At 41.6% G+C, this 72,089-nt stretch overlaps 2 protein-coding genes across 3 annotated transcripts; one reads left to right on the top strand and one right to left on the bottom strand.

Annotated features, from left to right (window-relative positions):
* Nucleotides 1-14,922: 14,922 nt before the first annotated feature.
* Nucleotides 14,923-28,351, bottom strand: wdr3 (WD repeat domain 3). The gene is made up of 27 exons (XM_070976703.1): nt 28,291-28,351; nt 27,119-27,320; nt 26,772-26,981; nt 26,501-26,619; nt 25,749-25,827; nt 24,755-24,850; nt 23,595-23,696; nt 23,282-23,383; nt 22,311-22,411; nt 21,738-21,842; nt 21,317-21,547; nt 21,132-21,225; nt 20,737-20,838; nt 20,543-20,625; nt 19,881-20,019; nt 19,681-19,737; nt 19,227-19,327; nt 18,601-18,712; nt 17,602-17,736; nt 17,472-17,522; nt 16,874-16,939; nt 16,479-16,571; nt 16,117-16,167; nt 15,934-15,977; nt 15,657-15,785; nt 15,378-15,471; nt 14,923-15,266 (listed from the first exon to the last, which is right to left on the bottom strand). Exons 2-27 carry the CDS (start codon nt 27,290-27,292, stop codon nt 15,111-15,113), a joined length of 2,826 nt encoding a protein of 941 aa, XP_070832804.1. The 5' UTR covers nt 27,293-27,320; nt 28,291-28,351; the 3' UTR covers nt 14,923-15,110.
* Nucleotides 28,352-29,605: 1,254 nt separating this feature from the next.
* gdap2 (ganglioside induced differentiation associated protein 2) lies at nt 29,606-60,007 on the top strand. 2 transcript variants are annotated; one of them, XM_070976599.1, is made up of 14 exons: nt 29,606-29,822; nt 31,009-31,235; nt 34,843-34,982; nt 35,672-35,825; nt 36,655-36,743; nt 37,457-37,533; nt 37,997-38,156; nt 40,797-40,947; nt 41,391-41,467; nt 42,954-43,030; nt 43,848-43,987; nt 49,542-49,596; nt 50,461-50,604; nt 56,684-60,007. In XM_070976599.1, exons 2-14 carry the CDS (start codon nt 31,054-31,056, stop codon nt 56,723-56,725), a joined length of 1,488 nt encoding a protein of 495 aa, XP_070832700.1. In that variant the 5' UTR covers nt 29,606-29,822; nt 31,009-31,053; the 3' UTR covers nt 56,726-60,007. The 2 variants fall into 2 exon arrangements, with proteins under 2 accessions (XP_070832700.1, XP_070832699.1); XM_070976598.1 differs by lacking the exon at nt 56,684-60,007 and having other exon boundaries at nt 50,461-51,233.
* The last annotated feature ends 12,082 nt before the right edge of the window (nt 60,008-72,089 follow it).

Raw genomic sequence — 72,089 nt, 5'->3', positions numbered from 1 at the left:
GATCTGTCATTGTGGAGGAGGGTGAGGAGGAAAGAGCTGATGAGCAGGAGGAAGAGGGAGGGAGTCCTGCTGCACAAAAAAAAACTGAGGTGATGAAAAAGACAGGATGTATTGAGGAAGAGGAGTGAGAGGAGGAGAGGAGTGAAAGGATGGAAGTTTAGCAAACACTTTCAGCTTGAAAAAGTTATGTGATTCAAAGTGCATATCTCACTCTGACCAATGAGAAGCAGACTCTCAGTGAAGGATGGATTTTGGTGTGATGTGGGGGTTATCATCTCCTCATCTATGACGGGACTGAGCAAATTCCATCTGCTGAGGAAGACTCTGAGAGAGTTTGTAATGACAATATGGACTTTCTTTCTGATGTCACTCTCGCATTGGCTGGTTTGTTTCAGCTGTTTGCGGTATGCTTCACAATGATTGGCTCATTCACAGCTGTGTGGCTACTAATCATTTTCATGCATGTGTCCATGCCTCCTCCATCACCCCACCTCCTCATGTGATATCATTGATTGTTCATTTAAGATCTAAGATTTCTCTTCTTGCATGCTCACTAAGAAAGATTACTTAGAGTTAGAGTCAGTCACATACAGAGGCTCTACATTAGACCCTCTGTAAACACACACACACACACACACACACACACACACACACACACACACACACACACACACACACACACACACACACACACACAAAGCCTCTGTTCAGTCAACTTTTGAAAGTTAGCTCTAAGGAGCTAACGTATTGCATGTAAACACACTAGCGTTAGAAGAGTGCACCCAATTGTGATTTGCTGAAGCTGATGACTTGCAAACATTGTCTGAGAATAGGCTAACACAATGTAAACATTCTGATTATATGATTACAATGCTTTTAGAAGTGCTGCTGAAACACCAAGCATTGGATACTTGTTAATAATTACCATGTTCATTAGTTTTAGTCCATTCACTTTGTGTTGTGACACAATGTTCTGTGTTTTGTACAATTTCTATCTTTTCATGTCACAGTGCAATGACCTTTTTTAGCCATTACACACACACACACACACACACACACACACACACACACACACACACACACACACACACACACACACACAATACACAGTAGACAGCACAGTCGATGGTGATTGACAACAGAAATGGTCATAGCCTTCACTTCCTTTTCCTTCTCAAAAACAGTCAATCATTTTGGGTTCTCCACATTTCAACATCATGTTTTATTATAAAAGAGAGATAATAAATGATCCTCCATATTTGTCTGAATACGTTTGGTTCTGTTAAATCACCTTCAGGATGATTGTGTTAAGTTTCTCTTACCTAGAAAACAAAATGAGAGCCAGTAAAAGAATACCGTACAGCTCTGTCTAGACAGACCATATGACAAGTGTGTGTCTTCCATGCACTGTTTTAAGCTCCAGCATGTATGATTCAGTGGTATCTAGCAGAAAGGTTGCAGATGTTGACCAGCTGAATACCCCTTGTCTCACCTTTTCCTTTCCAAGCATGTAGGAAAACCAACAGTGGACACGAAAAAGATATAAAGAGCTCATTCTACAGTAACAAAAACAATTCTTCTACAATTCTTATTTTCAGGTGATTATACACTAATGAAAACATATTTAGGAATATTATATTCCCTTTCTGCTAATCCCAATTCCCCCAAACTGTGCACACTGTATCTTTAAGTGATGAAAACATCAGAAAAGTAAAAAAAAAAAAAAACCTCAGTATCTTGATTCATGCATGAATTTGTTTGTCAGCCGTTGAACAGCTGAAGGTGGCTATGGGGTAAAAAATGAATAAATAAATACATAGATCTACATATTCCACTGTATCATGTTCTGTATTTGAACATTTAACATTTAGACAAACAGCCTTAAAGATCAGGCTGGAAAGACAAACAAGATTTTCTGTCTGCGTGCTTCCTCCCTCAATATTCAGGAAAGCAGTAGAGATAAAAAACAGTCCTACCTGCTTGTCTTGGCAGCATTGTGGCTGAACTTATGGCTGCAGGGTAAAACCTGAACCTCGGAAAGTAAAGGTTGGACACTGTCAGAGAAGAGAGGACTGATCGGAGATGAGAGAGCAGTATGAAAAGAAAATAAAAAGAGGGGGCACAAAAGACAAAGCGAGAGACAGGTTTGTGGATAGAGGGAGATCAGTGTAATTGTTTTATTAAGTTAATGACATGAGTGAGACATCAGCTATGGCCAGAGGCATCTGTCAGGGCTGCAGCGGTGATGCCACGATCTGCTTTTTATGGCCTGTGATCCCAGGCTGCAGGAACACCAGCTCAGAGCCATGAAAGAATAGACAGCTTCAATTGAGTTATTGGACTGCAGAGCGAGAGAGGTTTTAACTTAATTAAACACTAATATGAAGCAGTCAGTGCCTCTCCTGTTTTTTTCAAAGGGGCCTGGAGGTGAAGTCTTTGACAAAGAAATTTGTGAGCTTGGACCCCCTGGAGTCTCATACGCCAGCCAAGTCAGAGGTGTTATTAGATAAAGATAGAAAGATTACTGAGTGTGTGTGTTTGTGCTTGTGGCACTGTGTGAGAGTGTGTGTTTTGATAGTATTAGTCCGATAGGATTAGTCAGAGGCCACACGGTTGTGTGTGTGTATGTGTTTGAGTGTGCACGTGCATAGGTTCATATGTGCATGCGTGTGTGTGTGGGCTTGGGGGACTGTGTGAGAGAGTGTGTTTTGATAGCATTAGCCTGATAGGATTAGTCAGAGGCCACAGGGTTGCGTGTGCGTGTAGGTGTGTACACGCGTGTGTGTAGCTGAGCCCTCAAGTCATGAAAATTTGTTTTAGGAGGGAAAAAACATAGAATAAAAACAGATTTCTGATTTTTGACATTTTAACATCAGAGAGGTTGTAAATGCTGACTCTGATAAACAGAGATATACACTATACATATGGTGAAAATCCTGTCATAATGCTACATGACCAGGCCCCTGTGCATAAAGCAAGGTCCTTAAAGAAATGCTTTTCACAGTTTTGACTGGCCTGTGCTAACCTCAATCCCATCCAACACCTTTTCAGATAAATTGGACGTCAAAATGAGAGCCAGACATTATCACTCAGCATCAGTGTTGGGCCTCACTAACGCTCTTGTGGCTGAATGGGGAGGAAATTCCTGCAGCTAGGTTCCAAAATCTTGTGGAGAGCCTTTAGCAGCAGATGAAACCCCATTAAGTTGGAATGAGATGCTCAAATTTCATGTATGTCCACATACTTTTGGCCACATAGCATAGCATTTTGTGGGATGTATTACATACAGTGTCACTGCCTAAATCTGAATCAGAACAGGAACAAACTGAGTAAATACAGTATCAAAGCTGAGTTACAGTGTTTTACATCTGTTACTGTCATCCTCTGTGTTTTGCCATCTGTATGTGTCATGCTGAGTTTGAATCCGCAATCTTCCACCAGGGATAAACTGTATAGTTACACAGCTTACAACCACTAAAGGCTGAGTTACAAGGTCACAAGTAACTGCAGGCAAGTTCTGCTGCTGATCTCTTTAAGGTGCCATACCAGAGGTTTTGAATGTTTTAGCCCTTTAGCTACAATTATGCAGACTTTGCAGCTGAATGTTTTGCAGACTGATACATTTTCCTACCGGACAAGCAGCCACTGGTTTTAGTTCGAGTCAGTACAGTATGAAAATCAACCTGTGGAGACTTTGATGTGCTGTAGGTAAATGGCAGATTAGTGTATGTGATTTGTAGTTAATGAGAAAACAAGTACAAAACCACTGTTAGTGGTGGAAAGTAACTTCATTCACTTTTAAGCATTGTACAAAATACAATATTTAGGTACTTGTAGCTTGCTTGAGAATTACCATTTTATGCTACTTTATACTTCTTCTACCATGTAATGTATATTGTAGTTTTTATTCCGCTGCATGTGTTTGAGAGCAGCTGTCATGTTTCAGATGTCTATGGGTTGTTAGCAGGTCCACCAAAGAGACATTTCCCCTCTGTATGTCTCACATGGTTACATTTAAATAACTATCTGAGGCCCAAAGGTAAGGTAAAAGGTAGAAGTCTCCAATATTTTACAGAAAATCAAAGACTGGAGAAAGGTATGAAAATATGAATCCAGATTTGTGTAGTAGAACTGTTTTTCCTTCTTTCCTACCCTCTGCCTGGTAACCTCTGGATTGAACTAGTTACAGTAATGCACCCCATGGAATAATATACCATAATAATATGCAGTCACAACTCCTTTTACTTCTAATACTTTATCTGACAAAACAATCTTAAATGCAGGACTTTCACTTCTAATGGTGCTTTTACTTAAGTAAAGAATCTGAGTTCTTTTAGCATGACTGACCGCTGGTATGCTCCTTTATTTAAATTGGATGATCTTGAATGTGGGGAACTTCATATTAAAGCAGACATGAGGTGGTGCTTTCACTGGAGATCCCGTCTCACTGCTCTGACTAATCAGATTATTTGTGGTTTTGTGAAAAGCCTTTCTGTCACTTACCACTACCATTGAAATATACATGGAAGCACAGCTCCCTGTTGCTGTACAGGGTCCCTCCGTTCCTTGTTCAATTTGCTCAGATAACCCTTCAGTAGATGTGCATCATGTTGGGTTCTCGGCATCTGCTAGCACTTTGACAATAGCTGCTATCAGGTTCACATAGTGCCTGTCTCACAACTCAATCACAAGCGGTCCTCAGTGTTTTTCAGTATGTAATCGTATCTCGCTTTGTCTGTCATTACATGAAAGGAACGCCGTTTACATCAACTTCTCTTAAATCTCCCTAGATTAGCCAGATGCCAGAGGGCTGTGTGGTGGTCTGGACTGAGGCAGCAGGTTATGTTTGGACTGATGGTAGAAGACTGGGTTGATCGGTTGATTTGTTGGTCAGTGGTTGGTGTTTGTGCATGTGTGTGTGTGTGCGCACATTTGTGTGTTTAACTGGCAGGAGGTCCGGTTATTGACAGAGGGATTTTGGCGAGCTTGGAGTTCAAACCTCTGCGCTGACAGACAACTTGCCCCTGAGAGTCAACACACACTCTGGAGACACACTCCGCCTGCGCCCTCACCTGACACTGATGTGTGTGTTTTTGTCAGGGTGATGACTGGGCAGCACTTCAGGCCTGTCTTTATCAAGTTTATCAGTCTCCCTTTATTCTATTATTTATTTGTTCTAATTTCTTTAGAATTTGACAGCATCACCTAGAAATCTGCAGCTGTTTTGGCTTGAAAGGCCAGTCTGTATGAAGTCAATGTGGATGCTGAAAAAATGTTTGTCTAAAGTCTCTGAATTTAATCTCTACACAAGAAAAGCTCTATTAAAGCCTGGTGGGATTCAGTTTCAATGATTTGAGCTGACTTGGTGGACAAATGCATTAAGTTAAGTGTCCCGAAAAGATATTTTAAGAATAAATGTTGTTGACCACAAAACATAAATAAATAAAAAACATCTGCACACCACATTGATATATCAGTAGTATATGAGTTAGAGAGCAATATAGAGCAAAACTTCACTAAGAAACAAAATACTGCAATGTTTATCCGCCAAAATGAAATGACTGACAGCTCACTATTCTTTCTGGGTGGTCTCTGGGTGGTGGTGGTGGTGGTGGTAGTGGTGGTGGTGCTAGTAGCAGGGGGTGAGGGGGTTGACAGGCTCGATGTTACCCTCTCAGCTATTTTTCATCCCTCGCTTTTCCCCACAAAAAACTTTGAAGAGAATAACCACATTACTGATGTCATGTGTCTGTTCCTCAGCCCCAGAGGCCATTCTGACATGTTGGACACACAATCTAACTCCCTTTAAGAGACACTCTGCCCTCTTAAAGGATTTCACTCTTCCCCTTCTTGCGATATTATGATTATTTAACGTGGTTCACCCTGGAGGCACAGATGAGCGTAATGGCTGCGAGTCTGTAATTGAAGACAATTTCAAACATTCAGCCACTGAAATTGCTGAAAGCTCTGATATAGTTTAATATTACAGTCATCCAGGTTTTAAGGGCTTATTCCATATTTAACATTAGCTCTCAGATTATTTAGCATTCGTGACTGTTGCGGTGTATGTGAAGATGTGGGTGAACACCTGAAATGGGTCATAGCCTCATTTTGCTTACAGAATGGTGTTTTATAAGCAGCACTCTTGAAAATGGGTGTGAATAGTGTATCCACACAGGGCCACTAGGCAAATAATGAATGAAATGACAGGTGCTGTATGCTTTGAAGGGATACACTCAGTGTAATCTGAGACAGGCAAGTAATCTGCTAAAAATTCACATATTTAATATAATACATAATCCATCCCATGAAAGGACAAGATATAACATCATGTGTCTGAGATTATTAATTCCCTTTAGTGCACTATATTTACTTTGGTACATCATTTTATTTGAGATTCTGAGGGTTATTTGACGGGACTACTCACTATAGGGTAAACAAGCTGCTGTTTATCCTGGAGTGAAGAGTAAATAAGGCAACGAGACATATTTTTTTAACGAGCTTGGTTTCTCAAAAGCAGAACTGCTTGGAGGCAGAAATAATTTTATTGCCTGATTTAAATTCCGTAGGTGGAGGGAAAAGAACGGTTAGTTAGCTGGTAAACAAGAATAAACAATGAATTTGAATACCAGTGATTCCAGTCTTTCGTGACCGTGATGTCGGCAGCGTTGGCTACTAGCCTATAGCTGTTCAGGTTCAGGAAGTCGGTCTGGGTCCAAAGGTCTCACCTTTATCTCTGTGGGATGTGAATGCTAATGCTAATGCTAATGTTTCACTCTCTTCTTGCAGTGCATCTTTGCCTCAGTTTGTGTTGTGTCCGAACTATAACAGTTACACACATTCACCTCGGCTGTCCCTGCAGACAGACCAGAGTCACACTTTGTCCTTCCAGATTTTCTAACTCCATCATGAGTTTTAATTGACAACCGTCCTCTCACAAGCTTGCCTATTGCTCCAGGCTAATAACCATATCCTCGCTGGAGGCTGAAACAGTCGTTGACCTTCTACCCTTTAAGTGTCATGCCTCATCCAGATGTAGGACTTTACCACCAACCAGACTTCACAGACATTCTTCAGATTGCTTCTTATTTTGGCTGATTATTCCTTGTTTCCTCTTGGAGTCCACAGTAGTTTTGACACCTTGATCCAATGTCAGACCAAACACAGAGCCTTGGACATGCTGCAGGGATGAACTACTGATCGCATCCACTTCAATGCCTGGAGGTTGTTTGGGTCCACAGAGCAAATGGACCTCCCCTCTGAAAGCAGTAATTGGCTGTTTGTTTGGGTTTCTGCTGTACTACAGAGGAACTACAACACCCAGTGCAGTCTGCAGAGACACAGAGTGAAGCTGTGAGGGTGTCTGGTTTTCAGACAGGTGAGTTTTTGAAAACACTTTTTTTTTTGCACAGGATGGCAACAATGCAAGCTTTTGTTCAGTTTTTCTTTTCATTCTCTTCTTCTATGGTGGCACATTTATCATTTTTAACTATTTGCTATTTAATGCTTCTTAACTTTTTATGGATGACTGAGACAAAAATTAGAGCCTGACATTTCCCATAAAACTTCATTTTCACTCACTCTTTTTTGGACATGACTTGCATTAATGCTCACAACCTGCAGATTGTGTGTCACCTTGTGAGCTGAACTCAAATGTGACACTACTGAGACAGAAGAGTTTAAAAAAGCCAACACTGTTGCCCATATTTGTTTTCAACAGCACATTTGTGATCATTTAAGATATTAATCATACCTTTGTAAACACACTGCTCAAAAACTCAGATTATTTTTTTTAATTATTTAAAGGAAGATTTACGATAATGTCAGTGCTTTGATGAAACATCTGACCAGGTTTCAAAAGTAAGAGAGGCCGTGTGTTTTGATATGCGTGCAGAATATTTATGATGCGTGCCTTCAGATTTGTGGAATTATAGAAAGTATATAAATTTTGCAGCTCAATTGTACTGCCGTTATTTATGGATTTTCACAGGAAATACTGTAAAAGTAAATAGTCTGAGGTTTTTGTAGGAAAATGTGAGTTGCAACTCTCGAGCAGTGACAGTCCAACGGTCTCGTCCGTTGCTTTCTGCTCGTGGTTTGACTATTTTTCATGAACGAATACTTCCTGTCCATGGCTTTCTTTGCTGTATGGATTAAGTTAGTGTTTTCTCACACAGGAAATTGCAAGTCTGTCAGGAGGATTGTGGGTCAGCGTCCTGCTCGTAAATCATGGCTCTAACAGTGACCATGCACTGACTTCACCTCACAAAAAATCGTCCTGCTCCCTTTAATCTGTTGTTAAACAAACTGTTATTTTTCAGCGAATTGTGCTCCATTTATTTTAGACCCTGAACTAATTTCCAGCAATGTTTATATTACCAAATGCTGACTTCAGTTTACTTCTGCAAATGTAGCCCCTTTTTCTGTTTAATGATCTACTCTGAATTGAACATTTTCAACTCCCATTGGATTCTACTCTTAATACACAAACTTCTATTGGCTTTATGTCCCATTGTTAAAAAAACAAACACTTAATTTAAGGCTGAATAGCAAACTACAGCGCCAAGATTTTAAGTTTAACAATCTGTGTTCCACTTTGCTAATCTACATTCATGCCACAGTATTAACAAGATAATAACACAGATTACTCTTCAGCTGACATTGGCTCCCATGTCCTCTCACCGCTCAGCCAGCACCACCCTGTAAATCCCCCAGCAGAGTGCTGTTGTTAAAGTGTTTTTGGAGCAAAATTGGGGCAGAACAAGTCGGCTCGATTTTGTATTTATTTTCTGTGTTTAATTGGACAAATGAATAGCATTCCAGCCTGGGAGCATAGTGGCATTATTGTTCTCGGAGAATAAACACAGAAGGGTCCTGCGTGGACTATAAAACTCCAGAATAAACAGCTCTCTCAAAGCCCAGTATTGAATGTCTGTTTATGACTTGTAATATGAAGTGCAGAGCTCTAAAATCACTAATTACATCAGCTATGTGGATTTCTGGGGAGAGCTCTTAAAAGGGGTATCGGTGGCCCTAAGTGTGTGTGTGTGTGTGTGTGTGTGTGTGTGTGTGTGTGTGTGTGTCTGTCTGTCTGTCTTTGAGTGTATGTAGGCTTGTATAAGCTAATATGTCTGATGTATTTGTGCCCTTTTGGCTGTCTCATGCCTGTTGGTCTATTTTACGCTTTTCCAAAAATGTAGGTTTGTTCAGTCTTAACTTTATATGTGTGTGTGTGTGTATGTGTGTGTGTGTGTGTGTGTGTGTGTGTGTGTGTGTGCTGCAGTATTACGAGCCTACGTGTGTTGTACATATGTGCACATGTAATGTGTGTGTGGCTTCATAACAGCCCACAGAGGGCTGACCTCGGCGCAGTGCAGGCGGAAAAGAAGGGTTTCCTCTCCCCTGATCTCTGCAGACTCTCGTTATTAAAACATGTTTCACTCTTCCGCTGAGATGAGAGGAGGTGAGCTGCCGACCCCCTCAACGCGCGCAGCGACGAAGCCAACAGCACCATTAAAACCCCGACATGGAAAGGAACTGTTTTGCAGGAATAGATCAAATTATTTTTATTGATTAACTTGATAGGTTTATTGCTGGATTAATTGTACTGCTTGGATTTGATTGAGGAAAATTTCCCACTTAAACGTCCAAGACTTTAAGGTCATAACGCTTGGAAAAACACCTTTTGCAAAATCTTGGATTTGACTCAGACTTCAACATTTTTGGACAGTGACCTTTGATTCACCAACATTTAATTAACAAAAATTGTCAAGTTTTTCACTTTTGCCCCAGCAAAATTTCAGCAACTTCAACTCCTAAGAATTTTTCTGTCTTTAGATGTTGCTGATTTTAGCACAAATCCCATGCATCTGTATTAATCTTTATGATACTACTGGCGTATGAAGAAATCAGCTGCAAAAGAAGACAAACAGCCATCAAGGAATGAAGTGTGAAAAGTCTGAGGACAGCTGAAGGGTGGAAAAAAGCCGAGAACGCAGAGAAAGGAAACATTCATGCCGTGTGTGTGCAGCTACGCAGTTCAGTTAGTGGCCAGTCAGGTCTGTTGGCCTCCTCCGCATGCACCATCACCTCATCACTCACCGGCCTGCCTGGACGCCCAGCAGCCGCCGCCCACCCCTCCCGCTCTGCCGCTGCTGCTGCCGAAGCAGCCACATTACGACTGCGTCTCATCAGAATGACCCACCACCTCATATCTCAGTGCAGGTATGGCCTCATTCGTGAGTGCTGGACACAGATTTAACACGAGGCCCGTCGGTGGCATGACTGGTGGCCTGGCAGATTGATGGACGGCCTGTCTGTCAGTTGAAGCTGTTCTGCTGTCTGACTGGATGCCGTTTTGACGGTGCTGAGGTCATCGTGGACAGACAAACCAGAATGTGCTGCTGGGAAATATTCCTGGAAATTAGAAGCTATTTTGATGAGCTAGTTGGCTGGTTTGATTAAATCTCTTTTAAGGGTTAGAAAAAATGTATTCCTGGTGCCACACAGAGAGGTGTATTACTTTAGATTAAGTGAAAATATTTAGATTAAATGACATCGCATTTGGAGTTACAAGGGTCAAAAATGGTGACTGATTTCAAGGCAGAGCAGGGCAGTGAATTTGCCTAAATTATGAGGAAATAATTCCTGGAAATTTCTAACTAGTGTTATTGAAGGCTTTCACAGGAGGTCAGAGGTCATAGTTATCTAAGTGACGCCAAGTTGAAAAATAGTGAACTATTTTCAGCATAATTTGACCAAACTGTGGCTCATGAAGCCAAATCTTTTGAGCTTTATGGAAGAATTTCTGATAATTACTTTTGCTTGTTGTACATGTCCAAAAATTATATTTACTGAAAGGAAACAGCTCACACAAAATGGTTTAAGCAGGATAAGTGTGATGGTATTAAAACTTTTGACCTGTTAACAGCTACCATGAAAAGAGCAAAACCAACAATGTGTTCGTCTATCACTTTCTAACTTCCCTGCCCGCACTGCAGGCCTCATCCACTCCACAATCTTTAATGGAAATCTTTAAAAAATGGATCACAAACCTATAGTTGAATTTCCTTTTCTTACAGGAGCTCACTAACTTCCTCAAACAGCAGGGCACTGTCTTTTTAGGAGATGAGGAGAAAATAGTACTTTTCTTGTGGACTATTTTCAAGTCATTAATCTTACTCACTCTTAATATTTATAACACTAAACAACTAACATCAATTCGTCTTGTATTGTGTTGTGATATATTTCTAATGTAATATACTTTGAATGGACAGTCTCTATTCTGACATGGCATGCCTTAAATGTGGTCATCATTTAAAAATCCAAAATTAGATTCTTATTATTCCACATTGAATATATGCATTTCACCTCTACAGTAGGTGGTTAGATCTCTCCACTTCAGACTGTTTAAGAGTTGCTGTGCTAAGTGCTGCTGTAACAGGAGGCCTGTCACTGCCAACAACATCTATCTCAAGTATGGGTCATACACATTTATAGCTCATATCACATTCGCCGGCTATATACACCACCAAATCAAGTCAGCAGCCATGAGCCGATCATATATAATGTCATGCAGACCATATGATGACAGACTATAGTAGTGGAGCCCACATAAAATAACACTATCTCCTGTCCATCAAAATGTAATGTAAATACCGGCTGTGAAATAACACATTATGGAGGCACTGCACATTCTAGGAACTAACACTCACTGCCTGGTAACTTCTTCCCATGTCTTCCCATGGAATAAACAGTTGAAGAACTAGATAATTATCACGAGAAAAAAAAAAAGTTCAGTGTCAGTGACAGAAAATCCAAGTAAAAGAGTAATTGTCTTGTAGGACTGGCCCTTTGAGCAGCTCTCATGGCGGCTGTTGGCCCAAAGCCGATCAGCGGTAGGAGTGCCAGTAATGCCATGTGTGGGTATCAGTTCAGAGATGACTGGCCCTGCAACGGGCGTCTCTGACTCGTGGCCAACAGCAAGCCCTGGACTCTGTCTGACTCTGGACCACTATGAGCTGAGCACTGCAGCAGGTGGCGTGGAAGCTCTGAGCATGGAGCAAGATGTAAGCCCAGATAGCAAAGGCGACAATCTGGAACCAGTTTTACAAAAGGTAAGACTGCCATCTAGTGATTCAAAGGCAGACTGTTCAGTGTCTTCACACGCTTCACAGAGCTCTTGGTCTCATCACCGTTAAGAGCAAAAACAACTGTTGAATTTTTGACCATGACAGTGACTGTTCATTTTGATGGCATCTAGAATGTGTGTGTGTGTGTGTGTGTGTGTGTGTGTGTGTGTGTGTGTGTGTGTGTGTGTGTGTGTGTGTGTGTGTGTGTGTGGACAGATTTATCATCTGAACAATAGTGTCCTCGCAAAACATGCTGAGAAATGTATTTACACATGGGAAGCTTTCAGACCCGGTCAAATTATTCACATTTTGTTTCATTATTACTCCACAATGTCAAAGCAAAAACAGGTTTTTAAGTGTTCTTCAAATAATAATTCAAAATAAATGTAAAAACAAAAGACTGAAATATGCCATTTACTAAGTGAAGTATTCAGAGCCTTCAATCAGTACTTCAAGCATCTTTGGCACCAATGGCAGCCTCACATCTTCTTGGAAATGATCATACAAGCTTGCACACCTCTCTTTTGCAAGTTTCTTCCATTCTTCTTGGCAGAATCGTCCAAGCTCAACCAGGTTGAATGGTCAGTGCCAGTGCACCGTCATTTTCAAACTTCTTCACAGAGGCTCTACTTGGTTCAGGTCCGGACTCTGGTGGTCACAGAGCTCCCCTGAAGCCACTCTCGTGTTTTCTTGGCGGTATGCTTTGGGTTGTGGTCAGACATCCTGAGAATTCTGGAAAAAGTCTTCAATCAGAAAAGGCCTGATTGGTGGAGAGCAGCACTGATGGTTGTCCATCGTGTAAGCCTCACCCAGCTCTAGATCTCATTCATAGTGACTTGGCTTTTTGGTTATCTAAGTCCCTCTGTGCCCGAAATCTAGGAGGACTGTTGGTGGTTTCACACTTTCATTTGAGAATGATGGAGTCTACCATGCTCTTTGGCACTTTCAATGCTGCAGAAGTTTTCTTATATCCTTCCTCAGATCTGTGCTTTAACAAAGGTCAAAGGTCTACATACACCACTAACTGTGAGACCACATATAGTCAGATGTGTGCCCTCAACTGTGAGCGCACCCTCAACCTGAAACCTAGTTTTCCCAGCTCAATGCGACTGGTGGCTAACACCTTTCCCAGAATTAACTGGTCAGGGAAGGGCAGCTAAGCACACTGGATGGGTCATAAAATGATCATGTGTGCCTTGATTACATGTCCTCACAACTAATGCAAAACAGCTTTATTTAAGATTATGGAGAAAAATTACTTGATACCAAAATCATTGGATTAACTTTGTGAAAATCTCGGCAGTTTGTCTGATATCAAGATTCTGTATTGAAGATTTTAAGTTATTTGTTTCCCTGACTGACTGATCAGTGCTGAAGCCTGACAAACACTTACTCTATCCTAACTTTGTGGCCAAAGGTTGCAAGCATGAGGCTGAAAACAATCAAAGTCAGGCTGTGCAATAACTCGCTTGCTATAGGTACACTGGTGTCTGAGGAAAAGGTTGTATAAAAAAGCTCAGATGAACAATAAAATGAGCACTGATTGCAGGAAAGGCGCAGATGAGTGAAGTGAGAGAGATGTTGTCAAGGTTTCATTTAAACTGCATGAGGTTCAGTTATCGAGCACAACACACACCCATAAAACACTGCTGTGGGATTTCATCTTCAGATTTTGCATGAGCAATTTGAAAACACTGAACCACATCTTGTACTGTAACTCACTGTAAGTTCAGTGAAATGCCACACGATAATTTATATGCTTGGCACAAATTAGGTGAAACGCACAGATTCAGTACCTTCACTTCAACATTACAGTTTCCCTCTTTTAAACAGTTTGTGATGATTAATCTAACCTGCTGTTGGGTGCCAATACGGTGTAAATGCTGTGCGAGTGTGAGAGTGCGGTCTGGGATTTTCCTGAAGAATTTTTAATTTTGGTAGGTGTGACATTTACAGCCTTGAGACCAAATCCAGCCTCATAAAGAGCTGCTGGCCCTTTTTTAACAACCCTGTAAATACAGAGTTAATTTGTTTTTTGTCCGCTGTGAGATTAAAACATGAACAGTGAGTGAGAGGTGTTCTAAAGGGTTCATTTCATTATTCCGCAGCGCCCCACGGTCAGGAAATAAACACACTTATGGAAAATGAAGTTTCTGATGTGGGTGTGAAACTTTTCTAAAGGTCACAGGATTAGAGGGCTGGCACGAGAAAACGAACACGGAGCGAAACACGGAGGTGAAAACTGAGAACCGAGATTTTCTCCCCTGCTATGAAATATGTTTACCACATCTGCCAGGCCTTGGGACTATAAATTCAGGCAAAGTTACAAGGGCTGTAAAGTACAGCTACATCTCCCGGATTTCAGTGGTGGATGGCTGCGGTGAGGCCAACGGGGATCAGGGGAGTTTTTTCTCAGCGACCAGCAAGATATGGCTCTGTGGGCCAGTACGGTCACACCCAGGTGGTCTGAGGCTCAGGTAGTCTGACGGGTTTCAAAACCTCTGCCATTTCTAAACCATCTTTAGCCTGGTTTGGCTCCGAGCCTGAATGGCTCCCTTTAGGCCTGTCGGACAGAGACCATTTTAAATCATTCCTGTCCACTGTGTGAGGTGAACATGGGGGGAGTATTAACACTGCTTAAACATGAAATGCATCTATTTAGGCCCTAACTGTATGTGAATGTATTTTATAGAGACCTGAAGCTGCAGAGGGAACTGCTGTGTATATGCACTACATTTCTCTGTGCAGTGGAGGATTTATTTGTTTTGAAAACCTCTATAAAACCTGAATCGCTGTGAGAAAAAGTCAGACAAAGTTTATTTGTAAAATGAAGCGTGTCACTGAATAACACTGTGTTACATCCTCGCAGAATTTCATAACATACAAAAACCAACAGTACAAAGCCTCTTGTCCACCCCTGGACCAGACCGAGGCTGGGAGGAGAAGAGGAGCGGGTGTTTATAAAACGTCCATTACGATTCAAGCGATGGTCAGGATGGCTCGCTCTCTCCTCCTCCTCTTCTTCTTCTTCTCCTTCAGTTGGCCTGTAGCTTCAGCAAAGAACATCACATCCTCTTTGCTCTCAATCTCCCGCTGGAGGAACTGGAGCCCTGCGCTGTTAAAGCCCATCACATCCTGAGACACAAAGACAGAAGAGGAGGTGAGCAAATGAAAAGGGAAAAGTGTGATGACGACAACGAACAGCTTTCCTTGGTGACCAAATTCTCTTTTCCAGATCTTACTTACTCTGATTTCGCGCACTTTTGAGAGAGTATTGGTCCTCAGCTCATCTATGACAGACAGCAGCATCTGGCTACTGGAGATCTGACCAAAATGGATCCTGCAAGCAGACAGACAGACAACAACGTCAGCTCACCTCAATACTGTATACTGCAAGAAACCGCAGCTTGTGCAGAACTACATTTATGATTATATGTGCTTTGGAAAGGAAACAGACAAGCTACAGAATCACAGTCTTTCTTCTTATTCCCAAAACAGAATTTGGCACAGAGGTAGAATACCCACTTGAGGAGGAAGAAAAGGCAGCGGCAGACCAGCTCCACCTCCAGGCCCTGCTGGATGTAGCTGTTGAACAGCATCAGCAGCTCAGGGATGTAAGGGAAGGGTAAGACCAGCAGAGAAACCTCCAGCTCACTGGTGATCACAACACAAACAAAGGGAAGGAAAAAACCACAGGCTGTTTATACGCACAGAGCACTGCAGATGGTGATTAACTTTATGGGTTAAGCCAGAGTGAAGTATCATGTGGGTTTCCTCTTGTCACCCTGGGCTCACATCTTACCTCGATCTGACCTTCTTTATGACATTTAAAACGTGGCGGGATGGCTGCGAGAGGGACACAGACAGACACAGTTAGTACAGCTGAAAACAACTGAATAACAATGAGTCGAGGTTTATTATCGGTATCAATGTTCAGTTACTGAAAGCGATACTGATATTTATCCTTCAGCATTGTTCTACTTACTGAGACATTTCCAAAGGCCACAAGAATGGGATTGGGTTTCGGTGGAGGAAGCTGCAAAAGGACATCAGCTGTTAAATTTATTGGATAAATCATAATGCCGACATCACAACATCAAACAAACAACATATAAAAATGCAAGGAAACTTTTTCCATCTCGTGCAGAAATCAACCCAAACAAAACAGAAATCAATCCAAAGATGAGACTTAAGATATTGATCCGTTCTATCTGACTGTGATGTTTTATCAGGGCAGTTGCAGCTGCTGGACAGATCAACCCTGCGCTGATAAAACAGGATGTTCACCTCTACAATGGGGAACAACAGAGGCTGTAAAAAGTAGAAATGACTGGTTTGTGTCTCTACCTCTTTGCCTGCATTCTTACAAGCATATTTATGCTCTTCCATCTTCCTCATCTCCTCTTTGTAAAGTTCCAGAGCCTCCATGATTCGCTCTGCCTGCAAAGACATAACACGACACAGCAAGAATGTCAATAAAGACAACAGAGATGTGATTAATTCATAGCTTTCACTCTATGAAGACCTGGGTCAAGGTCAAGGGTCTGACTGCCCAATGGGTGTGTTTTGAATGCCACTATTGGCCAATGACACATGTATTTTAATGTCAATGACATCAACTACAGCATAAGACTACAACCCTAAACTAATATTCACATTCCATCGGTGCTCCATGCAAGATCCAACAGGTGCTAATCAGAATCCGAATGGTTTTCATGCTACAAGAGGTGACGTCAACTCACAGCTTTGACTGTCTCAATGGTCTTCTTGCCAGCTGGTGCTGCCTCTCCTTGAGTCTCTCCAGGTACCTGCAGATAAAACACGTTAAGGCATCACTTACATCCATCTAACAGAGCAGAAAAAATGGTTTTGGTTTGATCTAAAAAAGAAGCCCAATTGGAGATTTGGTGGTGATATACTTTCCTTCAGTTCAGTTAATCGGCCATGTGAGTTCACCCAAACTGCCATTTAAATGACACTTGTAATGAGATGAAAGTGTCAAACATCTTCCAAGTGAACTGTGATGTGTCTTTCAGGGTCAGAACGCATTCTGAACCAATTAAAGGACATGATCCCCAAAATGCAAGGATGCTGGGTAGTTTGCTTCTGAACAAATGTTGCCAACTGATAGCAAGCTCCTCATGCTTAGATATCTGAACATAAGCTTTCACTGATGCAGCATTAGTTATGGTGGGTAAAGGACCCTAACCCTAACCCCACCAGCAAAATCTCAGCCACAGCTTACCTGATACAGGCCAGTGTGAAGCAATAGCACAGGTGATGTCTAGTGAATAGTTTAAAGATGCTGATGATGCTTGAAGTTGAAAACTGAGCACTCACCACAGGCGCATCTCCTTTGGCCAAGCTCTCCTCAAACTCTGCTTCTCGCTCCTGTCAAGATGAAAACAGGGTCATTTAGAGACAGGTGTGTGTGTTCAAACTGTCTGCATCAACCTATCCTCCACCTCACCATCTCCCGCTCCTCCTCTAGGATGATGGGCTCCCTGGTCCTCTCCCACAGACGCAGGGATTTGTCGTGGGATGACGACACAATGTGGTCACCATTTGGGCTGATGGACAGACACCAAACCTCCCGATGATGGCCCTGTAAGGCAGAGACGAAAGCCAAATGTCAACCTGGAACCCTTTAGTCCTCGTTACAGTGACAAAACAACATGATTCATGATGAAGGTCACAACTGGGCAGGAACAAAAATGTATCACCTACCAACTAACTTCTAAAACAACCACTAGTCACACCCTCCCAACTGATATCTAAAAGTCATGGTTCTCATAGCCACAATCTGGACACGGCTTGAGGTATGATCATGTATGTATGTCGGCAGCCCATTAACTCTTCTGTAAGTCTGACTATATCAACAACTTTTTCATGGATTGCCTTCAAATTTGGCGCAAACGTACAAGATCAACTCTGCTAATTAAAATAACAACCTTGATGACCTTTCCTGTGATATGACGTCATCACGTCACGAGTGGTGATGATCAAAAATGACAAATTCTGGTGTGTAATGGGCATTACATCCTTATTTTTAGCTGCCTGTGAACACCATGCTGCAACCACAAAACAAACAACACAAGTGCACACCCTCAAATCCGCCTCTTTTCCACTGCATGGTACAGCTCGGCTCAGCCCGGCTGCCAGTTCCAAATGAACTGAACTGGTACTAAAAGGTGGAGTGAAAACATTGCAGACCATTGATTGGTCAGAGAGAACTGTCACTTGACATGGAGCCCAGACTCTCCTGTTTTTTCAGCATTCTCTTGTCTTGTTGCCTTCAGCCTTTTCTGAAACCAAGTTTGTCTCCATGAATCAAGAACATCATCGTCACAGGACTCAACAAATCTCCTTTACAGCTGACAAAGATCATTTCTCATTTGCATATCAGGTGAAGGGAGCTTGGTCTAAGCCACTTGACCCCAAATATCAAGGGTGTGGATAAGAGCCTCACCTCCAGCGTCTGGATGTGCTCAAACTTGTCAGCGTCCCACTGTTTGATCTTCTTGTCCTTCCCTGCTGTGAAGAACAGATGAGTCTTGGGGACAAACTGGAGGAACATGACGCTGTAGGGAACAAACAGAGTGAGGGAAGAGAGAGAAGGTCAGCCAAGTGAAAAGGTAAAATAGAAAATAAACCCAAAGCTTAAGAGTGGGGAAGAGAAACAAAGAAAAGCAGGAAATAATGACAAGGGAAGACAATAGAAATAGACACAAAGAAAGCTAATAAGCAAGAGACACAGTAAAAGAGAATGAAAAGATCAAAGGGGCAGGTTGAAAGAAAACTAAATGAACACAGAAAGGCTGGAAATAAAGCAAAAACAGAACAAGAAAAAACAGCGCAGACAAAAAGTGAGATGATCCATGAGAAAACAGCTGAGCGGTGAGATGAAAGAGCAGCTGGTGTGAAGTCACAGGTCAGCCAGAGTTAACAGGACACGGATCAGAGTCCCTGACCACAACACATGAAGTCAGAGCTGGAAAGTGCCAAGAAAATTGTTTCACCACCACATACTTGATAACAACTGTTTTTGTTCCAATGAGCACACGACTGCTTTGGCTCTGCGTTGCTGGGCGTTACCTGTCGTCGTGAGCAAACATGGAGCGGTGACAGTCTCCAAAGTCTAAGCCCCAGATCTTCACGTTTCTGTCGGCGGAGCCGGTGGCGATGAGTGTGCTATCCTGGTCAACAGAAACACAAGATCAGAGTCTGCAGGGCAGGACCGTGGGTCCAGCACAGCCAGGATGTGACCATAATGAGCTGAAACTGAGTTTAAGATTGTTGTGATTTACAACAGTCTATTTACAATAAGGCTCTATCAGAAAGTCATTAACATTGTGAGAAAAAAGGTGTAAGGTTCAGAGTCACAGATACAAAAGGATAACCCCCTGACTCCTGACCGTGTTACAGCTGCCACGAATTTTCACAGCTGTCTAACTGTGAACATCTTGCTAAATAAAGTGCATCATCACCTTTATCACTGGGGCCTAAAAGCAGCTGACAGTTAACAGTTTTGCAGCTTGAGGATACTCACATGTGAGATGTCCAGACAAAGTACAGGCAGCTTGTGTCCATACAGAGACAAGAAGAACTGAAGCAGCCAGAGGGAGAAATGTTCAGTTATGATGATGCTATTCATGATGCAATTACACATTGAATATGTCATGGTTACATGGTGACAGGTAGTACAGGCAGCTGTATTGTTGTGTATTGTTGTGTATATATGTGCTGTACCTTCAGTGTGTCTGTGTAGAAGATCTTCACAGTACAGTCTAACAGAGAGACAGCCAACAGTCTGTGGTCAGGAGAAAACTTCACACACAAAACGTCTTCCTCCAGCTGCAGAGTGCGTGTGTGTTTCACTGTCAGCCTCCTATATCACACACACACATACACACACAGTCATCTCATGGCAGTATAAAATATGAGTCAGGTCTAAGTCTTGTTACTGAGCATTTTTGTGCTTTTCTAAGAAACTCACTATCGAATATTGTGACATACATTCAAGATAAGATTTAACATCATAGATAAAGACCAACATATGTTTAGTAAAGAGAATATGCTGATTATTATTGCATATTATACCTGGTGTGAGTAAAAAGCTGATTGACTATAGTATAAATCATCAATAATTACACTTCTAAGTAGTTTGACATGACTTAAAACCAAACACTTATTTGTAAACGCAAAGCTCTCTGAAAGAAACTTTTTTTTAGCATTTCACTTACACTGGGGTCTGCTTTGTGAGGGGTTTCCTGACTTTTATCAGATATATATATGACAAAAGGTTTTGTCGCAAAATATCTGGGAAGACTCCTGTTTTAGTTGAGTATCCGAGGTGGAAGCAAATATGAGATCACACTGATAACTGAACACTGACTGAGGTGGTGACTTACTTCTGGCCAGTCCCTTGGTCCTTTACCAGCTCAAACTCCCAGAATTTCACTGTCTTATCTGCACTTCCTGTGACAATCCCCCTCTACATGAGCGACACACAACAAATGAAAAAGCACAGAAAAGTCAGTAATTTCTGAAAACATAAAATGTGGGACAGTTGGGATTGCAGAGTGCTGCAGGTGTTCAGGTTTACCTGGTCAGGTGCGAGGCACAGGGACCACAGGGCTCCATCGTGGGCATCCACAGTCTCCAGCAGGCTTCCTGAGGCCAACTCAAAGATCTGCAGCTTCCCGCTCTGATAGGAAAAAAGCAACACTCAGTGAACTGGAAACATTAACTACAGAAGACTTTTCTTTTTCTCAACATCAGTACCCACACCAGCATCCCTGTCCTCCCGTCCCACAGAAGCTCTTCAATGAAACTTCAGAAAAACACAAACTCAAAGACAAAATTGACTCCTTAATAGCAGCAAATTCATAGAAAGGTGGGATCTATGCAAGTGAATAAACCAGCAATTGAAACTTGAAATGTCTGACACTCATACCATGAACCATGAGTGTGTGGGTGAGCTGGTGTGTGTCCAAGTACCTTCGTTCCCAGAATGATCTGTCTGTCTCCAGGCACGAAGAGGGAGCAGAGCGCGTATTCACAGGTCATGGTGCGAATCACCTGCAGAGTTGACCTGCAACAGGGGGCCGGGCATTCTGTTAGACCACCACTCACTGAGACTTAAAAGACATTTCCGGGCCTTGCGGGGGCTGAAGCAGCTTCACCTGTTCCAAACTTTCACAGTGTCACCAGAGGCGGAGAGGATGGCCAGGTTGTCCGAGCTGAAGGCCAGCGTGCGAGCATCAGTGCGGTGTCCGCCGAGTGTGAGGCGAGCCGTCTTATTGGCCGTGGGGGTCTTGTCTGAAGTCTTCAGGCTGTACGTCTCAATAGTGTTGTTCTGCAGCAGCAGCGCCACCTTCAGCTCACCACCTGCACATGACAGGCATTCCACCCATCTGAGAGGGGGCGGAGGACAGCAGTGTGAGGAGTTAAAGAGTAAAGAAGCAATTAGTGGCTAACATCACTGATTGTGCATTCAGTCTGGATGAATGATTAAGCTTCTGAGTGCCTATTTTTGGGTTTGTCCTTGACACAAGCTCAGCTCTGTAACCTCTAAGCTACTGTCATGTTTGGCTCCACACTGACCTGATCTTGGCGGAGGCCTTGATGTTGGTCAGTCTGAGGATCTCATCCGTCAGCTTCCTCTCCACCACAGGCTCTGCTGCCTCTTCGCCTGCATCTTCCTGAGCTCTACAGCAGGGGGCAGGCATACAACAGGCTTCAGCATGCTGCCCTCAGAGCTGTACAGTAACTGTATACACACTATAGTGCTGCGCTGTCAAAATTAGTAGCAGTGGTAGATCAATTACACAAAACATTAGTGAAAGGAACAGTAATAGCAGCAGAAAGCGTCACGCCAGTAACATCAATGTGTTTGAAGCACACATTTAAAAAAGAAAAAAAAAAAAAAGCTCTCACCTCTGTGTGAATTTATTTTATTATTATTGCCTTATTGTGCTTTATCTTTTTGGGAAGCGCTTTATCACAGTCTTACGGAAAGTGCACTATAAATATAATTTATTACTATTATTATAGTGGTAGCAGTGTAGCAGTAGTAGTAAAAAGTTAAAAGTAAAAAGTGCTATAAGCAGGAGTATAACAGTAATAACAAGCAGGTAAATCTAAATGAACTAAACAGAAATATTGTCTTGAGCTTACTTTGCTGCCTTCTTTTTGGCTTTCTTAATCTTCTTTGTCATTTTCTTCTGTACCTCTTCCTCTGACAGCACAGTGAAGAGCTCCAGGATCGAATCATTGCCCTGGTGGAGAGAGGAATGGATATGTCCACCATTAACTGCCGATATATAAAATATCAACACCAACAATGTGTTTTTAAAGTCACAAACTCTGTTAAACACTGTGTGCACTGATTGTGTATAAAACCACTAAACAGCAATGAAAAATTTCTCTGTAATTCCAGTTTATAGGCCCTGACACATCGGGCCAACTTCATATAACTAACACTGACAATACTCAACTGCTGCCTCACACTGCCTCACTTCCCTTCATGTTAACTGAACACACTGTGAAAACTACAGCTGACAGCCAGCTGACCGCAGACAAGCACATTCACTCTGCCTGTGCCTGCACGACAGGAAATAACTTGTCAGTAAACAGTATTCCTAGTCCAAAAAACGTTAAGGAAACACAAACAAAACAAACTAGGCAGCAAACTATTCATGTTTTCATGCCATTGTGAATCATAATAAACAGCCTCAAAGTGATAGGCTGTCAGGTTGTGGTTATACGCTTGTAGACAAAGAAAAAGGCAAAAAATGGGTAGAAACCACACAAAAATGAGCAAAATCACTAATTCACGTGGTTGAACAGCCACAAGGCTGTTTTTAATGCTGAATCGATGAGCTAAGTCAGCCAAACAGCCACAGAGGAGGGCCAGCGTGATTCAACAGTGCCAGGAAAAATCCTAAAAACTGATGACGGAAGGCCTCAGATGCCCCTCATACAACACAAAAAACATCTCACTTGAGCTCTTACATGAAACTGTGAAGTGATTGGAAAAGAGTGCAGAAAATAAGTCGGCTTCATCTGTGCTCTATTGTGGCTATGATGTCATTTCCATACCCATCATGAGGCATCATGAGGGAACCAGAAGACACTTCAACACTCACATGGCAGGCGATGACTCTGGCCTTGGAGTCTGCTGTCAGGGAGACCACTCGGTCTCTGGCCTCTCTCAGGATTGAACCGGCTTTCTTACAACTCAAGATCCGCTGAGACAGAAGGACAGAGAGGACAAAGCTAAGTTAAATCCAATTCAATTCAATTCAATATTGAAAATGCCACATACAAGCAAAACAGACTCATTTCAGATACACACTGCTTGATACAGAATACAATTGTTAAAAACATTATATACCTATGTACTCTTCATCATTTTATTACAGTGTTCTCACAAGAATATATTTATGACTACCCTCATACCTCTTCAAGACTTTCATCCACCCCCTCCTCATTGTCGTCATCATTGTCCTCATCCAGCAGAGATTTCCCCTTTTTTACCTTGGGCTCACCCTCAGCTTTCTCCTGAGCAGGATGCAGGGAGGCAGACAGACATACATACATACATACATACATACATACAGACAGACAGACAGACAGACAGACAGACAGACAGACAGACAGACAGACAGACAGACAGACAGACAGACTTTACAACAACTGAGCCAACATCAGTTTTTATTTCTTTATCCAACATAAAAACACAGCTTTCACACTATAGTAGCCCAGGGCTATCCCTAGCCCCTTTTCACACACACACACACACACACACACACACACACACACAGACACACAGACACACAGAGACACACACACACACACACACACACACACACACACACACACACACACACACACACACACACACACACACACACACACACACACACACAAAGCCTCGGGCTTTACAGTTTAAGCTACATTTCAACTAACCCTGGGTTAAATGTTTAGTCAAGGGGATCACCCCACAAACTCAGGGCTGACCCTGCTCTGGAGGAGGGCCAACATGCCCTAGGCTAAAGTCAAGGTAGCCCACTTTGGAATACACCAGGACTGTGCCGGTGTGAAAGTTTTCTTCGTCCTGGGCTCCCACTGCCTGGGGCTAAGAAGGCTCCCAGAGAGCCTGGCCTACGCAGGGAAGTTCTGATTTCTCTGATGTTATAACAGATGTTTAAATTTAGACTACTCAACCAGTCAACATGTAAGAAAACACCACAAAAACAGTCAAAATTGAGCACAATTGAACCTGTTAGTTTATATACTGCCCAAAGAAATACTGCATATATTATAGGAGCCATTTTAACCCGTTCAAGTCACATTCTTCAACAACTAAATCACATCTTAAATGCTGCCGAAATGTGTGGCATCAGAGTTTCGCCACTGGTCCACTGCGCTGGTTAATCTCATAGACCGGCAATTCTCTATTTCATTCTCTTTTGGTAAAGTTTGCGTAGGTGGGGCTTTTATTTGTCCACAGTGGCTGTCAGAGATCATGCTAACTTCCCAGTTCTTCTCTATATCAGTCAGTTACAGTGAGCAGAAAAGCTGGCATGTACGAAGAACAAAGCCCAGTTCTTCCTCACCTCCTGAAGGTAGCTGATGTCCCAGGCACGAAGTTCACTGTCCGCTGAGCCTGTCAACAGCCTGTTCTCCTGGTTCAGCAGCAGCATGCCCCATACCTAACACACACACGCAGGAAAATATACACGGTCACATAGGTTCATCTCATTCTTTGATGTAGGACAATGAACAAAATATTAGCATTCCAACGGTCTGTTTTTCATCAGTGGCTAATGCAAAGCAAAGAAACATCTTTCAGTGTGTAACAATGCTGCTTCCCTTGTCTAATGTCAACAGAGGTACAATCAATAACCTTTTCACATAAAAATGAGACTGAAGGTACATGACCTATAGGAAACAGCAGAGCTGAAAAGTCAGAGGCATAGAAATCAAGGAGTGTGAGAAGGGCTGAATGCTTGTAAGTTCTCTGATAACACCGTTATGTTTACATGTGTTTAGTAACCAGGAGACTTTTCTTTAATTTATCCCGGCTAATGTGATGTTACCCTAACCTGACGTGGCAGATGGTTTGTTACACAGAACCATCCGGGACGTCATCCATGGAAACTGTTTGGAAAGCAGGCACTTTGAAAAAGAGCTGGCACGTGACTGGATGAATCTGTTTATCACCGTCGATCATGGGCTAAGTTCAACCAATCAGATCAACGAACCATAGGACATGATAGTAGGAGAGAGGAACTCTTGCTGAAGTTGATCGGGAGAAGCGAAAACACCTTCTCTCAGTGCCGTTCCTTGCTCTTCTTTCAGTAAAGGTGTTGTCGCCACATGTAAAGCACACTTGTAGCTGCCAGCAGTTCCTCATAGGACACTGATTGGTCTGAAACGACTGTGACAAATGCATAACTTGAAGCCTGACAAATGGATTCTCATGGCCCACATGATCTCAGGTGATGTTAGCCAGCTAACATCATGCTAACAGCTGTTCATTCTCATACATTCCTCAGTCAGGGCATCCTTTTCTTTATGTTAATGACTGCAGAGTAAGAAGCCCCTCACCTCACTGCGATGGCCGACTATGGTCTTGAAACAGTGCTGTGTGTCCAGGTCCCACCACTTCACAAAACTGTCCTTGGAGCTGTACAGCAGCAGAGCAGAGACAGACACACTGCTGGTAACACTGTGCAGTTCTCGTTTTGAAAGTGTTAAGCCTAGGAGGGTGCTTAATGTTAAGGCTATCGCCTTAAAAAACACGAACCATATTAAACATTATAATACACTTGAGATTAAATTGTTTGAAACTTAAAAACACTAATCAAACCCACATGCAGGATCATAAGGCTGTCTGGTTGCATCATCGGCAGCATGAAGTCATGTAGTGCAGCTTAAACTCACAAACACCACATTATCTACTGTCCTTACAAAGTAACACCAAGCTTATGTGTATGAAGTGACAACATGTGGGGATTTCCATTGTCCCAAATTAATATAAAAGTATTGTGAAAGTAGAAATGTGCTCATTTGTCAAAAGCGGATGAGGTCAAAAAGAGAGACCATGTGAATATCACACACCAGAAATCACAACACAGAGTGAAGGTTCAGTCGGTGGAATTAACAAGGAGCTTCATAAAACTTATTTTCATAAAATGAATCAATGATTCTTATCTTTGTGTATAGTTTGTGTTTCAGCAAATAAACTTGACCTCTGTCACCACCGAGGACACAGTGGACATTAGTTTGACTCCTCTGTGTCCTCAATGACGATCTACATTTTATCAATAAATGAGCCAGTCAGGTAAAAGGTGCATTACCTCGTGACCAGGAGGTTCTTGTCTTTGAGGAACAAGGCCTGTGTGACGATGTCTTTGTGGCCTCTCAGCCTGTACAGCCCACACTCATTGATGATGTCCCACACAATCACATCTGTGTCCTGCAGGGAGAGGAAAAGGTCATAATGTGCTTAAAGCGCACTTTAATAAACCAGTAGCCCAGAATTCAGACAGACAGCTTCTCAGGATATTGCATATTCTCATCTTGATGTCATCCCTGTGTACAAAAACCAAGAACAATCCGGCTGCTTACCCTGGAACCAGTGACGAGCCGAGCTCCGAGCCTGTCGTAGTGTATGACGCTGACAGCTGACTTGTGCCCATTAAAGGAGACATTGCTCTCTCCGTTCAGCAAGCTAAAGATCCTAACAGCACCGTCCTCGTAGCCCACAGCAATATGGATGCCATCGGGTGAGGGGCAGAGGAAGGTCACCTCATGTTTTTGGCCCTGCAGGATCAGGACCTACATGGAAAGACAGAAGCTGGATGAAATCTGGAAACGACCTAGGCTGGAGGGGGTTTCTAAAGTTGCCACAAACGTTCTTTGTGGGAGATCCGGACCTGTCCTCCACTGCTGTCGCATCCACCTCAAAATCTCACCTTCTCTCCTTTTCGGACGTCCCAGATGAACACGTGTTCACACGCAGCCACAGCAACATAGCGCCCCTTCTCTCCCCCGCGGAGGGTCACGAAAGCGATGTTGGCTTTTTGGCTGCCAATCACTCCAAACACTGCGCTGGGAATGTAGCGCAGGTACTGCTTGGTCAACCCCATGACCGGCAGCCGTAAGTGATGACGGATCCTGTTTCACCAAAACATAGAAGAGACTTGATTGGTTGATGTTCCTGCACAGAACAAACATAACATAATGGATTTCTTTATGGGCCTTGTGTTTCCTGTTGAAACAGGGACAGTCCTTCAACCTGTTGCCACAAAATCAGAGGCACATTATTTACTCAAATATCACTGTATGCAGAAGCATTAAGATTTCCCTGATTGGAGCTAAGAGGTCTAGACCAAACCGTGACACACAGCTCAGACCTGAAGCATGCACAAGTATCCACAAACGTTTGGTCAAAAAGTGTGTGTACGGAAATTTAAACAGTACTTAAATGACACAAATAATTAGCCATTTTACAACACATTACAACATACAAACTGAAGACACTAACGACTGTATGGCTGACCTGACTGTGCTTTATGTCATCATTAACGTGTTCAAGCAGCAATTATCATAATGCATACATTACAACATATTAGTAGTGTTAACGTGTCTGTTGTGGTCCGAAGGGAGCTTATCGTGTTTCGTACCATTTTTATCTGTGTCACTTTAATATTACCACAACTACAATTCTGTAGCTAACGGTTCTATATCATGCTTTTCAAATTATTTTGGTGACAACTAAGCTAAAAGTGTACGCTACTTTTTGGAAATATCTAGCTAGGCTAGGTTTAGCACGCCAGTACAGATACACATAGGTATGTTTATTTTGTAACACAAAATTGCCCGCGGGGTGGGGTTTAGAGTTTGAGAGCCATGAAATAGCTCAATACAGGGCAAACCCGCCCGCCCAGCGATCTTGTACAAAGAAACGAGTGCATCTATACGCGACACACCGGTTGTTCATGAACCCACGTGGTGAAGTTCCTGCCTAAATGTAGCTCCTAAAATATGATATGGAGAACATTTATGTATGTGTATCTTTTACATCAAGTTAACATTACTTCCGTCAGCGCAATTCATTTTATATTTGGTTAGTTTCTCCTCTTACCTGTGAAATGCGTCTGCTAGCTGAACTTGTACTGCCTTCCCTCTGCTGCCGTTTCAGACCCAACCAATCGATCGCGCGTCGCTGCAAAGAGTGAAAGAAAATATTCTTTCACCATGCACCACGAAGCATTATGTACTGTTACAAATACATATTTTATATAGTAGTGGTCGAACTTAACTGTGTGTGCTGAAAGATAGCTTGTGTGTTTTTTCCTTTGCTTGATCGATTATTTTCTGTTATTTTGGCCTGCGCTCCCAGAAAAAACACAGCAAGCTTATTCACAGACTTAAACCCTAAACTTTATTAACTGTATGAGATCTTAGAAAATAAATCCTAAATAATACTCAAATTTTGTTGCAGATCACCTTTTTTTTCTTTATGTGGTCAGACGTGTTTGGAACATGGTCAGTGGTTTTGCAGCTTACATATGAGTAGTGGCTTCTCTCAGGTCCCTAAACAGCCACAGCGGAAGTGTTTTTCGCTTATTAGTCAGCTGATTCGGGACTGAAGCACGAATGTGTCAAATAGGTCGAAACAACGGGAACCGTACCGGAAGTTGTTATGCATGCCTCGTACAAAATAAAGGAACGTGCCAATTTGATAGCAGGACATCACTTCACTGGCATCACAGTGGGGAAGGGGAAGGGCAAAAAAGGAATTGAACATATCCGTGAAACAAAGTCGAGTTTATAAGAAGGTTTTCATACGAATAGTCCAATAATGTGACCCAAATTCTGTTTAACATATGTACACTCTGCAGGATTTTGTAACACTGTAACTAGTTTCTATCCAGTCATGGTCGATTTTTGTGGATAAACGTCAGATGCTTTTATATGTCTATATCAATTTTTAGTATTCATATTTAAATGTAAGACACTGCAGGGGATTTCCTGCAGTTCAGTTCAAGTTATTGTGAGTAATTAATACCCATAAGCTCACCTGTATATCATTGAATAAAACATTAAGCAGCCAAAGGCATCCAGCTCTTATTTGACCATCAAAAATAAATCATGTAACTTATGGTCAAAATATGGAAATATTACAAAATCTGTAACAGACGGGCCAGGTAGATGGATGGACAGAATGTGTAACATGCATGGACGCAAAAATGAACTATGGGGACAGATACAAATCAGTTTGTGTTTCTAGAAGGCGTAGTGTGAGCATGTGTTTGGTTAATGAGTCCCTCTCCAAACGTGTAAAAATGCACACTACATGAAATTAAGTCTGCCTATCTAAACAAATGAAAATCTAGATTTGACTCAATTGGACTTTTATTTTGAAAGTCATAACTGGATGTTGTTCTACTCACTATATCAAACGGCGTTGCAGCATTCAGCACTTAGCACACTGGCTAAACGTGTAAACCTACTTAACTTAATTTTTCACTGCTTTTGCGATTAATTTGCTCGCTGCTATGAGGATTCAGAGGAACAACAGCACCTCTTGAGTCTATAAAGTGTCCTGTCCACATGAATTGATTTTTCTTTACGTGGACATCACCCCTGCCTGGAGGAAATACAACTGGCTAGGTAGGTAGCTTAAATGCTGGTTTTGTAGTTGAGGGAGACACTGGCTGGACAAAATACACTCTTCATCCTTTCAATATTAAGTATTCCACTTGAGGTCTGTCGGAAATAAGTTTAGGAAGTTAAAGGAGCTCAGCTATCAGGAGGAAATACATTTTTTGACAGTAGCGTGACGGTCTCTGAGGACCAGTACTGCCTCTTACTTTCCAGCCTGTGTTTTGGTTCATTTAATGACATGCAGCTGTTCTGGGCGCTGCTCAGTGATATTCAAGGCAGGAAACCACCACATCTGAGAACGTGGGAGTAGTAAATGTTTGGTACTTTGCTTGATTTGAAAGATTCTACAACGAATTGATAAAAATAGATGGTGATCAGTTCAAACAGTCCAAAATGTTCTGATTACAATAACATTGTGGAGAGAAAGGTATCAAATTCTCTCATTTCAGAAGCTGGAAAGAGCTTCATCAAAAGTGGTGTTGATTAATAATCTATAGGTCACCTGATTGTGCAAGCACGACTGAAAGACCCAGATGTCTTCACACAAGTTTAGCTTCCTGCGTTACTCTGTGAGTTTCTGTCTGATTCATGAGCTCTGCTCTGCACATGTGAAGGATGGGATGAAGAGAGACGCTGCTGTCATGCTGCTGTTTAATGAGGCATGGAGCTCGTCCATGACAGACCTGACTGATGAGGATATGACATGCAGGCTTCTTAGAAAGTTTGCCACTTGAAATCAGTACAAACGTCAGTGGCTGCAGTCTGATGGTCACCCTGTAAGCATTTTAATCAGCTTGCAGACTGGCATTGTCAAAAAAGCAATCGATCAGTTCATTAATATGAATCTATAGATGAGTTGAGTTGACAGTAATCAGTAGTTGAAGCACCAGAGAAATCCACTCTTGCCCAAATTAAACAATATCATCATATTCAGACATTTCCGGCAATGATGACGGAGTTCAGTGTGACGAAATGTTTCCACAAACTCATAGCAAATGTCAAGCGCCCTGCAGAGTCAAATAGCAATGAACTTCTATTTTACACAAACATGCAGCATTTTCTCTGTAGAAGAGACAACTTCTTTTCTAACTGAGAAAAGAATCAGCAGCTCGGCCAATAATGAAAATCAGATTGAAGTGGCTGCAGCCTTCTTTAGAAATGAAACTGACTTGACGTCCCCCTGTGCTTGCAGTGCACCTGCTTGGAGATCCAGCATCAGCCTCAAGTGCCAGAGGGGATGGATCCTCTGGGTGCTCGCTCCCAGTTCGTGGACATCCAGACTCTCCCCACGTGGCAGCAGCAGCTGGATGAGGATGGTGAGGAGACGCCGCCGGACCAGAGCGACAGCTCACTCAGCCAGCAGGACTTCCCCTCGCCCTTCCCCTTCAGGCCAGACATCAACCGCAAGATCATCCTCTTGTGAGTGACTCATATTATTTCTTCACGCTGTTGCTGTTGGATGAAACTGTCCTGTCTTTAAAGCTCACAAGGTCGGCCTCAGTTTTAGGTTAACCTCCTTGAGTTTGCCTCCTGCATTGACAGTCGTAGATTTTCTCCATCAGTAGAGGAGCATTCACCAAAACTTAAGCTACAATGTTTCCACCAAAATATTACAAATACCTGCACACACAGGAAAACAGGGTTTGACCAATGTGTTGGTAAGCCCAAACATGGAGCTGGTATCAGTTATTTTGGATGTCTGACATGATGAAGTTCTTTCCTCACCACAGCTATGGACACACAGATCTTTGCATAATTTCTACATTTATTCAGCCATTAAGATGAGCTTTCATTGAAAGGCTTAATCTGTCCAATAGTTACTCTGCTGGGAAAAACTGCCAGCAAAAGATAACTTTCATCAGACTTGTGGATGTGGTGTGTTTCAAAATGTAGCTGCATCTGGTAGAGTGCTGGTAAGACTTTAGTCCTTTAAACACAGGTACCCTCAGAGTGAAACCTGATGAGTTCACACTGTTCAGATGGTCAATTTAATGTATGAACAAACAAATCACACGTCCCAATCACTGGAAAACCAGCTTGGCACCCATCACACACTTTATTTATTTTCCTGTGAAGTGACCGATCCATGACAGCATTGGGCTGTTTTTGGGCCGATCACGAAGATCTTTCCAGACTCTGCTTATGTTTACATGAGTTTTTATTTGTTGTCCTGGGATCAGACGTCCCCTCCAGCTGTCAATTTGAGAGATTTTGCAGCATCTGGAACAGACTTAAAGTGAGGAAAGAGGAAAATCTGTCAAACAGTGCCTCCAAACTGTGAACTCTATTGAACTCCGTATTGCTTTCTTTCAATGAGTAACTGCAATGAAAAGTTATTGTGCTGTGGATCGAACGGGCTCGTAGGACTTGTGGTGACTGAAGCGTGATGTTTCAGTGAAGCCAGATTCTTTTCCTTGACTCAAGTACACCTTAGATGAAGCCGTAAATCCTCTTTTCATATGAAGAATTAAAATCTGACATTGACTGAAGAGCCCAGCGTGTCTGTGAATATTTCCAGTCCACCGGGTTTGTGGGTATTTGCGTAGTAGCTGCGAGTCAAAAGCAGCTGGATTTCAGTCTTACAGCCTAATGTTTACTAAATTAGCGTCACGCTGGGGCCACGCTATTTGAGCTTTCATTACATTAGAGCAATATTTTCAGCCCATGTAAAGTCCTGATTTCTGTCTCTGAAATGTTGGTTTATGTTGGTGAGTTCATTTTCTAAATCATTGCTTTGTATTTTAAAATGTGAATCATCATCATCACCACTCAATTCAGCCTGTTTATAGAAGATTCATTTCTTCTAGACTAGAACGATCCAGATTTGGCTTTAACATTTCACTGATTAGACTGATTCATGCAGCTTGCATGAAAGATTGTGGCAGAGTTGGTGTGTTATGAACCAGAGGAAACATCAGGATTTTGACATTTTGAAGTGAAGACAAAGACACAGCCGGAGGAGCACAGACACAGAAGCGGCCGTGTCACACAAGTGCTTGTGACAGTGTTTATTGTTATTCTACGCATGCGTGTGTTTTGGCCATCACTGCCCGGTAACATGTGACTTACATCCTACACACTCATCAGGTATTCGTTGCAGTTGTGCATCTGCAGCGTGAATGCTGCCTGTCACTCCACATGCTCGCCCCGAACAGTTCAGAGTCCGGCTCACCTTATAAATCCTCTTTGTGGAGGAACACATGACCATCTGCGGCGTGACTTGGCAGCGACTTCTCTGTGAGAGCCTTGTTGTTATAGTGGTGCTGCCCTGCTTCATCAGGAGCGAGCACATTCCTGCTGCACTAACATGACCACAGCTCCAGGAGCAGCTGACCCACAAGCAGTGGTACCTTTTAGCTTGTGGCCAAAAGGGATTGAATTTTATGAAACCTGCTCTCAGATTAACAGTGACAGTCGGTTAACATACACTCAGGGTGAAGTTTAATACTCAGCTTAGAAAGGGGTCCTCCAAAGCATACTTCCAAAGTCATGGAAAAATGGCTTTGAGTGGCCGAGTCCTGACCTCAATCCAACACAGAATTTTTTACAAAGGTGTATGGAAACTTCTGACTTCAGCTGTCCCATGCGACCTATGGAGGGGTCCTGACCCCCAGGTTGAGAACCATTTATCAAGAGGATGATGGTAGAAAGCTGAAACAGGTTTGATTTAGTTTGCTGCCCTCACAAAGTCTGGCTTTCATTTTTACTCTTACTGGCTTGACATTTTTACAGTTAATAAAAATATGTTAGAAACCTAAATTTCATCTTAGGTGTAAGATACATCAAGATCCTCCATATGTAGTTTTATTTAAAAGAAAAAAAAACAAAACATACCCTGCACACTGAGATCAGTCACTGTGTAATTAGCTGATATTGCCACAAACTTGTATGATATTACAGAGAATTTTTGCAATTATGCCATTTCATGAATTTAATACAAATGATGAATTCTGTAATTGATTTACTGTTTCAATTACTTCAAATTGTTTCAACAGCTTGTCAGTGACTGCTGTTATCACCTTCTTTAATTCTCTTACTGCTTATGTTCGACCATGGCTTGTTGTAGATCTGACCCTTACAGCCAAACCACTGCCACACTAAGTGGTAACCCTTTTTTGGAACCAGCTCCTTCACAGCAGAGCTGGCAGCAGTGTTACTTTCACTTCCGGACGGCCTTGTTGCTTCTGTATTTGAGACATAAACACGTCAACATGTCACAATGTTCAGTGATTAAAAATGATGCGCCTGTTGTCATGAACAACTTTATATGGCACGCCCCTAACTGTGACTCATACACAAGCGTGCAAAGATTTTTGATCAATGTTTCCATTAATGCAATCCAGTGTATATAAAACTGTATATAAAAGATTTAGTCAGATGAAGATAAAACTCAGTAAAACAAGACCTAAGAGGCTGCGACTGCCGACAAGCTAACCTAAGAGGGATCATGTGAACATAAAACTCTTCCTTCTCGGCCCTGCAGGCAGAACCTGCCCTGTGACCAATGCTTTCAACACAAGCAGTTCCTCATTGTCCTTTCCAGACAAAGCCTGCATGGCTTCAGAGTGAAGAAATGACTTTACTGAAGCAATGAAAGAAGCCTTTTACTTTGGCTAAATGGCTCAATCTTCAAGGTTGTTTCGATGAATGTGTGCGTACTAATGGTTATGTGCATGCTCGCAATCACTTTCCCATTGTTTGGAGTTAAGCTAGAGCTTGGAGTGAGCCTTGTGCTGATATGTGAGGATTCACTGCAGTAATTGTTAGTTGCAAGTAGATATAAAAGAGATTTAGACAATGATTACAAGAGAAATTTGTCTAAAGCAATTTGTGCAGTACAGTGCAGATCAGTAGCAATAACACGGGGAACCTCAGACAAAGTGTGACCAAAAATAATTTGTGTCTGTTTGAGATTTGTGTATAATAATGAATGAAATAAAATCCAAAAGACAGCTGTTATTAGCAGACAGATAACATGCCTGTACACAAATCTGAAATAGACTTTTTGCATTTCTTTCCACAACAGCACCGGTGACGTGGCCCTGCTGAACTGCACCTCCATCGTGAACACCAGCAACGAGTCTCTAAACGACAAGAACCCGGTGTCCGACAGGATCCATCAGCTGGCGGGGCCTGAGCTGCGAGACGAGCTGCTCAAACTCAAAGGTAGAGCGGAGGGAAAAGCTGGAAATGTGAGCTCCAACTCCCAAGAAAAGTTTGATTTGAGCCTTTCCTGCTCAGTGACGTTGCAGACTCAAGTCTGGAGGCAGAGGATATAAATGTCAGTGGGGGAACAGAAGACATGAATGTGAAATCTCTGGTGGTTTTATACAACCAGGCATGTGATGATCAGCTGAATTTAATCTGAAGCGTCACAGCATTGCACCTCTACAAAGAATCCACAGCTTCTGAGAGAGCACTGGGATGAAACTGAAATAAAACACTAGTCTTAAGTGTGCAAAAATGTGGATTTTTCCACTAACCTCTCGTGGCAGACATCCAGATAGGTTTGGCTTTATCTGTTGAGGTTTTGAGATATTTGGGTTCTGATACAAAGAGGGGAAAAGTGTGTTTGTGGTGGTCAAAGCATTACAAATAACAGCAGCAATATCCACTTCCAGCAACAATGGTTCCTCTATGATCCACAGAACATACTGTGATTGGGGTTAGCAACAATGATACACGCTACAAATGCTTCAGCTTAAAGGCAAATATCTCAAAGCCTGGCATTCAAAACTGAAAAATATCTGCAAGGCTGGATTCCAGATAGCTTCTTGTCATCTGAATAACTTGAACCTGTAGACACAAGCATCTATTCGTACTATATGGTAAATCCATTTTGTTTGCATTGTCAGGATGTCGCACAGGGGAGGCAAAGCTGACCAAAGGCTTCAATCTGGCGGCGCGTTTCATCATCCACACAGTGGGACCAAAATACAAAGCCAAGTACAGGACGGCGGCGGAGAGCTCGCTGCACAGCTGCTATAGAAACATCATGCAGCTGGCTGCGTAAGAACCATCACATCAAGCAGTCATCAGTCAGTCAGTTAGCCCATCAGTCCATCTTTAACCAGGCGCTATGAGTGGAATCAAAGACACATTGCTCTACTCCCTACTGTGAAACGCATTCAGTCCCTGTCGAGTTGAGCTGTGAGAACAGAATACTTCAGCTTTTTTTCTTCTTTCCCGTCAGATATGATTTTGTTTGATAAACATTATTTGCGCCTGGCAGGTGCAAATAAACAATGATATGATGAAAGCTGCTCGGGGCTTCCCGGTTCTTCTCAAAAAATGCATTGAAAGACTGCAGGAATAAACAGCTTAATACCATCTGTCTTTGGAGTTGATGGTAGAACCTGAAACTAGCTGAATATATTAACTCATTAGGTTGTAACAGTGTAAAAGCTGCCGTTCACAGACAAAAGGCACAGGGTTTGCACATTGAGAATGTTCCTCTGCCTCAGACCACACCATGAAAGCTCCTGAAGACTCTGGCACCAGCTCTCATTTATTGTTTGCATCTCGTGTTGACTTGATGAGATGCACATATGTGCGATGTTATGGCTCTCTGTTTAATGCTGAAGGTCTGAATCTGCTTCAGAAAGTAGCCACAGTGGGCTTTAAGAGTCTGAGAAGCAAAACATCGAAATAAATCCTTCATGTGAAATGTTCTGTTTATTCAGCATTAAATCAATTTAACATATTTACACACATAAAATAGAATAAAAGAATAATGTGAAATGTATTGAAACTAAAATATACAAAGTGTGCGTGCGTCACTGGTGTGGACTGTAGATGTTGTGTACAGTATGTGAGATTGTTTTTCTTGTCGCCTCAGAGAGCAGTCGATGACGTCTGTTGGCTTATGTGTGGTGAGCACAACCAAACGAGGTTACCCGCTGGAGGACGCTACACACATCGCTTTCAGTAAGACGTCAACAAAAACACACACGCAGCTTTTTATCAGTGAGGTCCAGGCATACACGACCTGTGGCAAAATTCACTTTGACACATTCACACAGTCCCACATGCTCACTGATAATTGTCTTGGAATCAAAATACACACACACACACACACTACAGTACAATACTTCCATCCATATTTCAGATGCACCCCAACACATTAGAGGTGATGCATCAGGACACGTAAACAGTAAGTTCAGTACTTAAATAGAGGCTGCTTCTTCAAAAAGTCTCATTTTTGATTTTGAACATTGTAACCTTCATGAAGGGAGGATGTACTGCAGGACTGTATTACACACAAGTAAATACATACTTGTACTTGTATTTAAACAATTTCCCCTTGGGATCAATAAAGTATTTATGATTCTGATTCTGATATGCTATTTTGCCAGTTTCCATAGTATTTGTCCAGGTAATGCTGATCCACCCAAATTTTCATAATCACTTAATTGTTTATGCCACTTAATAATTGTTCATTTTCTTTATTGTGACAATTTTTTTGCCAGGCAAAGAGAAATTGTTTCTAGTGGGTTTGGAACTTGTAAAACACACTTTTTTCTCCTTTTTTACATTATAGTTGATCAGTCAAAATCCCTAATTAATTTAATTGTTAGGTCTGTGGCATGCCTTAGTATGTAAGGTAACACAAGCGTGTGTGTGTCTGTGTGTCTGCACAGGAACAGTGCGCAGGTTCCTGGAGAATCATGGAAACAGCATAGAGGCGGTGGTGTTCACAGTGTCCGACACAGAGGAGGTTTGTATGACTTTAGTCTGAGCCAGGTTAAGCCAGGTAAGAATGAGTGGAGCGAGTGAGGCTTCATTCAGATGTTGATGATGGAGTACACCTTTGGACTGTATTTCCCCTGAAGCATTCATATCACAAACAAAAGTGACAGAAATAGTTGTGTAATGAATGAGAAAAGAGAGCTAAAGAGAGGTCAAAGTTCAAACCCACTTCACTTCACTTCACCTGGCTGCATGAAAAGGTTCCAGTCATTTTGGTGGGAGGGGTTTCAGTGTTGGACCATCTGAAAAGCACCTGGGTTGATGTGTATTTAGATGCTGGATGTCATGAAAGACTGAACCCACATGTTCTTATTTAACATCAGTCTTCCTTACGCTGCACTGCTGTCTCATATGTCTGTATGTATATTTTCATACTGATGTGTGTGTGTGTGTGTGTGTGTGTGTGTGTGTGTGTGTGTGTGTGTTTTCAGTCGGTGTACAAGAAGTTACTGCCTCTGTACTACCCTCGCTCTGAGGAAGAGGAGAAGGCCTGCCTGCCTCTCATTCCAGCTGACATTGGCAACTCTGAGGGTGAACCGGTCGTCCCAGAGAGACAGATCCGCATCACAGAGAAACCAGGCACTCTGGAAGGTACACAAGCCTTTTATGGCCATGTGCTTCACGTTTCATGTCAGCAATCTACTTCAACTGGTTGATTTTTAATTTTGGAGTCCGACTCTTCTCGTGCCAGTAAAAAATAACCCAAGGTCAACTGATGTGCCTTCATGGCTGTTTGAGTCAGCAAAATAAACACACCGACACAATTTAATGTTTGAGTCCTTTCCATTTCTGTCCTCGCTCATCTCACACTGAGGAAAAGGAGCCGTCTGTTGTTCTTTTTTCCCTCTGCTTTAATTTTGACTTCAGACAGATGAGGGCTTTTATTTCAGTTTGAGGAACTTCAAAGTTAACTGAGGTGTCAGCTGCACAATAAAGACAGAGCTCTTGTTGTGATAGATTAATACGGTGAAGCTTTTTCTGCTTACAGCGTTTCTGCTTTTAATTTAGGAAAAATTCAAACAAAGTAACCTTCAGCTTTGATCTGTGAGGACAGTCTATTCTCTCTGTGGGTTGAGTTAACCAGCTGGTCAGCTAGTCACTCAGTCCATCAGTCTGCCAAGCACTGAGTCAGTCAAACTTTTGGCTAAGTACCCATTCAGCTGCCCATCAGTCAGCCTGTCAGTTCACCAGCAAATCAGTCAACAAACCGCACAGTCAGTCAGCCACCCGGCCATTTGGGACACCAGTCAGTGACCTGTCCAGTGGCAAAATCAACCAGTCAATCAGTCAAACCAGCAGCCAAAACATCAAATATAGCCCAAAGATGAAGACAAGAATTAATTCGTGATGAGGACGTGTTCGAGCTCAGCGAGCCGGTCAGAGCACATGGAAGAGCAGTGTAGGACAGTACTCTGCAAGCGGGTCAGTGGACCATCTGGCTTCCTGGATCCTTTAGCCCACACCAGCACTCTCTGGCTCATTCAGCGAGCCGTACCTTACTGGAGGATGTTTTCCACTGACTGTCATCTGCATATTACAAAGCCCTTCAGTCTGCGACCGGCATGTCCGATTAACACAGAGCAGGTGTTTTTTGGTTGGCTCACAGGTTGTTTTAGGACACAATGTTTTTATTTGTCTCCAAATTAAACTCCAGTCTTTTTATTTTATTCAGCCAGAGGAGTGATGCACAATGTTTTATAGATTTCATAGGAAAGAAGGGTAAAAATTAACAGGCTAAAGTACAGAAAGTGCTTTTCTGTCGTCTTTATGAGCTTCAGAGGACAACATGTCTTCAGTGCTGAAATCTTGGTCAGAACATGGGATGTGAAGTCCATTTCAGATGGATGTCAGCTGACGTTGACATCTTCTCTCAGATGTCTGCTCATGTGACAGGACAAAGGGGCCATTAGTGACGTGAGAATGTTTGTGTTTGTAAAAGGACTCCAAGACTGTGAATGCTCAATTCCATCAGCTCAGTCCACACTGGAGTCAGACCACATCAGCATCCTGGAACAATACAGGCCCACCACGATTCTCCCAAAACCTCCCGATTACCACTCCTCCACTGTTCGCCATGATGATCTAAATGACGGACTTTTCCCTGACATTTCTTTCTTTAATTAGAGGGCATACAGTAGAGATGTGACAGGAAACGAGGGGACAGAGAGAGATGGGGAGAGGCTCACACTGGGAATGTTACATTGACACGGTCAGGCTCCTAAAACCTGGCTGCTCATACGCTCCTAAATGATAAGGATGGTCTCTCCACTGGAGGCTCAGTGTGACCCTTAACTTACTGTTATATCTTGACTTTTATTTGTCTTCCATCTTTATCTATACCGAGACAGAGACAGCACATAGCTGACTCTGCTGCATCGAAAATAAGACTTTTCAACTATTGGAAACTTCAGTTCAAACTCCTGTTAGTCTTTAATCTTCATATAAACTGTATTTTGTATGACCTCTTAAATTTAGCAACCCAATCTTTTGCTTGCATATTGTCAAAATGCTAGTTTCTGGTGAAGAGCATTGTGAAAGGAACACTAGCCCATGTGTTAGGAAGTGTTTGTGGTTTCTGCGTTGAGCCAGTTTTCTCCATTGACCTCCAGTTCAATGTCTGCTGAGGCAACGCTTCAAAGGGGAGAGATGTGGCTTAGGGCTGTTGATCCAAAGCAAGCAGGGCGTGAGTGCGAGTGAAACCCAATAACAACAAGCTGATGTATACACGCTGACAGACATGCACATGTCCATTTGGATGTAGATAAAATGCGTGGACATGCATAGGACCGTACATGTGGTTGTAGAATAACAAGCAGAGAAACGGAGCCTCAGTTCTGTCCTCTGAGTTTATGGCCTCACTGGCAGCTGTTTCACAAACACACTAATAAGTGTGAAATAAAATAAAGACAAGCAAGCAAGCAAGCACTTTCTTGCAAATAATACAGGGAATTGGGGAAAATGATTGTATCAAAGCAAAGCCAGATCCAGGAGTATTTACTGCTTTCATTGTGTCAGGAGTATATTTATGCTCTCTTTTGTGTGTGTGTTGTATGTGGGAGCATGAATGTGTTTCATTGAATATGCCTCAAAGCTGAATATACTCCAGTATCTTTCCTATGTGCAGTTATCTTTACCATAATTCATACGTATGCTACCACAACCATAATGTATGCATTATAGCTTGTGAAGTAAATAACAAGTTATTATCTATCTGTTTGCTTGTTTACGCAGATGATTGTGAAGAGGATACTTTGGAGTCAGATCTGGGTCAGGTGGGGAATCACGCTTTCGCCCGGATGGAGGGTGATGTGGACAAACAGCGGAAACAGATCCTACAGGGCCAGATGTCAGAGGCAGCCATGCAAAAACAACACCAGAGGAAGTAAGAGTCTAACCAAAGTCTACAATAACACAACGTCAACTTTGATGCCATTTATTCAGTGGTTGACTGCAGGGACACACAGGAAACATGGGGAGAAATCACAGGTGTGACACCAGCGTTTGCAGAGCAGTGTGCCTTTATAAGAAGTTTTGGCTTAAGTTGAACTTCTAAATGAAATTGTTTATTTTGTCATCATACTTATTATTACAGCCGTTTGAGCTGCACACTGATTTTACTGCATGAACTGTGCATACCTGCGAGTCACACCACAGATCATAGATAGACAGAAAGAAGACAAAGTTTTATTTTTTATGTTGTTACATGATGCGGACGTTTCTAGAGAGGCAGCGGTCCAATGTGTATTATATGCTGTGTGTCGCAGCCATGCAGCCAGGAACCATAAATCAAAGCCATTTGTGTGTGTGTGTGTTAACCTCCTGCAGTTACAATCGCTGGCTGTGCCGTGCGAGGGCAGAGGATCTGTCAGACATCGCTGCTCTGAAAGCCTTATATCAGACTGGTATGAAATTTCTCAGTGTGAATGTGTCATTGCTGTAATACATTAATACAAAACAGAAACAAAAGGCCATTTATCCAAGTGTGATGTGTGCATGTGTGTGTGTTGGATGATCTTCTTTCTTCTCCCTCAATGAGCACAGCTCTGGTGACCTACAGTTATCTTTTTTCCTAGTTTCAGCTCTTATAAAGCGCAGTTCAATCTCATTACCAGTAGGAGGCAGTGTTATTATACAGTTTAGCCCCATTGTCATTTGGTTTGGGTATGGGGGTCACAGGCCGATGTGCCCGTCACCTCTGATTTAGGTTGCAAACCTAAAAAAAAAAAAAGAAAGAGTAAAATGCTTTTCTGAAAGCATATCTCTGTTCCCTCTAGTCTTATGATGATGGTCATGACTAGACCTTCTTAAGCAGTATATCTCCTGCCTTCACTTGACAAAAGTTAATATACAAATATTTTTTAAGAGGCAACGTCACAGGACATGGGATTAGTTTTCTATTTTCATATCAGATGACTCGAGATGATTACCACTTTTGGTTCAAGATCATTATTTCAAGTGTTTGTGCAAAACATTTCAATGTGAAGTTCATCTCTCATTTCAGTTATAAGAAATACAGTTAAAATTATGTTTCTGTAGAAGACCAGTGGAAAATGGACAAAGCACAAAAGCAACAAGACAAACACAAAAACATCTCAAGTGTAAGGATGCAGGAAGACCTGAGTGTGTTCAACTCAAGTGCATATAGCAGAGAAAAAAGATGATGTGAAAAGTTTTAGTCGATGGAGCCTCTAAGTGCACTGACACACTGCTGGGTTTTACAGGAAGCAAATGTGTCTGCTGCTCAAGGCCATGCTACAGGAATGAAAAGATTACATTCTGTTCTATAAAAAACAGCAGCTTGGGTCCATTGGACACCGAGAACATGCATAAAAAATGATTTAACAAAACCCAGCCTCACAAACATTTCACATGCACAAGATACTCAATTTAGAATCACATAAAGCAGACTATATATATACATATGTGTATATACATAATTATATATACACACGCACACATATGCAGTAATTAGTCTAAATATTCAAATCCTCACATTTGAGAAGCTGTAAGCTATAATTATAATTGACACTGCTTCCCTTTTTTTAGAAAACGAACATTTGATTTATGAAAACTACACAGAACATCGTCACCACGAGCCATGATCACCATGATCACCATGATCACCATGATCACCATGATCACCATGATCACCATGATCGTGGCTGAAACGAAGAAGAAAGGAGCGGCAGCTTCAGAAAGTCGCACTGCTTCAACATGAAAGCCAGTGAAGAAGATGTAATACCCTCTTTGGTGAACTGAGACATGATGTTTGGAGATTTAAGCACTGAAACATGGCAGCAATGAAGGCTGTGCAGTTACTAAGCTCATCAACAGCCATACTTCATGCGCCTGTGTGTGCCTCACCTTTAATATCGTGTGTGTCCCCAGGTGTGGACATGTGTGGCAGGACGGTGATGGTTCTAGTCGGACGAAACATCCCAGTGACCCTTATTGACATTGAAAAGGTAACAAAACAAAGTAGTGGTTTAAAGATAAGCAGTCAGATTTTGCTTTGTATCTGTGAGTTCATTTTCATCTTCCTCATCTTTATATTAAAAGTGGGCTGAGGTATTCTGGAGAGAGATTGTTGACATTGCCACCTCCTCTTCTTCACAATGCCATTACTTATTAGCAAAGTGGATTACAACAAATATCTCCTCAGTCTGCTAGCTGTCTGTCCTGTGTGTGGCGTTCATGCTCGTGCACAGGTTAAAGGAAGGGGAGATGGGGGCAGTGAGAGGGACTCTAAATCTGGCCTGCTAGCTACATTGTGAAGAAGGAGAGATGGCAATATCAGCAATCCTTCTCCAGATTGACTCACTCCACCTTTAATGTGTTGTGTAATGAGTTGTGTGGTTGTTTGCATGTGTTTTGCATGCATGTGCCTCTCATTCAAAGAAAGAGTGTGTGAGTGTGTGCGTGTGTTTGTCCTTTCATGTGTCCACTGTGCAAATGTGTATTTTTGTGTGTGTACCCATGTTTGTATTGCTCAATACCTGTTGCACAGAAATGCTGTGAAGATAAATATTCAGGTCTTTTGTCGTTGTATTTTAAAATTTAGCACCACCTACCAGAAATACTAAAACTTGACATAGAAGAAAATCAAACTTTACTTGTGTATTAAATGAAATAGTGGAGAATCTGGGAGTGTAAACATGTATGCTCACTGATTCAGTCTGTGTGTGTGTGTGTGTGTGTGTGTGTGTGTGTGTGTGTGTGTGTGTGTGTGTGTGTGTGTGTGTGTGTGTGTGTCTGTGTGTGTGTCTGTGTCTGTGTGTGCAGGCCCTGCTCTACTTCATCCATGTGATGGACCACATCACAGTGAAGGAATATGTGATGGTTTACTTCCACACCCTGACCGGCGAGCACAACCACCTGGACTCCGACTTCCTCAAGAACCTCTACGACATTGTTGATGTCAAGTCAGTCTGACATTTTACACTACTTATTCTGCTGAGACTGTAACTGCTATTACGAGTAACTTCCTGTTGGAGTGGTGCATCAGTGAGGCAAAAAGTCAGATGATCTTCATCTAAACCTTACACCAAATGCATGCTGGGATATGTTGCATTTCATAGACATTTTATCCAAAGGTTTTTACACTTTCCAGTTGTTGGATTGGTCAGTTAACACACGTGAGGTGCTTTGATCCAAAATGAGATTTCCTTGAAGTCAAATAGAAGGCTACTTAAATTAGACATTAACTTAGTTCCCATTGTTTTGCTCTTTCTCACTCCATTTACTCTTATCCTTTCGCCACACACAGTGGTTGAATAAGAAAACTCTGGAGCTGTCATAGCTTTAACCTCCCACCCACCCAGCGGCATGACTTTAATGTTCTGTGCTATATGTTCTGGTTTCAAGTCATTTGGCTAACTCTGCTGGCCAGCTATGTCTTCGCTCTTTAATACCCAGAACTGCATAGCAGACATAAAGCATGAAGTTTTTTCTTTCAAGTAATGACTCTCCAGATGGAGGAAAGGTCTGACAGCCCTGACAGCTCCCTGGCATTTTGTTATTTCTCCATTTAAAGTAAAAGGACTACGTCTAACCAGGTGCAATATCGTAATAAAATGTAAAAGTGCAATTATCTCGTGCCGCGTCAGTGACAAATCTATAGCTGGATATGATAATGTTTGCAAAATGTAACATCTTCTGTGAGGCTTGGCTGTCGTTTGACCTTCCTTTGGCCTTCCTTTGGCTCTGGTCCCCTCTGACTAATCTGCCATCTGCAAGTTCAGATACATTGTTCATGCTACAGTATGACACCGCCAAGGTTACAGCGTTTGGACTTTTGGAAAAGCAAAACGAGCTGTAAAACGTTTTTGTTGCACTCTGAGTTTTGGAAATCTGGCGCCCATATTTGGAACAGGAAACCCAAAGTTGGGAGTGCGTTCTGGGGCTGATGTATTGGCTGTGACTTAGCCTTAATCAGAGAAGTTTTGAAGGTGAATCTTTGTTCTGAACTAGCTCTGAACAGGCCTTTCATACGAATCACTTACAATACTAATACTAATACTACTAATACTAATACTAATACACATTGTATTTGCTTGTGAAAGATATCCCTACTTACAGTGTCTTAAGATCAACATATGGATGATCATTTGTCACAGAGACAGATGCTGCTCAGAAGTCAGACCTGCGCCCAAATCGGTGATTCTACTGAGAAACTTCTAAGATGTCATTTTTTTTCTTCAAGGTTCTGAATGAGCCGTGTCATCACATACATGGTATTATCACATCTCTCACTCCACACATCAGCACCAGCCTAACGCTGCACGTCTGTGTTCGCAGTCTGCAGCACAGCAGACTCTGTGATGGAGGGCATGAAAAGATGCACAGTGTGTTTAAGATGAAGCTTGAGATATCCAGTTTGATTGAACGGTACAGTCATGAAAAAGTGTCATCTTAGGTGTTAGAGGACATTTCACAGGGCAGGAAACAAGCAGCCAGATAGTCAGACTGGTTTAAACAAACCCTGAGGTTCAGGGTTGGCAGAGCAAACAAAAGTGAGTAACTAGCCAAGTAGTCTGTTGTGAACATCCATCACAGTTTACAGAGCAACGTCCTAACTTTCATCTACACAGCGCAGACATTTGTCCTGTGCACTGAGGTTTAGATAAGCTGACTGAAAACTACCAAAATTTGATTTAAATAGTAGTAGTTACTACTTAAGGTCAAAGTTGGAGAAAAATTCCAGGACTCAATGGGTTAATTAAACTTTTCTGATTCTAGTGTCTTTCTAGTTTTTAGTAACCACAAAGAATAACACTTCCCGTGTTTGTGGGAAACTCCATGCAGTCATTTTGCTCCTTTCAACCCTCGTGTTCCTCTGTTCATCACATTTTCTGAGACTGGTTATTCAGCTGGTTTCACCACACCTCTCTTGACCCTTTTCTGTCTGGAAAATCCAGTCAAACCAATAAGACTTGTCGAAGAAATAACACGTCAGAATATATTTCTGGTGTTTGCTCCTCATTTTACATGATATATGTGTCGAAGTCTGTCTGTAAAACACTGTCAGATGCGCCCAAAGGCTGTCATAAAGTCGTGCTGTTTACTTGATATATTCCAGTCACGAGTGAGGAGAAAAAGAACATAAGACAAAATGCCCCACTGATACCTTGAATATGAATGAAGACTTCATTCAGCTTCCTCTTTCACTGGAACAGGGAAACCCAGTTCAGTCATAAATACACGACTGCTTTAGTACACTTTGCTAATACGGAGTTTTGCTAATCACCTTAAAATGTCAATGTTATTTAAAGTTCAGCCAGTTATCTGCAAACTTTTAGCTTTGCCTCATGAACCCTTCTTGTGAGAACACTGAAGAAGGATGGGGTGGGGGTGGGGGTGGGGGTGGGGGTGGAGGAGTACCCTAACCCCAAGTAACACTCGACAAATTAATATAATTAGACAAATCAGCTGAAACTACATCAGAGGAAGTGGAGACGAAAGGTTAGCAAGAGAGAGGGCATGTGTGGTGTGAGAGCGTGAGATCTGTGTCAGCTGCGTTAGGCTGAAAGTTGGCAGCCCTGACAAAAAGCATCTTACAACATCGTGGGGTCAGGCGGTCCCAGTGGAAACTAAACCCTTTCCTCTGGCACTTCTTGTGCTTATTATAATCTGCAGGGCAAGCAGCACAAAATTCTTTGTGTTTCAGACCATTTTTAGGGATTGCATTCCATATAAACACAACCGTCATCTGTAAATGTCAGTAAAGACTTACGGTTTCTACTTATGCCCCAGTGCCTTTGTCAGGACGTGTGACTAATTCTGATGAAATGTTTCTCAGTTTCCCTTCTCAAGCAGTGACTGCTCTTTACGAGGCAGTGTCTATCTACTCAGGCAAATGGAACCACTAACCCTGGCCTGGCATGTCCAGCATGTTCAACCCAGCAAGCTATTGATTTGCTGCAGATGCATTTTGGCTCCAGACAACCTAACCAGCAGACTAAAGCCAAACATGAACACAAAAGTTTCCAAAACTGTCTGGCTATGTGGGGAGATGTTGATTACTTTCTCCAGGAGACAGATGGGCTTGTGAGGTCGATCATTATTTTTGTCCCCTCAAGGTCTGGTACTGGACCAGAGCAGAATCCCCACGTCATGGTTTAGTACTCCTAATTCCCCTCTGAGTTAGTTTGTCAAGTTTCCTCCTCTCGGCCAACTGTTTTGTGTTATATGAACAGATGCAGCTTACCCCGGCCAGACCACCACTATGTGTGTGTGTGGCATAGCAAAGCGAACTGCTGCAAATGTGGCGGGTTATCGTCTGTGTACTTCCATAAACTGGACAGCCAAGTCTCAACTACCACTGCTGAGGAGATTATAGATGACCTTTCTATAAAAGCTATTCAGAAACTGAAATTTTAAACTGCTGAGATTTGTCTAGTGATCAGTTTAGAATTATGATCTGGGTTGATTTAGTTTGTTGATTTCAGAGATCCACTCTGAGGGTCTTGGAGTGTTGGAGCTGCCATGGCTTCACTGTCACATAGAAATTAGTGACTGATGACCGGCATCCTCATCTTTAAAACAAGGAGCTGAGACCGTGCTCCCAGTTACTGTAATAGGGAATTACCACTTTAACAGGCCTGTACTGGGCTGGTGCAGGACTGCATCTCTGCTTTTGCCAATGATGTGGTTTTCTTGTTTCACTGGACCGCGACCTCCAGCACACACTGGGGAGGTTTGCAGCCGAGGGTGAAGTGGTTGGGATGAGAGTTAGCACCTCCAGTTCTGAGTTCATGGTGTTTTGCCAGTTAATGTTGGATTGTTCCCTCCTGGTTGGGACTGAGTTGCTGTCCCAAGTGAAGGAGTCCAAGTGTTTTGGGGAGTGATCAGGATTGATGGTAAAGTGTGTGAGATTGACAGGCAGATTGGTGCACCATCTGTGTGTCTGGCTTTGTTGATCCGTTCGTGATAAAAAAAGCTTTGTCTGAAGGTGAAGCTCTATTATTCCAATCCTCACTTCTGGTCACAAGCTCGGGTATGAGATCATGGAGACAATTGACAGAAATGAGTTTCCTTTGCTGGCTGTTTGGGCTCACCCTTCGGGACATGTTTAGTTAAGGTGGTTCTGACATCCGATTAGTTCTGATCAGTACAGTATAAATACGCTGTCCGTTAACCCTTTGTACAATACAGACACTCAAACAAACCCTGACAATTAAGAAACAATGTGAATCCACATTTGAATTGAATAGTTGTTATTTTGAGATATCTTGTGTGCAAAGCTGACAGTCTGATCTGTGGGTGGTGCTAGAGGTAAGGCCAGGAGAAGTGCTGTGATTAATGCTGACATCATGGTGGCACTGAAGGAAAAGTCAGAGTAACATCAAAACCTCCAATAATTAGAAGTAATCATCTGGGGACCAATGAATGTCTTTCAGAATTGAAACAAATAGATCAGCACCTGTTAGAAGGATTTTAATGCTGTAACACTGAGCACAAGCCTCTTCCTCACACATCTGAATGGGACATTAACTTTTGATGAACCCCACAGACAGACATCACTGTCCTGAAGCCCACTGGTAGTGTCATTACGAAGGCCCATTTCAGCTTACAAAATCGTTTATCATCAGTGGATTGAATAATAGCAACTGATTGTTGGATTCACTGACATACGTGCATTAAATCCCCCAGGGCAGAGTTTGCCTATTCAGTAACTGAACACGTGGCATTGGCTTTTAAACCGCATTTGTCTCATTAAGAGTTTCACTACTTAATTTGTGTGACACCTTTATGCCCCAAATATGTTTCATTTTCATGTTCTCTCTAAAGTATGTCAGAAATCCTAAATAGGGCCATGAATTTGTCATTCATCCTCTCTGACTGACTCAGAATAAGCCTCAGTGTGTATGTGTTCATGGTCCTGTAGGAACATGCCACCCAGTGCAACAGTGTGGGTCATTTGAGTGTTTTTAGAGCTCTATAGCACAGATGAGTAAGATGCTGTTTATCCGATAATATAAAACTAATTTACTCAGAATATCCCTCAGTCAGGGTCAGGTGTGAGCAATTGCTGTGTCATTAAAGCATCATCGTCGTTAAACAAAAAGTATCCACACCTGTCTGTGCAGACGTTGTCCAGACTATTAAACAATGTGCTTATCTACTACACAAAGACCATCATGAGTTTTTCATTAACAAGTACTTTGGCCTTAAGCAGTTTCCACCCACATCTATAGAAATTGGTGTGCTGCATGAGAAGCTGAAGGGGAGGAGGATGCTTCTGTTGGTGTGTGTTTGTGTGTGTAAATGTTTCCATGCTGATGTATGGGCTGTAGCTGATTTTGGACACAGCTCCAGTGACTTCACACACATCTTCTCTTTCATACAGTTAATCCTTTTCACTTCATCTTTGTCATAGTCCTCATTTTCACACAACTCATGTTATATTTCAGGAACAGTGAGTCATGTGTTGCTGTAAAGTATTCTTGCTGAGGTTTCTTATTTTATGTATTGCAGGTTTAAAAAGAATATAAAGGCCTTCTACTTCGTGCATCCAACATTTCGCTCTAAGGTAAGATTATGTCGTGTCTTAGTAGTAAATGCAGTGTTGGTCATTGTAGTTAAAGAATTGTAGTTAAAGAATTGACAGTCTTTTGATTTACTTGTTGCTTGAACATTTTCATTCGTTCATTTCGTCTGAATTTGTCACTGTATGTTTTGGTTCGTAAGGGCAGCCAAATGCCTTGTTACACTCATTTCCATTTCACCACTTTTACCACGTTTCAACCAATCTTTGGTAAAACATTCATACACATTCATTTGATTTTTGATTTTTTTTTTTTTTTTTTTTTAATTGTGTCCTTCCTCACACAGTAATCTGCCATGACTCTTAAATGCATTGTGCAATTACAACAAAATGTAATTCGTAGAAACACACATCAGCCCTGTCTGCAACAACAACATGCTGATTTTAAATTGCTCGGTGGTATGTGTACACATCAGTTCAAACAACAACAAAGAGTTTTTTTCATCAACAAAGCCCTTACATTTCCAAGATGAAGTCCAAAATCAACCTGATTGTCCATTATACAGTGTGTTTGGATGCAAATCCTGATCCAGATGTAAAATCCAAATTTTTCTTTTATCAAAACAACATACAATATCTAGAGATACTTTTTTTGCTGATGTTAATGAGTAGAATCACTAATTCCATTCCAGCATGTTTAGCTCAAATAGCCAAACTTTCACTTGGAGATCATTAAAGGTTCATTAGACTTAATCTCGCTCTGTTGTTTGCTTTTGAAAACTGTGTTAAGTTTTGTCTCAGTTATGGCAGATTAATATCTGGTTACACAAAGCCAAGAGCAAATCTAGAGCTGATGAAGTGCTCCTCTCATGTTTCCTCTCTTTCTTCATTTTCACCGGCTCATTCCAGGTCTCAACATGGTTCTTCACCACCTTTAGTGTGTCGGGGATAAAGGACAAGGTTCGCTACCTGGACAACCTGCAGCAGCTCTTCACCTGCATCAAACCTGAGCAGATCGACATCCCTCCCTTTGTCCTGGAGTATGACGCACGGGTAAGCAGCCAAATGAATCCCGAGCACCCACAGATGCACACTTCGATGTCATTGGCACATGATCTTTATCCGTCTCAGTCTTTTCTATGAGTGTATAGTCTATGACTGCTTATGAACGTGAATTGATTTATTCCTGAAATCCTGATAGCCTACATACAATTGGAGTAGCATACATTTTAATTTGGGATGTGGATTGTCTTTATTACCAGGAAAAATATCCAGTAACCGTGTAGGGAACATCGATTTTGAAACAAATTACATTTTTACCCACTGTTTTAATTTGAGAAGATACATATTGCATATTAGTTTTAAAGAGCTCCAATGTCAAAAAGCCACCAACTTCCTTATAGGTGTATATTTGAGGGTTTGCGTCTGTGCTCCCTTTTTGTAAATCTGATCACTCCTGCAGTCACAGATCGCGAAAGACATGACTGTATAGCCTTACGTACACTCTCCAGCTTATTGTGTTGTAATGCAAACCTAACCTCCCACTGATGTCCCCGTGTCCTCGCATGGCCAAGTCTGACCGCTGAAACATGTTCTCATACACCCGATTGTGTTTTATTCATTAGCTGTTTTTGAAGGGGGAAAAGCAGAGAGGAGATTTAATCAGGAAAAAAAAACATCTGAAAAAAAAACAAAAAAAAACTGTTCATTTGCAGTATCTCCATTTGATGTTTCCCTTCATATTGATGGAAACCAGAAAAGGGAAAACAGAGTAACAATCAGCTAATGACTCATTTATTGTGTGTATGTGTGTGTGCATTTCTAGAAATGACAACTATTAATCAGTTAGGCTACAAACTCAATTAAAATGAGGTTGTCCAGGATATTCTGTGTTGGTTTCCCTTTGAAATTTGGGATCTGATGTGAAGATAATTGCATGAAGTCATGAGTACCAATCGCTTTGATGTAATAATGCTGTGGCGCTGTAAAAAGAGGAAACTCTGTGCATACAACAGCTTCACTGGCTTCACTACTGTGCATTGACCTGTCAGAAAGGTATTGCTCGTCCATCTGAAGAAAGAGGACTGAAGAAGTGTTTAGAACAGCAGACAGGCCTGAGACTGTTCTGAATTCAAGCCAGCTGTTCAAACAGAAATATGTCAGATTAAGACATCAGACAGTTTCATGCCCAGTTCCTCAGACGCATAGAAAAGATCCAGTGATCATGTTTGGATTCCCCATGATCCGTGATTGGCTCACATCTGACTATGTATTTTGACTTTGTGGTCATTTGGAGTTTGTTCTGGCAGATGAAGGGCATACGAAAATACGTGTCTTTTCCTTCGTTGAGTCTTGGATGAGGATTGAGAGGAATTCTGTCCAATGGAGCGGTAATCTTCAGTTCATGTCTTGCTTGGAATCCTCTGTCAGGATTCACACAAGGTTTCATGAAATGACTTTGATGTTGTAATTTTCTTCAGCAGTAACACGTGAGCACATGAAACAAAGATGTCAGGGCACAACTGAACATTAGGAGGGACTTCATTTGAATATTGCTGACAGTTCAAAAGTAAAGCGACAGTAAAGCCAGACCTACATGCCCCCGCAAAGAAAGTTAACTTTTGTAGTCTGTTGCAATTTATTCACATTTGAGAAAAAACTTTTTGAACAAACCTGTGAAACGAATCAATTTTAGTCATTTGGACTGCACATGAGCATATGGAAACAACATGTTATCCAAATCCACTATCTTACCGCTGGTAGTGTTAGTTAGATATAAGATGAGGTTTCATGTTAACCTTATTTTAGACTCACTGTTTAGCTCTACATGTTCCAGCAACACAACTCTTTCCTGCCATAATTACATAGATTTTTATAGTAACAGCACTGGGGACAAAATGAAATTATACGCAGTGTCGGGGCAATGTCGGGCCAGAATATACAGTACTTTGTCTGTACTCTGTGTTTGGTAATGGCAAGAACCTGGTCTGACTTGTGGTTGAGCCGTTAAAATTCTAGTTTAAAATTTTGAAAAAAATATATATATATCAACACAATGTGAAGTAACAGTTCTGACAGTATGTCAAAGATGTTCATGTATCGTGTTGTAGAGATATCTACTGTAGTTAGCATGCTAACCAGCTAGCGTGGCCCATCCTGTCTTGTAATACAACTTTTTACTCCAAGAGGCAATAGTCCGATAGCGTAGCCCTGCATAGTTTCAGCAGGGAATAGGAAGCGAGTTTGCAACTTTTCATAAGCGCTCTTAGCTTTTTTCGTCTAATAGCAGCAGTTAGCAGTTACTCTGGTGATGTGCTGCCCCCCTTTGTGTTTGGGGGAACCTTCAACAGGTGGCCAGATGTTACACATTGTACCTTTGTACATGTCCATGGGTGAATATAGGACCAGTAGCTCTATCGTGGGTTTGTACTAAAAGAGCTAATTCCTACTGTATTTATCTGATATGGATGCAAACACCGTCAAATTAAAGCTGAGAGTCAGTACTTAAACCTCACATTCCTTGTTTCAGTTCACAGCCAAACTGCTGGAGTATAGAACCAAAACAAGACTGTCCTAATACTCAGAGACTGCTGTGATAAGGGGTGAGATGAAAATGTGGCAAAATGTGATTATAGATTATTTTGCTATATGTTATAAAGATATTCTTATCAAGTAAGCGCAGTAGTAATAAGTAGTCAGCTGCTTAGATTCTCTCTGTCTCTCTCAGTAATCTTGAGATGCTGCACTCTCACTGTCAGTGTATTAGCGTTCTCTATAGATTTGTTTACTCAGGAGTCAGGAACTTATTTTCGGTCAACCTTCTCTTGCGGGTAATTTAACTGTCAGTATATGAACACAATGGGCTGGTTTCCGCCAAGGCTGTATTTTCCCCTTTTCAGCACTGCAGCCAGCCACTGAACTGGGCAATAACATTCACATCAACACCTCTGTGTTGGGCTGAATTACAGTGCTGGTGGAAATAATGATTCTATTTGTTCATTAAAACTATAGCCTGTTGTGGGAAAAACTTAGAGTATATACACCACACTGGATACAAGCTTCAAGCACATCACCATTGGTCACCAGAGAAAATATATAATATGTACGATTTGGCCTAACAGTATAATGTGATGATTTTAAAGACCTAATAATGATGAAAAAGATGTAGACTTTTATAGTAACAATGTGTCAAATGAAAACGTATATGTTTGTAACAAGGTAATAAACCTTTACAGAGCTTTTTAGTGATTTTCATCTGTTTAGAGGTCCAACTTCACCATTCTCCTTGTGTTGTTTTCAGCCACAGCTGGCTGCTGTTCTCAGAGAAGCTACTCTAAATGCTCTAAAAACTACTAGTACTACTGTCTATAGTGAGCATAGTTCAACATCTGGCAGCTTAAGAGCCAGATATTTCCATCAGGAGTTGGTGGAGACGAAAAACAGAGCTAAAAGAGGGTGAATATTGGACTTAAAATTGCAAGGTGGCTGGAGACACGACTCCAAATAAATGATAATGTAGCTCTGTATCCGCTGGATGTGTTAATAAGGAATCGTTTGCAAATTAAAATGTTCATCATATCAATTTAAAAAGTGATAATATGTCTATGTTTCTCTTCATAGCTTGTTTCCACTGTTGTATGTTGTATGTTGTATGTTGTATGAGGCCTGTCAAGCCCAAAGCTTACACCAGCCCTCCACTGGACAAGCAAACACAACACACACAGCCTCAGGATCATGGTATTGCACTGAGACATATGTCACCAGTAACACTGCTAAGAAGAGTGAGAGAATAGTAGGTGAACTTGAGTTACCTCTGAGAACAGCTAATTGTAGCTTACTTGCAAAGTGCATTGAAAAGCCACGATCAGTTCCACTTTGCCGAAGGCCTCCCATTCAAAGATTTAAAACCTGGTAGATGATGTTTGATCAAAAAGAAAAGAAAAGAAAACCAGCTCATGTCCACCGCTTGCTTTGTTAGTTTCTGTCTTAACACTTTTCTGCAGTCAATCTGGTTATCCTGTTTACTGTCAGCAGCAAGGTTGCACAGTTATAACTGAGAAGACTGCAGAAAGGTCACCAACGTCGCCAAGTGCTTGCTCATGAGGGAGTTATTGGGTCTCTGTAGATAAGAGTTTGGTCTGTACCAGCTCTATATGGAAAGTGTCCTGAGACAACTTCTGTTATGATTTGGTGCTACATACATAAAATTGAACATGCTAATCATGCTTTGACATATACATATATAAACAGCACAAAGACAATATATTTAAAGTGTTACCCCATCAACTTCACTGATTTTTGTAAATATCTCATTGTTCTGAATTTGATGCAGCAACAACAACAGCAACTAAAGACTGGGAAAGTTGTGGAATGCCCCAAAAACACCTGTTTGGAACATTCCATCGGTAAACAGGTTCATTGGTAGCAGGTCATAGTATCATGATTGGGGATGAAAGGGGCATCCTGGAAAGGCTCAGTCATTCACAAGCAAGGATGGAGCGAGGTTCACTGCTTTGCTAACATGTGGCTGTAGAAAGGATATTACTTCATGGACTCTGTTAACTGAAACTGTTAAACACAGTTCATACTGTATGCAAGTGATTGCATTCTGTTTTTATTTACATTGTACAAAGAGTACCAACTTTTTTGAAGATGGGTTTGTATATGCAGGCTTTTCTGGTTGGAGTTTGTAAGAATCGGAGAAAATGTCTTCAACACTGCAGTAAGGTGTTTGTCAAGGTGCACTACTTCATCTCACGGGACCAGTCACTATTGTAACTGTAACAACAAGCAAGTATGCTTCTTTTACTTGTCTGACCCAAATTAATATTCTCCCATCCAACAAGAGAGAAACTTTTTTTGTGTTTACTGTTTATTCTTCCAAAATCTCAGTAGAAGTGCAGTTACGGTCTGCAAGAATTCATGTCCAGTCCTTAATTAGCTGGTTAGTTTATTGCAGCTGGTGGACAGCATGTTCACTGTTGTCCATTTTACAGCTGACGTGGTTAGTGTAGATTCCCAAATTGTGGCCTTTACAGAGAGAGCCAGGCCTTTGTTTGACATTTTTTGAGCACAGTCAAATAACAGTCAGTGAAACTCTTCCTGCATCACTCACTACGTTTACATGCGGTCCAATATTCGGATTATGGTCAATAATCCGGTTTCTGAAACATTTGGAATAACCTGTTTACATGTGTGAGCAAACAGGGGTAATCAATTGGGATATCCCGATCAAAACAGCAATGCACGGACAACGTGTCGACGCACAGAGAACGCCATGATGCAATGCGCGTCATTTCAAAAACAACAACAGCCCGGGGCCGGTAGCAGTCGCCTTCGTTTGCACTTTGGTGCTGGCACTGACCCACCACCAGTACTTGACACTATTCTGTCTCACTTTCTTCATTAATGGAAGGCGAGAACATGAAGAAATAGGAAATGGAGCCGGAGCTGTGCCATCCATATCCATGCTACCTGCACTCAAAAGACCAAGATTCAGAACATGCGCAGAACACAAATTAATGTTCCGTTCGATGGGGATATTCTGACAGGTGTATACAGGACCAAATATTCGGGTTAGAAAAGGAGTAACCCAGGGGTCATATTCGGGTTTTTAAGAACCGGAATATGAGCATATTCGGGTTTTTCAAGTGTTTACATGGCTGTGTGCAACTGGGTTATTGCTGATATTCCGGTTATGAAAGGGTTACTTGACTGCATGTAAACGTAGTGACTGTTTCACATTGAAACTCTTCCAGTAGGTCACTGCACATCCTCCAGTCCATTCCTGGTAGGCTTTTAATTTGAAACTCTTACAAGAAATACTGTGACAGTAATCTATCAAGCAATTGGAATTGGTGAATAAAAACAGTATTTATATTATGAAGACAAACCCAAAGCAGAAAAATAGTCCGTGTGACTGTTATGTGTGAATGATGGAATCAGTGCTGTAGTGATGTACAGCACTATACAGGTAATTCCACCCCTCCTTAACATTTTCACTCTTTTTTTAGTGACAGGCTTTTGTTTTTTTTATTATTTGGATACTTTTTTTACATACTTTTGACCATATAACGTACCAGCTCTGGTTTCTCTGATCTGTGTTAACCTCAGCTTTTCTCCTCCATCTCAGGTGAATGGACCCTACCATCCTTCGCAGTCTTCTAGTCTGTGACAGGAGACCAATCAGACATCCCTGCCAGAGTGACGAGGTGTCAGCCTGTCAGATGGAGGCCATTTATGGACATCATGTTACCCATGTGGTCTGAACTCCTAACCTCCTCTGAACCATAGTGGGGAAACTCTCCTTTTGTTCTGTCCTTGCCAAAAGGACAAAATTAACAGTCACAGCCCACATTTAGCAGCATGTGGCCTGGTGAGCGGTGATTCTCACTCACCGCAGACTATTTGTGGATCCCGTATGGTTTCTGGACTATGCCTTACACCAGGAGTTCTTATTCAGCGGTCTCCTCAAACATCCCTAAATATGAAGTATCATGTCAAGCCTGACAGTTGCTCAAAGCCTTTTCCGTCGTGTGGTTATATCAGACGACCTCGCCCATGTCTCAGAATATTGTCAGACTTTTCAAATGCTGGAGTAAGATGGGAAGATTACGTCTGTCTGGATTTCCACACCGTTTCATTCTGTACCATACCACATTGGACGGCAGAAACTCTGGCTGAAGTAAAGACTTATGCAGCGTTCAGGCACAAGTTGGAAATTCCCACCTGGTACGTTGCAATCAAAAGCTCTGCTTTCCCCTGCAGTCATAGTCGGAAAACCCCAGGGGAGAAAAATTAATGCCTGAGAGATATTCTTGGATGTATCAAAACCCTGCTTCTTGTGCAACAGCTAATGTCATTTTACATTGGCTGGCTAGGTGACATAGAGCATTAACTTTATATCACATTTTGGAAAATGTGCTTATTTGTTTCTTACAGTGAGTTAGATGAGAAGATCGATACCACTCTCATACTTGAATGCTAAATACAAAAATGCAGCCAGGAGATGGTTAGCTCAGTTTAGCATAAAGCCTGGGAGCAGGGGGAAACAGCGAAGTCCCTTTTACACTTGGGTTTTTAGCACAGCTTACACAAACAAGATATAGCGTTAAGGGTACCTGTAAACAGAGCCAGACTAGCTGTAGCTTCATGTTTAACTCACATATATATGAGTGGTATCCCTCTTCTCATTTAACGCTTGACAGTTGAGCAAATGAGCATATTCCCCAAAATGTTAACCAAATTCTTCAAACTTAGATCCACACAAAGTGTTTGGGTGGATTTAAGGTCATATTTTGAGAATGGATTGTTGACGTAATGCTGCTCAGTGTTAACAATGTAATGCGCCTTGTTGACATGGCTAATTTTTCTAACTTGCTTTTCTGTTGCTCTTTCTTTGCAGAAGGTTTGTAATTTTTCCACTATGGTGTGTCTGCAAGGCAGCATGTACTCTGCTCTGCTACCACCCTTGTGAACTTTGTGAACCTTGTTAAAAGTGCGACTGAAACAATTAATCCATTAGTCAATTGCCAAAATTTAATCTGCAACAGTTTTTCATGCTGATTGATCATTTGAGTCGCTCATTTAGCAACGGTTGCCAAATAGTCACACGAGAGAATATGCTGCTTTTCTGTTGTATTTGTATTGTATTCTGTGTTCTGTTGTATTTCCTCATAAGTTGAATACATTTTGGATTTGGACTTTAAGTTGCACAAAAACAAGCATATTTAGGTTGTCACATGAGCCACTGGGAAGTTCACATTTTTTGCATTCTTCATTATTGCTTTTTATAGTATTATAGCTTAAAAATGTATTGATTTTTTTCAAAAATCAATACATTAATCAGTAATGCTAATAATCGTTAGTTGAGGTCAACAAGTCAGACAGAAAGTTCTCTTCTTCTGTGGTGGTGCCTGTGTAAGGATAGCTAGCCTTTGTTAAATCAGCCTGCGTTTCAAGCTAACAGTCCTTGCTCTCTGCAGATGCATTTTATAGCTTTATGACAACTGTTTGTAACCTGAGGTCAGGAGATAGGATTACAAACAATATTCCCCTACTGCACTAACTTACTGTCTCATGTGTATGCTTCCATATTGTCTTAGGGTGTTACATTTTGTTTGTTGAATACTCACTTTGTTTCATGGGTGCACAAGCCAGAAAGGATGAATATTCTCACCATCCTCACCCTTGCATGATGGTGTATAGCAGAATTAGCTGATTTTTCTTTTCCCCTGCCAGTGGAGCTTGAAATTGTTTGTTAAAATGCGAATTATGTTCCTCAGTCACTAATTTCCCTTTTTATTTGCACAATTATCTCAGCTGTAATTGGTGTTTTCACAGTGCACAAGTAGTTTGATTGAGCCTGGCTAAGAGACTAGCAGGATTGATTGACTGTAGCTGGTCAGTTGCAAATCAGATAAACTAAACTTTGAAAACATTCCTGTGCTTGTCTAAACTTTCAAGCAGCCATTATTGTATGTAGCAAACCCCATCTGTCTGGTGTCCAAGAGGTAACACTATCACAATAAATGTCGTTTCTGACTAATGTCTGTCACTGTTGGGAGGGATTTCACTAGCATGTCGTTCACCTGGTCCTGTCTGCTGTATTTCCACATACCGGTTAAACATCAGGAATCTGCACGTTTAGATAATTTGAGCTCTGTGGCAAGAAACAGCCTCTCCCAGCTGTTCATGATAAAGCTCTTCCCCGAAGATATCCACACTAATATCAGTCATTCAGACCTCTGGACAAGTCATGTGACATTATCAGGGTTCAGTTGGAAAATTAAGGCTTCTTAAATTGTAACTTACATGCTAACTGGAAAGATGTGCCACGTCACTTGCCTAAGGACATTTCAGTGATTGCTGTCCTCCATTTTCTGTCAATAAACAATGAAAGAAAATGCTGTCAATTTGAAGGAGAGTTTATCAACTTTAATTAACTTTTTTAATGTCTTTAAATCTTATTTTTCAAAAAAAATTGGTAGGGGGGGTGATTCCATGTACAACTGCATTGAAAACTACTGAATTTCCTCACTTCATGCTTTCAGGTAAATAAAGATTTGAAGACTGATTATGACAATGAATTCTTGAAAATGCCATAAATACGAGCATTTGAGTAAATCTGGCTGTTTCCCCTGTAGTTGTCTCCTTTATGAGGAAACAGACTTCATATCGGTGAAGTCATTAGCATAAATGTTGTCAGAACTGTGATCATGTCAGAATGTATGTACTAAATGATGAGCCAAATCTTGACTTCCTGGAAATGTATATTATGTTTTTTTTATTATTATTATTATTTCAAAGTAATGGATGGAGGTTGGTTGTTAACAACCTCTGAGATTTACAGGAAGTGACTTGATTGGTGTTCACACTTCCTGTTAGTTTTCTTGATTTTTTTTTTTTTTTTTTTTACATTTTTTTATACACACTGATTAAAATGATTTTCCTGTGCAAAATTCTTTTTCAGTTTGATCATTGAACGCTCTGCTTGCCCTTTTAGAAAGAGTTTTGTCAGCATCTTTCATTTTGGTAAGTATGGAGCTTAATACAAAGACAATAACACTCATATCCATCATTTGCCACAATTTTGCTGCAGGCAAGGACAGTCGTTGGGTTTCTTACATTCAAATTGCTGTCTATTTTTACTGACATTCACAGATTGGTTAGAAAAGCTTAAAATCTCCTTTTATTATTTTTATTATTATTCTCAGCAGCAAGCACACATCAACATCAGCTCCACCTCAAACAAGTGGACCTAAGTGACATTTCTGACCACAACAGCAACCAGTGAATTGTTGGTGATGACAATACTCAGATAAATGAAAAGTCATAAGTTACGCATTTACGAAATATGTTGCGTCAGTGTGTCCATTTACTTGAATCACTGTGTTTAGTAACTGTGTTATTTAGGCCAGCCACAAAGGGAAAATGAAATCCATCACTTGCAGCTGAAAGGTAATGAATGTAAAAAAGGAACTGCTGGTGAAATATGGTAGATGAAAATCTAGCTGCAGACTCCAACTCCCATACTGTCAGCTGCTAGGTGTCTGAGAGCTCTGGCCTCTGCTGCAGCCAAATGTCTGTGAAGTGAAAATCTTTCTTCAAACAGCATTTACTTGTGAAGCATTTGATAGATATTCTAAAATTCAAAGAACCTTTTCTGGCCTTGAATTCAAGCAATGTGACATATCAGGGAGAAGATATAAAACTGAACTGTGATCTTCGTCCTGATATCAGAGATGGTTGATGTGACTTTATGACTTGGTTGGGGAACCTCCAGCCTCCAGGCCAGCAAGGACTCATAAATACAAAAAAAGCATTTACTTTATTCAGTCATAAACAAAATAACCTAAAATAGAAGACTAACACTTTCTTCTGATCCCTGGTCCCTGAACAAACACACACATGTAGCAGGTGATGTCACATCACTGGATGATGCTGAAGGAGAGCCTTGTTGCTGCTGCAGAGCTGATGGCATCAGACAAAGTAAAATTGTTCAAAAGTGTCAATTTGTTGGAATAAATCATAGAGATGAAGAAAAAGATGACGTAGAAACTCAGTGACAGAAAGAGTCTGTGTGAGTCGGCCTTCATGGTGGACATTACCAGCAGCTTCTCAGCTCTCTGCTTTTAATGTGAAATCATCTGAAGTGAAATTAAAGCTGCGGCAGCTGGAAAGAGGAAACACTTTGTATTTTCCTGCTCTGTGAGAACAAAAGCTGCTATGACATGTGAATCTGCTGCTGAGTGTGAAAACTCCTTCAGGCATTTGGTGAGAGGTTTCAGGACGTGAAAAGTCAAGAAAAGGAATTTAACAGATTTGCTGTAGAACCAGCTGATGTGTCTGACACGGGTCCACAACATGAAATCATTGAGCTGTGAACCAATGACGAGCTCAACAACCTCCCTCTGCTCCAGTTCTAGAAACTGTATGTGCGTCCTGAGGAGTTTGCATCTCTGTTTGAGACGACCCACCACTGAGAGCAGCTCTTCTCAAAGTGACTCTTACAAAGACTCAGCTCAAGACTGACTGACCCAAACCTGGAAAACCAGCTCTGAGTAGTAGCATCATCATCATCATCATCATCATCATCATCATCATCATCATCATCATCACTCCACTGACACCAGACATCTCAAAAAAGAGAAGCAGTTCCAGCTATCGCAGTAGAGGTTCGTTTGAGGTTAGTTAGAAAGATTTAAAGACTTGGAGAATTTGTTCCAGCTGTCACACTCATTTGCCAAATATTCCCCATATTGTTGTATTGTTTTTGTTATCTTATCATGCCAAGCCTAAATGTTTAAATGCTCTTTAAAGATAGAGTCTTTCAGTAATCTTTATAATGTATGTATATATAAACTGGTGTGAGCAACTTACCTGCAAAGATTAGACAAATACCAAATCCAGAGCCCTTGTGCATGTTTTCCCTTTAAGGACACAGGACAGATGGAAACTCACAAGTGGCTGAATAAGAAGGATAAACAGCAGGTGTTGTGCTCAGAGTGATTTTTTTTCCCCCACCACTCACCTTCCCACCACAGAAAACAGCATCATGTTCCAGGAAGTGAAGATGTGGCCCTGTACTGATTAAAAACCCCCAACCTGCACGTCTGCCCTCCGCTGTCCTCAACACCTCCCGTCTCTTCACCTGCCCACATCCTGCTAACCGCTGTGACCCCCTTTCATCATGTCTCATCTTCAGCTTTTAATCTGTCTATTCGTTCTAGCTGGATTAAAGTGCTGAGCGGGAGATGAAGATGGGAGGATGCTGCTGTCTGTTCTGTAAATGAAAAGCTGCGGTGAGTGCAGGAGCAAATCCATCTTTTATGGACCTCCTTCCATGACAGGTCAGGATTAGCTGGTCAAAGAGCAGGCAGGTAAAATGTGTGGCTTTTTATCACTGCGCTGAAACACACAGATAACTAACACATGACGAAACAACATGCATTTTCTCTGTCTCTAGAAGACACACACACAGCAATGAACTCTTACATCGACTGGACATTGTTGTTGACTACAGCTGCCCTACATGGAACTGATGAAACTACACCTAACACAAGCTGCTGTCGTCATTCACATCAGCCTCACACAGCGAGTGTGTGAGTGTGTAACATGCAAAGGTCAGTATGCGCATGCATTGCTGATAATAATAATTTTATGATGTGAAATTGCTCATCATAAAAAAAAAACATTGTGATGATTGTAAACTTCCTATGCAGCTCATTCAATGAAACTTAGCAATTAAAGTCATGATCTTTTGAAAATAAAAAAATCAGAAAACAGGCCTTCCATGGCCACACACCCTTGATATTTAATTATTAGACCTATTCATGTAAAATCTTAAGCAAGCATTGAAACACTGTGACCAAAGCTTTGGAATGACATGCAATGCAAATGTCTGAGTAATAAAATCTGCCTACCAGCATCTCTAAAGCTCACTAATTATCACCTTATATCTTATTTGAGCAATACAATCCATACAGAAAAGCAAAGTGTATAAACACCAATTCACCATTAAATGGGGATGTGCTGGATTATTTCTCATTACTCACAAGAAATAGTCCAGTACTTTACCCCTCTTTAAAACATTTTGTCTTTGTGTTTTTGTAAGGATTAATGAATTAACTAGTCCTTAAAGTGGAGCCAGAAGGCATTTTCTGCTCTCACCTGGTCAAACAAACTGAGTCGATATGGTCAAACCAAACCCCTCCCTTGGTGTGGATGCACACGCAGAGCCTTAAGACTCATCTCAGCTTCTTCTAGGCTGACTGTAACATGGACTGGTGTGCAGACATTTTACATGAAAATGTTTCCCATAATCCATTCTATCTTCACACCACAATGCACTCCTGCAGGGAATGATTCACCAGTTTTTTGTACAAGTATGGAGATCTGCAGTCTCGCTCAGTGCTGCAGTGTTTCCCCTTCCTGTTGTCTCCTCCGCTCGCTTCCTCTCCTCGCGTCTTAGCTCCGCCCAGCAAGGACATGATAGAGGGATGCGAAGAAGAGGGTGCTTTTCATTACGTTGAATTGTGCATCCTCGTCTCCTCTCTCCTTCATCGACCCGGAAGTCGTTTCCCCTCCGCCATGATGAAGGATCTTCCAATTGCTTAAATGCACCTCGGTCGACAAAGGAGAGAGGAGACAAGGAGGCACAATTCAACGTAATGAAAAGCGCCCTTTGTCTGTGTTGCTGCAGGGCGTAGCCAGCAGGTTGGGACCGGACTCCTCCTCAATCAACAATCAAGACTCACCTGCTCTCTTTCTAAGCACCCACATAACAACCATTATTAATCATATCTTTTGCCTCGCTGCGTGGTAATGATTAGCCCTGATACTTGAACTCTGTCACTTTTGTATTCCTAATTGGTTGTTTTCGCTGTTATCCTCAGGTGCCTAGTCCACACCTATTTCATGTCCTCTCGGTCTGCTCTCACAGAGGACTTGGACCAGTCTGTATACTCTGACAAGGAGTTTGTCTCTGCCAACCCTCCGGCTCCATACGGAGCCTGAACTCAGTCATTGCTTATTATTCATTAAACTGTTTAAACTGTTTTTCCCACCTTCTGCCTCATTTGTCTGATCCTGGTACTTCGGGTCCTGTAAACTCAGCTAAAACTTAACAAGAAGCTTCACATGAAGAAACATGAACAGCTCATGACAAATTAGCTGAACAGCAACATCAAATGAAATGCAAACTTATAGTCTGCAATTGTGCAATGAAGCTACAAAAAAAACAAAAAAACAATAACCTTTTAACCCTATGGTCAGCACCCATCTGTGGACGCAACTGGAGCTTTCATGACTGACATGAGCTCATAGCCATTAGGTCTCAGCATTTTGTTTGAAGCACAGATTTAGAAAGCACTGTGTGACCTCTTGAACCTGGTGTGATCCCCATATGATAAAAAGTTCAAAACTGTCCATATTAGTAATCACTAGCAGTACAAAAAGCAAGAGGAGAATGCTGAAATGGTTTTGGAAGATGTGTGACTATGTGACCTGTTTGTCGAGAGTGCGTTCGGTCAGGATCACGGTCACACCCATAAAAAGTGTGTGGCTGCACTAATGAGACCTCCTACAGAATGCTGAATAGTTGAATAGTTTCCAACGTCATTACGTCCCATCCTGCAGATATTTTCCCCTTCTTTACACTAAGATTTGAACACCGATACTCTACTGTTGAGAATGAGTCACTTTCTTTGGATGTGCATTTTATTCACTGTCATCCATCCAATGTGGAGGTTTGTTTGTCCCTTTTTACCACTGGTAGCCACTCGCCAAACGTTTGTGACCACAAGTAAAGTCTGGATTGGTCTAAGATGTCGGGTTTTCAAGATAATAAAAGGGAAGAAGAATACACACAGAGTTAGAAAAAACTTGAATGTCTACAGAGGCAAATAGCAGAAAAACCAGAGGAAAATCTGATGAATACCACACTGAGGTGACACAAAAGTGCAAGAACAAACAGGAATCTGCAGCAAACAAGAGTGTGCAGCCCTGCTATCAGCTCTGTGAGGCTGCACTTTAGCACAGCAGTGCTTTAAGATAAATGCTCACAAGATAATGCTGACATATTGATATTTTAGCAAGTATAATGTTTATCATAGCATGCTAACATTTGCTAATTAGCAGAAAGTGCAAATGACGCTGATGGGAATGTTATTAGCTTTACTAGTGTTTGACCAAAAACTAAAGTGATAAAATCTAAAAAACCTTTGACCTATGGATGGGGTTCATCATCAGTAAAAGTCAGCGAAACAAATCTGGTCTGAGCTTATTTCATCCTGAGGGGACAATGAAGGTGTGCTCCAAATTTCATGGTAATCCATCCAGTAGTTTGTGAGGCTTTTCACTAAAAAGCACATCAGCGTCAAGATAGCACCATGGGAAAAATCAGAAGCTCACCAAAGTCATTAGGATTTATCCTGTGGGAATATGAATATATGCATAGTATTACAAGGCAAGGCATCACTCTGAACCAAAAACATCAACCTCATGATGGCGTTAGAGGAAGAGTAAAGGGGCCACCAAAATCAGGAGGATACATATTCTAGGAACCATGAATGTCTGGACAAACAGTTTTAACTAAAAAAACAAAATGTGATAGACATTTCACAGAATAAATGAAAGGTTTGACGTGTTGATGGTGCTGGATGAAACGCTAAAGGATCATCAACGTTACTGTAGCAGAATTCATCCACTGGGGACCTGGAATATCTGTGTCCAATGTCATGGCAATTTATCAAAAGGTATTTCACTCTGAACAATAAATGTCAACCTCAACCAGAGTAAAGGTCAGGGGATCAATAACGTCAGCAGGATTCCTCCTCTGGGGACCATGAATGGCTGCAGCAAATTTCCTGACAATCCATCCAGTAGTGTTGCTGTTGTTGGACCCGTAAACTAAATTCCCAAGACAGGAGAAAGGTAATACAGCAAAACTGACCCTACAGTCCACCCACACCTTACACATCAGCTCAAAACTGAAGACTACGATCCTTACGTATGGAAAATAAGTGAAAGCAGATGGGTTTAAAATGTGGAGGCAATATTTTATCACAGATAACGATTTTCATGGAACACGTGAGTTGTGTTCTGCTGGCTCTCTGCTGTTATCGGTGTGTGAGAATAAGCCTTGGTCAACCGAGTTGTCCGATCTGTCTTATATCACAGCTCAGATATGTGGCAGGGTTTCAAACTGAGCATGTGCTAGCTGGATTAAAAATGAGCTCTGCCGCGGGTCTGCCTCTCTGTGTAATGTTGAGGAGCGGGATGGAGTCAGAACTCTGTGAAGAGATCAGGCCACTGAGGGGACAAGCTGGGCTCCAGAGTGGAGGGATGATTTGTGTCTGTCTCACTGAAACATAGGAATAATTCAGAACAGAAGAAAAGAGGGACGCTCACGCTCCGTTTTCTTTATCTGATCTGATTTATCCCTTATTTTTTGATGATGAAGAGATGTGTTAGTGTATGAATTAACTGTTGACTGTGTCCACGTGCAGCGTTCACTCTGGAGACTCAGGCACGTTGTATCTGAATGCAGCACACATACAGTGACTGTATCAATAGTGCAGATAAGCTCTGTACTGATTATAAGACGCTCCAGTACATCTGCAGTTTGTTGATAGTCGCTGAGACACTGAGGCATGCAAAGACATTATCACTGTTGTCTGTGTTTATGTTACGCTTCAGGTGTATTTGGAACCTTTGAATGCTGCATTTGTTTACAATACACTGTAGGCAGAGTTAACAGCTTTTCCCAAATAACAAACACAACTTTAAACTGATTTAATACATTCGCGGTTCAGACTGTATTCAGTCTATGGTCTAAAGCGAACATTAACTATTTCTCTTTACATGAGCACCCAGCAGCTCCTGAACACAACAAAACACCAGTTACAAAAAACCAACCACCCTCCTTTTTGCTGCCTTGCTAGAATAAATCAGAATAGAGCAAAACAGCTGTTCAATTAAGCAAAAATGTCCGATAAAAAACCTTACATGGACAACATGATGTCTGCAACATGCATACATGTTTACACGCTTTATTACTAGTGACAAATTTCATGCTCATCATTGTTCTGTGGACTTCTTCATCTGTAAAGATCTGCTGTTGAACCCCTCAGACCCCACGAGCTCTAGTTAAGGAACCCCTGGACTAAACTAGCAAACTGTATGTGAAGTGCTAAAACAAGCTACAACAGTAGAACGCTACTCACACATTGAAGATGATCACTCTTCAATCAATCTAACAATGTAATATACAAAAAGAAGTCCTAGCTGATAACAATACATCCTAATTTATTTATTTTATTTTTTCATTTTATTGGTGAAATAGTGTGACATAAAAGAGTGGTACAGAAGATAAGTAAGATAAATATAAAGGACAGACATACAGACATCAATGTGAAGAGGTTACAGTGATGTATGTGGTGCTATGATAAAGAGTCTGGGAGAAGAGGTTTGACTAAGTTGGATATGTGTGGGTAACATGTGGCTATAATATTCGTTATAAACAGCAACGAGGAATGAGGCCAGATCAGGCCTGCAGAGAGGTGAGTGGCAGGCCCCATCATAGTTCATTTGTTGATTTTATTTTGCATTATTAATTAGAATGTGCAAAGTAGCTAGTAACTAAGGAGAGACCAGAAACATCAGTGAGATGATTCTGCGACATTCTCTGTGTGGCTGCAGTCTGATAAAGTTTCCACCTTAATCCAGAAACTCTTCAAAACATTGAAAAGAGCCACACTGTTGCATTCAGGTGATATTTCCTCACCACCATGAGCCACACAGGCAGAGTAACTTGTGTCTGAACTCCAAAACATTATTTGTGAGCATGCCAAATTATTCATTCGTGCAAACTCCCCAGTTGGTCAGGTTTTGTTTTCCATTATGTAAATTATTGAGGGGTTTGGGGCTCAGGGGACAACTCACTGTTATTTTGAAGGTCTTTTACAGCTACAGCTGACATTTGGAGCAGGGACAGTAGTGTAATGATTGATCCAGCAGACATTAACTTTACCAGTTGTAGAACAGTCCGGCAGTGATTTGATCAGCCCACCGGCTCAAGAATGCTGCAGTAAATATTAGTGTTCTGACTTCTCAAAGACACTAATGGACTAATGAAGACCCTTCTTCCTTTATCAAGAACGAATGCTCTGAGAGGTTGGTCACACAATCACAAAGTTTACTAAACTTCAAAGAAGTTCAGTTGATTCATCTGTGAAATCAGCTGAACAATGTGCTCTGCACTTCCACAGGCACCTTTCTAAAGTATGAAAAAAAGACCCCAGTGTCATCAAGATATCTTGAGTCAGCATGTCTTAATCCTTTTAAGAGAGCCTGTATTACAAACTGAAAGTGTAGTTTGTAGCAGTCAGGAAGGGGTCAAAGGGTTAGGGTTAGCCATGGTATCTCAACCTCTGTTCCTTCAACTTTGACCATTACGTTTTAAATGTGCCCTCACAGGTCTTCCAGCTTAATTGTACTATAATTTAAGGTACAGCACTTTAACTATTGCGAAAAATTCTGACATGTTTTCATTACATCACAGTCCAGTGTGGGGCTTGTTTTGGTTGCAAACCTGCTGAATTGCCAATGAAAACTTGCTTTTTTCAATGTCACATTGAGCGAACGATGAGTTCTGCACCCCGTCAGTGATGTCACAGCAGGTGCTTTGCCTTTGACAGCTGATTGGACTGAAACATGCAAACTGTTTCAACCTTTCGAGAGCACTCCAACAGCACTTATCTTCCTTGAGTTAAACTGTGTTTCTTTTGCACAGTAAGAGTAAAATGTTTAAATACCTCAATACTTTGATGATTTACAACTGAAAGGTAACAGATTTAAGTGTATATGAAAAAAAAAAACTTAACCTCCACCTGTGTGCTCATTTCAACTTCCTCTACTAGGGTGTAGCAGCTACATGTCTAAAAGATTTTACAAATGAACTGAAAAATTCTGAAGTGTGTAGTGAGGTGGAGGATGGAGGTGAGTGAGTTTACACTACACAAACAGCACTTTAGTTCAGTTTTGGCTTTTCTCATTTATTTCAGAATTTCAAAATGTACAATTGCCAAACAAGAACCCAACTCAGCTTTGTCATATTTGTCAAGTTCACTTTAATGTAATTTCACTGGCAGTTGTTGGAAACTGACAAAGAACAAAAAGAAACCAAATGTGTGCGTGAGAGGCGAAAAGAAACTCTCACAGAAACATTCTTCCCTGTAGTTTTGAGCTCAGTGCTGCACGCAGCTGAACACAGTGACTGATCGAGACTGAAGACCAGTTGTTGGAACCAGATCATGCTGTATTTCCAGTCATCCAAGAGGACACAAATCCTCTTGGATGACTGGATGCTCGTCATCTCCAGTGGTGGTATCTAAGTACTGTACATTTACTCAAGTACTGGACTTTGTCTGTTTTATGCTACGTTGTGCTTTTCTAGACATTTAGTTTCAGATTTCACATAAAAACTCATGATTTATATGGTTCATGGTTTATAAAATCAATAAAAACAGTCACCTGCGTTATTTCTTCCTCCCTCTCCCATAATAATCTCATGACCTCTCACATTATCAGTTGACCCGCTGGGATCCGCTGGATTAAACTACCTAACTGTATATAAAGCAGTGAAAACTAGCTCCATCTTAAGCAGCTGCAGCCAAAAAATGTCATAAAAATAATTTTACTTTTGGTACATTATGTACGTTCTGCTCATAATACTTCTGTACTTTTCCTTAAACTGGCAATAGAGAAGTTTTGTTGCTTCTGGCACCGTCATGTCTCCATTAGAGATTAAATGAATGAATGAACCTGATGGTCTCTTCTCCATCCCCTCCACCCTGACACCAACCCCTGCTGTAGTTAATTGTTTGTGTGATGCAATACTCCAACTATGTTATTACTCCATACAAAATTATAACAATTTGACTTCACCTCTTCAGTGAACGTGCTTCTTTCTTCCCTCTTATTTCCAAAGTGGTGTTGATCATTTCTTCACGGAAATTTGGAAACAAATGCAGTGTGTCCTGTGTTTTTGGTAGTTGCTGGGCTCTGAGGAAAACGGAACGATCCGCTTGTCTTTGCAACAGTGGAGCCAACAATAATAGCACTTGGAAATGCTGTGGGGGGGGGGAGTTTTTCTGTTTCCACTTTAAGCAGGATTCTGAATGCAGGACTTGTACTTAATGGAGTATTTCTACATTAGAATAGCCGTACTTCTACTCAAGTGAAGGATTAGAGTACTTCTTCCATCTCTGGTTATCACACCATCACACCGTCTCTTATGTCTCGAGTAGTGAAGATGCAAGCCTTGATCCCACTTTATGAGTTAGACTGGTGATGAGAGACTTATTGCCTGATTTTTTTTTTCCTGTGCAGTTTGAAGTTTACAAGAAAATTCAGCTGTTGAACATGAAGATAAAAAGTGACGTGACACTTGTTCAACAAAACATCCTACTTGTCCTGGTAATGTAGTGATAGCCTGATAGTTTAATGGCATTATTACCTCGTCTGACATCTGTTCTTCGCTTTGCAGGCCAGGCACGGTGTGTGAGAATGGTGCTGTTTGACAGAGTCCTCAGAAAAAGGCCCATTTTCTTCTTTGTCTGGAGGGGGATCAGATACACTGAAAGAAGAGGTATCTATAAGAAAGCAACATAATGGGAACAGCATGCCAGAGTACATTAGAAGCACAGGGGCCATCTCTCGGCCAACAACTGCAGGAGGTAAGAGAAAACGGACACAGACACAGTCAGACTGATGCCGAGGCTCCTCAGCATTTATAGCCAAACATCGTGCGCTGGCCTCGCGGTGCTGGAAATATGCAGGATGCATTGCACGCATATGTTATGTCACGTGAGTCTGCTGGTTAGATATACACTACATAAATCCTCAGGAGACATGCAGGCTCGCCCATCCCATCATGCTTGGTGCAGGATCTGTGGGGCTGTGGGTGTATCGTTTACATAGATTGATGGGTACATCGTGCTGTGTGTGTGTGTGTGTGTGTGTGTGTGTGTGTGTGTGTGTGTGTGTGTGTGTGTGTGTGTGTGTGTACTGAAAGGGTTTATTGCAAATCTTTCTGGGAAACAAACCAGTGGTGCGTGGAAAGGTACATGAGAACATGCTGAATCCTCTCTCTTTCTTTTTTTTCTTTCTCTGTTTCAGCCACATGTTGATTGCCCCTCGCTCTCCCTCCACACACCAGCCATCACCTGTTTCTCGGGACATAGACGTCCTCCTATATATGGCAGTCCTCTGGGGTTCTGCATGTGGGGGACGTGGCTGTTCATGTTTGCACAGCTTGCTTGATTCCTGAGAAGCGTAGACAGTTTACACGAGCTGCTCAACTTCTCACACTTTTTATATTCACTTGTTTCCTTCACAGGTCAAAGTCCAGGCAGCACATGGAGAGACGGTTTAACAGCTCTAATGGACCTTCAGGCTGAGGTGGATAGTTCTTATTTAGAGCTGATTTTGAATCCTTGTACATTTCCATAAAGGGATCATAGTGTTTTGATGGAAAGTAAGACAAAGTGTAAGGTGTGATATGCACTACATTTCTGATGAAACCTTACTGAAAGTGATTTTAGAAGAGTGAACCTGATCTTCCAGCAAGGGTTAAATGGTACTGCACACTCATTTTGAGGGACTTATTTTTGGACGCCCCTGTCCACATGCATATTCTGATCTGATGCTTTTTCATGGTCCACAGAAGGTGCTCAGTTTCACTTAAATAAATCTTAATACTACAGCATACAGTCATATTTTTAGATGATAGTTTGCTTCCAACTTTGTGGCAAAACTGGTGGTTTGTTTTGGAAAGAGGCATAAAAGACATATAGCTTTAATGTTTGGGTGTGCACATACTTTCTGCAGTGCAGTGTAACATTAAGTTTAGTAAATTGCTTTCAGTAAATGTAGCTGTGTGAAGAGCGTTATACCATTAATCAAGACAAAGATTAGTTTAGAGAAAGATTTCAATTAAATATAGACAAATAATGTCCCATAAGGTCATGTTATAG

This window comes from Chaetodon trifascialis, chromosome 12 (assembly GCF_039877785.1).
Source record: "Chaetodon trifascialis isolate fChaTrf1 chromosome 12, fChaTrf1.hap1, whole genome shotgun sequence".
NCBI lineage: Eukaryota > Metazoa > Chordata > Actinopteri > Chaetodontiformes > Chaetodontidae > Chaetodon > Chaetodon trifascialis.
Note: the sequence above shows the minus strand (reverse complement) of the source record. Positions and strands in the feature narration are given on the sequence as shown.

Bases quoted from the DNA above. Each gene is read 5' to 3' on its own strand.
- wdr3 (XM_070976703.1), bottom strand. From the start codon at position 27,292: ATGGGGTTGACCAAGCAGTACCTGCGCTACATTCCCAGCGCAGTGTTT. The intron at 22,412-23,281 runs GTGAGTGTTGAA...TCTCTCCACCAG, and splicing joins CCAGAGTCATCGCCTGCCAT to GGCAATGATTCGATCCTGGA. The intron at 16,168-16,478 runs GTAGAGACACAA...GTCCTTTTGCAG, and splicing joins GTAAGAATGCAGGCAAAGAG to CTTCCTCCACCGAAACCCAA.
- gdap2 (XM_070976598.1), top strand. From the start codon at position 31,054: ATGGATCCTCTGGGTGCTCGCTCCCAGTTCGTGGACATCCAGACTCTC. The intron at 40,948-41,390 runs GTAAGAGTCTAA...AACCTCCTGCAG, and splicing joins CAAAAACAACACCAGAGGAA to TTACAATCGCTGGCTGTGCC. The intron at 41,468-42,953 runs GTATGAAATTTC...GTGTGTCCCCAG, and splicing joins GAAAGCCTTATATCAGACTG to GTGTGGACATGTGTGGCAGG.